The 72,089-nt window shown below is 38.4% G+C and overlaps 1 protein-coding gene across 1 annotated transcript; it reads right to left on the bottom strand.

Annotated features, from left to right (window-relative positions):
* Window positions 1-29,255: 29,255 nt before the first annotated feature.
* RAB3C (RAB3C, member RAS oncogene family) lies at window positions 29,256-38,179 on the bottom strand. The gene is made up of 3 exons (XM_032205608.1): window positions 38,136-38,179; window positions 30,082-30,309; window positions 29,256-29,447 (listed from the first exon to the last, which is right to left on the bottom strand). The coding sequence occupies exons 1-3, from the start codon at window positions 38,172-38,174 to the stop codon at window positions 29,256-29,258; spliced, it is 459 nt and encodes a 152-aa protein (XP_032061499.1). The 5' UTR covers window positions 38,175-38,179.
* Window positions 38,180-72,089: the final 33,910 nt, after the last annotated feature.

Raw genomic sequence — 72,089 nt, 5'->3', positions numbered from 1 at the left:
AGTCTTTTCAATTACCTTGGTTCCAAAAGACCTGAGGTTAATACACTTTAAATACAATTTAAATACAATTTAAAAATAATTCTTTAGGAAAAAAAAAAATCTGCCTACTAATTATGCTGAAGAAATAAGGTGGCAAGTCATACAAAAAAATGAATCCTGGATTCCCAATATATTTCTTCTAATTGACACTGATTAGTGCATTGCTAAAATTTAATCTTTTTTTCTTTCATTTTTTAACTGGTTTAAGTCATATTCCTTTATACGCTCTACAGACAAGAAACCTAAATTGATCATAAACACAGGATGAAAGAATCTCTCCTGGAGTCTTCTTTCGTAAGGCAAACTATACACCTTCACATTTGTTGCAGAGAACTGCTTTGCTGTCACGTGGCAAGGGACAGTGGTAAGCAGAAATCATTATCAAGAAAACTCAGAAGGACAAGAAATGTTGGAATACTAGTAAGTGTTAGGAAATCCAAACCTCAGCTATCATCAGTTTTTCAGCTTTGCAAACTAAGGCTAACCAAAAAGTCAATTGACCTCTGAGACCTTCATTCTCAGATATCAGAAAAAGTTTCAGGATATGCTGCTTCCCATTCATCTCAGCCACTGACAGGACACGAATAATTTATTTTACCTTCCTCTCTCCCAGAATAGGCAACTATTTTCTGTAAGTTCATTTTCCACAGAGACATTTATATTCCAATAGTGTTATTCAGTGTTTTTCCATTGAAAATAAAGAATAGCAGTGGACATGGCCATCTGCACATGCAGAGCCAGCATTCAACTCTGCAATATACACATATATTAATTAAAAGATTAGGACTTTACATAGCTGTTAATTACTGAGGAGCATATCTGAGAACTGTTACTCACAATCAAGTTAAATTGAATCAGATTGGAATGCAATTGCTTCTATTCTCCTTTTACATCTTTCACTAATGTCCTCAAATTATTTTTTCCTTGGGGAAAACAAAACAAAACAAAACAAAAAACATCATTGCTATGAAAATGGTGAAATATCATATGCATATGTGTGAGCAAAGCATACTCAAACATAAGCTTGCAGTTGCCTGTGTCTCCAGGAATGCCCACATTTTAAAGTAACCATTTTGGAAAGACAGCACTTTATCATCACATCAAAAACATATAAATATATAAATAATCAAACAAAAAGGAACAAAAGAAGAATAAACTTGGGGAGATAAGCTGTAGATAGACCTATTGATTTCAAGCATGAGCACTCACCAGAACCATGCTAACAGTTATTTAAGAACTCAAATACACTTTGCTGTTATAGACCTACAAAAGCTGATTTTTCAGCAGTGATGCCTGATGGAATGATGCTTGCCAAACAGAGTGGAGGTCACTGAGAGCATACCTGAGGTGTCTGAAAAGCAGACAGCATTGGTAAAGAAATGAGATTTAGTGTAGCCTACAGCATGTTTCCACTCATAGTGAATTAAGAGCATCAATTTCACCATGGATCAAGAATGCTTTCCACTTATTTATGAACAGGGTTTGTGAAGAATATATTTCTGGGTCAGAAAACCAGATGCAAAGTATATCTTTGAAAGGTAGCACTGTTCTGCATTGTTCCCAAGAACAATGACAATCAGTATCTGAAGAAATGGAATAATACTGGGGATTCATTTTTTGCACTCCAAATAACCTCTTTTCACAATGGTTATCTGCAAGAAATACCTCCAAATCAACACTGACCACTATAGATGAACCAAGAGGAATAATGTTGCCTTGGTTATAGCAAAAGTTTCATAAAAGCAAAAAAATACTATATCTATATTGAAATAATGATAATGCAAAAACAAACAAACAAACATATATAGTGGAAAAATAAGGGAAATAAGTGGCAGATTTTTATTCAAAGAAACCCTTGTAACAGGGGGTAAAAGGAAGAGAAAATCCATTTTCAATAGCATTCCAACCTTCCAGGAATCATCAATACAAAACAAGCCTTTCAGTGTTAATATTAATTGTTTTCAAGAATTAGAAAAAATGCCCTTCATTTCTGGAACATTTATACAATCAGAGATTTAGAATATAATTTTATCCGATTGTTCTGCTTGATGCTTGCTCTGTGTATCCTGCCTCAGAACAGCTTTCTGACACATGAGGATTATCTTGCCAAACATTTTATATGCAAAAATATTTATAGTTGGAAAGGTTAAACAACTGTATTTTTAGGTACACAAGCCTGTACAGTACACAACAGGAGTATCTCTAAAAGTACAACCACCTGAAATAAGTCTTCAGACAAAGAAAAAAATGTGGGGACAAAAAAGAAACAATGTTACCAAAGAAGCAGTATTTGGCAGCTAGAGACATTAGGCAGACAGTTTAATCATTCCCTGTATAAATAAGTCTGCACACTTACAAAACTTGCACTGCTGCTGAATCACAGATTTTTTGAGTTTTTGGGGCTTATTGTAAATAGGAATTAAGTTTTACAATAAAACTAATGATTGTTCTTGCCACACAAGCTCACAAGTTTCTGAAATGTGTGAAATTCATTTAACAAAGATGTGTGAAGTCTTCATTTAAATGAAGAAGAGAAAATTTATTCCAGGTCCCACACTTGTATTAGGTGATGGAAAGAGAAACAAATGCTGGAGAGGATAGGGGATGAGAGGCATAGTGTTCCCAAAGATTCTATGTATTGCTCAGAATAGCCATGATGCCCCATATATTATTAAATATGAAGACATATGCTTTAGGATGTTTTAGACATATGCATTAGATGTTTTACCTCACATTATGGAATTGTTTAATTTGGGAAAACAGACTAGAAGCTACTAAACTTCTACCTCAAATTTTGACAAAATCTACCAAAACACCTCTAGCTGAATTAAATAATTTACCTCCCGGACAGAAGAATATCAAGAGAATTACAAAATATCATCAATATTTCACTTTGACTAGAGAATGAACTGTTGTTCTCCTACACTTACACTTTCCTAATATTAAATATTAATACAAAATAAAATGAAACAAAAACAAAACAAAAAAGTGTCCTTCTGGAAAACAAGAGCTCTGTAAGGAGAAGTCATCTCAGTTTAGTTGAAGATCCACCCACTGCATCAAAAACTGAACCTAAAGATATTTCCAAAAGAAAGTGTCTGTATACACAGGGCAAAAGAGCAGGAGGATAGTTGCTTCTCAAAAGTGACAAAATTAGAAACGGAACCAGACTTCCTGACTTGTGAACAATTATGCCTTATTTCACCACTGATATTGCTTACATTAGGCAGATTTTGTTAATGTAATGAAATCCTAGTGGCTTCAGGATGAATAGAATGGTAGTCTGAGAGGGGACCTAAATAAATATGTTATTAAATAAGATTTTAAATAGATTTGTTGCTGAGAGGAGTTAAGTGCCTCTGCGTAACATGCAGCATACACAAACTTGCCTATGAACCTTACCAATTTTGACAATAAACTTTAGCTCCTAAGAATTCTTTCCACTCTTCTTATTAATGTTTTCCTATCACATGCCACTTTCCCTTCCTTCTCTCTGCTCACAGCCTGCCACATGCTCCCTCACTCAGCTGTTCTTCCTCCAAAAACCGCAGATGCCTTTTGGGTTGTACGTTCTTCTCAAAAGGAAAGGATGGGATTTAGACAAGAACAGTCAGTGGAGTCCATTTCTTCAATACAGCAGCATGCAGTAGAGGCTTTTTCAGGAAAAATACTGTAATTAAGCGGACTTTATAGACTGTATTCCTTGATGCTGTACTGTCCATATGGGACATATACATCATGATTCAGTGGGCAGCTTGGCAGCAAACTCATAAACCTACCAGTTAGGAACCTCAAATACTAGTGAGTGGAAGGATTCCCTCAATACTCTATTTCAGAACTGGGTCACAGTTCAAATGGTAGCTATTAATTATGTACTCTTACAGCCAAGTCCTTGGCTCCTAAATTTCCTGTGCTCAAAGGACAATCCCCTACTTTTCTGAAGATGCTTTTGTTTTTAAGATGAAGATGCACAAAAATGTTCTTACTAGCCCTCACCTCACATAGGCAAAACAGCTGCAAATATTCACCACATACTCCAGATGTTTTTCCCTTTATAATACGCACTCATATCATCCAGCCAGAAAATAGTACTAGTGTTTTACTACAGTATAAATAAACTGATTGGTTCACATTGATAGTACTGATTTTATTTTGTAGATTCTATTGACTTTATTTTGCTTATCTATTGTAAAGTTAGTGTTTTACTGCATTTTAAATTAACTGATGAAGCGTATATTGATAATACTGATTTTATTTTACTGTAACAATTAGTTGACATATAGTACTCCTCATTTACATGTCCCAAAAGGATTCATAAGGAGCATTTCCAGTGTCCACATTCCACAGATGTTGTGGAGAGAAAAATTTCATCGTTACTGTGTGCCATATCAGGCCAAACTTGATTAGACCCATCAGGCTTTAAAAGAAATAGGGCTCACCTGTCCTGACATACCAATTTCAATCTGTTTTGAAGAACATGTCTACAGGGATGGACACAGAATTGTGATAGTTCTACAATGCTATACCAGTGTAAATACACTGAGCCTCTTAACCTGACTGTATAGGCATATCCTCAGTGCCTTTTCCCCATTATGTCATAGTAACATCAGTATCCTGTAGCAGTAAAATAACATAGCAGAGCTCCTATACATGCTCACAACAACTCAAATGGCTGATTTTCTGGCATACCTATTCTTTACCCCAAGGGTATTGCTGCGATATTGATGCTAGCTGAGGGCATGGTAATAAATAATAACTTCCATCCTCCACCAATAGAACTACAGTATTAAAATTTTATATTTTATAGTCAGAGAAAAGGAGATTGTGAGGCATTCCACTTCCACTTTTACACAAATTTATTCCAAAAGTCTAAGCTCCACAGGAATTTAAATCCCACTGCAACATCTATTTTGCAGTAAATTATAGCTGTAGACTGATTGATTATGCGGTTGTCTATTGTGGCTAATTCCAGGGTCACAGAATACTTCACATCAGAAGGGACTTTGAGTAATTTATCCTAGCCTCCAGCCCAAGGCTGTAAGATCAGACCAGACCTCTATCTATTTGGATCTTAAAAATGTCCAAAAATGAGACTGTAAAAGCTCACTGGGCAACCTCTTTCACTGCTTGACGCTCCTCATGATGCAAAACACTTTTTCTTAAAACCTCGCCACAGGTATGGAAAGGCTGCTGTGAGATCCAGCCAAAACATTCCCTCCTCCAAGCTGAGCAAGTGCAGGACTTTGTGTCTTCTCACAGGTCTCAAGCTCCAACAACTTGGGCATTTTAGTGACCTCTCCCAAACGGTTCTTGTATGTTGGGGAACCTGAGGAGAGCAGGGTTGGCCTTAACAGAGTATTGCAGATGCAGTTTAATAGGTGCTGAGTAGAGGTGTGTGCTCCTGCTAATGCAGTCCAAAACGTTACAAAAATTTTTTAAATGTGCCAGTGGCAACAAGGGTGAATCTCTGTGTAAAATGTATCTTACTGAAGACCATACAGTATGTGTGTGTATACATGCACATTGTGTACACTGTAATTAGGGTTAACCAACAGGTTGTACTGATTTTAGCTGTTAAGACGCTTGAATTCGGGAATTCAGTTCTACTTGAACCCCCAGGACTTTCCTGACCACAAAAAGGTAAACTACACTGGATGAGGTTCATCCACTGTTCCTTGATTTTGCTTTCTTTGTTTCATATAAAGCACATAGAGAAGACAGAAAAACCTTCAGCTGTCCTCTTCTCTAGCTCTTCTAAGTCATTTAGACTTTTATTTTCATCTCCACATTATTTTTTCTTGGACTCACTCCCACTTGGCCGTACTGGCCATACTGCTTTCTAGTTAGAAGTTCAATCCGTCTCAGTCCAAATTTTCATCATCCGTTGCCCTTCTTAGAAAAATTAATATTCATCAATTTAAGATATCTTTGCTCCATATTTCTTTGAAGGAAGGCTGTTCTCAGAAGAATTTACAGGTTCATAATTTCTGTTCCCATGATAGACTGAAGGTGTTGAGCCTTAAAAGTTAGCAAATGTGCTTAAATGCTTATGAATTTTGGATATGCTTAGTCAACAGACAAAAGAGAAAAAAAAAAAAAAAAAAAAAAAAGAAAGGGAAAAAAAAAGCCCACCACTTTCTGGTAGCACTTTCCTTTATGTGCAAATAATGTACTTCAAATCTGAAATTCCACCAGAATCTAGGAAAAAAATTAACCCTGTCCTAACTGAAACCAGGACAACTATAGGAAAAGACTGGAAAAAAAAAAAAAAAGAAAAAAAAAAAACCCCTCAACATTTCCAGTATAGACTTGAAGCTTTTTTTTATTTTTTTTCTGTTAACAGCATGGTAACATTGCTATTATTTATGCATATTCTTCTTTTCCAACCTTGTAAATTAATTCAGATATCATTTCAAGTTCTGAAATGCCCGAAACGAAAGTATCTGTTAAATCACAACTCCAGTAGTTTGGATGCTGCCAACCATGACTGATTTATTTATTTTTTTCTTTTTTGGTATAACAACATTGGAATACGCATAAGGTTTTAGTCTGATAACTGGTGCTTCTGAAATAAATAATGGTTAGTTTTTTCTTAATGAAGAATCCTTCCAGGAAAGTCAGGCTTATTATTATTACGATCTGCAATTTCATGTCAAATCAGTGCTGACTCATCTCAGAATATTCACATAATACAAAAGAATCCAGAAAAATGAAATGTCTTCTAGCCACTAATTGCTTTTAAGAAAACTCCAAATCACACCAGTAATTCTTGTTGCTAAAATAACCTTTAATTTCACAATGCAATACATGAAAACGTATGCAAATAATATACATTTTTAAAGGTCTTATTGAAGCTCAACCAGAGCTAATTAGACCTAGCCTAATTATCCTGCACAGCCACAAGACAACACAATTAGATTAGCTCAAGTTGCAAGGAGAGTCAAATCTGAAATTTGACTCACTTTTTACTCCTTTTAAGTGTCAATAAAAATTTGTCAGGAAATTAGCAAATTTCAAAGGGAAGCCATAAGAAAAATATACAATTTTTCTCCATCAAGAAAGATGGGTTACTTAAAAAGCTCCCTGAGGACATCCCAATAAAATCAAAACACTTAAAATAGTTGGGGGGGGGGGGAATCAAAACAAGATAAAGGAACAAACACTTCAGAACAGTCATACCAATGGTAGTGACTTGGGATGTGACAGACACAGGTATCTACAAATTATTTTGTACTATACTACTTCCTGACTATGGGCAGAAATTCTATACAGAACCCCACTAGAAATTTAATCAGAGGATTTTGGCTTCAACAAAGCAATGCAATTCCCATCAAATGCTCTTCAATAGGTATTTCTTGCCTTTAATGATTTACTGTACAGCTCTTATTTCTGCCTACTCTCAGATTTTGAAGCAGAAAACCAAAGTTTCAAAGGATTCAGAATTGTGTTTCTATGTAAAAGAGATAAAGAACAGGGATAGGTGTCACAATTACAATCTTGAATTTCTCTTATTCTGTTGAAACCAGATACAGTTCAAAGACAAATTGGAGAAGCACCTTATTTTCCTGATGTGGAAAAAGGATAATACAGTGTTTTGTTATGTCAAATTTATGTGGTTTTATGAGACAACAACACCTTGGAAAGGTAAGCCAAGAGAAAGAAAAGAAGGAAATAAAAAAGTATAGAAACTTTAATCCTTGGTGGTATGCTTTTATTAAGAATGGTTGCCCTTTTGTGGGCAACACCCCTCACTGATCAAAAGAGCTGCATCCCTGTATCAATGGGCAAAACTGAAGTCCAGATGTTTACCAACATGGAAACAAACCACACAGCTTTGAATGAGTCACTCAGGCTCCAGCAAATAACAGAATTATCTGAGGTTTGCCTAAGACAGCCTAACAGGAATGAATTTTACTGAATCCAGTTCTATAAGCAGTGTCAGGACACAGACAAGACAAAGACATACTTTACTGTCAGTATTAATGTACTCGTGAGGCAGAACCTGTGCTACACTGCAAAACAATTTCTCCATGGTAATAATATATTCCTAATCACCACAATAATCACATCAGTAATTGTGTTTAGGATCTTCATCCTTGTGGTTTCTAGGTTGCAAGCACACCAAATCTAACACTGTCAGCTGCACTTAACCCAATCATTGAAGGCAGAAACAAGGGCTAAACTGCCCCACAATGCACAATGAGTTAAATGCACGGAAGATGTGAGATCTTTCAGTAACATATTAACATGAAAAATTTACATTGTCCTTGTTTTGTTAATATAATTTGAACTGTTGATCAATTTGTTCTCTTAATGACAATTGGATGCATTTTTCTCAGCTGTAATAATTATGTTTAAACTAAACTGGCTCTTCAGAAAGTCTACCTGAGTCTGAAGCTGCTATCTGCATAAATAATACACACTGAACCATTACAGAGAGGTGTCAACATTACTGTTCACTTTTTTTTTTTTTTTTTTGGAATAACAATGAGGAAGAAGGAAGATGATGTTAAAGAACCCTAGCTAATTTGTTAATTGGTACTGGACTAGATCCTATGCTCATGTAGGTCAGGGTATCTCCACAGAAGCCAAAGGAATAACACAGACTTATCTCAGCTGGTCATCTTGTGTACTGCTGTAAAAATGCGTGTTGCATAAAATAACAAGACAGTCCAGATGTGCCTCACACTTGCACAGCTGATGAAAGAATTTGGAAACACCAAGAAAAATATATGTATCTAATGAAGCTGCAGCTAAAATGATTTGAAATAATCTAAAAAGAGCAACACTGGAGAGATTTTATAATAATTGGGTTGTAGCCTCAAACCATTTATAGCTCTGTGTGGATAACGAATGGATAATTAATCCACTTGTCCAGACTGATATGCTTTGGCAGTAACATCACTACGACTTTTTTTTTTGTTTGTTTCCCAAGAACTTATAAGCTTAAATTAGTTTGATAGAATAAGCAGTGATACTATTGCTGCACCGACTGTCCTGAAAGTTTATAAGGGATCTGTGATGCCTTTGGAACTGTCAGTAAGTGTCTCTTATCTACCTCATACAGAAGGGACATTTGTTTATATCAAGTGATAGAAATAACTGTTTCCTGTCAGCAGGTTCATACTGATCTCTGCACATTGCTGTCCCAAGCTCAAGAGCTCCATAAAGATGTCCTGAGGCACCACTGAAGTGTCTGCACACTACGCTTGTTTCAGTTGCTGCCTTGCTGAAGGCAACACACACAGAAAGGTACCTGCCACTCACAGTTCACACAAACCATCAATCCATATCCTAGCGACAGAGAGGCTTTATAATAAAACCGAAGAAAGAAGGAAGATGTGCTTTAAATGCTTATGTAATTTTGAAATTAATTGTTGCAACCTTTTATCTGTGTTAGGTTACCCATCTAAAATCTAACCACTGCAAACATAGAGGCCCAATGAAGACCAGAACAATGACAGGAGGAGGAACCTAATCAGCAAATTAGTGAAAATGAAGCAGACTGAATCAGATCAGCCACTCCCAGAAACCATCCAAGGGGAATGATTAGTGCTGTTAACTCCACTGAATTCCTACCATTGTGCAGTTTGACCTACAAAAATAAAAAGGTGAGGAACAGACATTGTATTTAGCTTAAAATGAACAAGACACACTAAATCATTTCATTCACTGTGAAGTCTTGAAAAGCAGAAAAGAAAGAAACACATGAAAAAAAAGCATAACACCTGCACAGAGGTGTTATGCTTTCCTAATTACTGCTTTCCTAAGCAGTAATTCTTAAATTTCTTAAACATAATGTTTTCCTGTTTCCTAGTTGCTCTTTTCCTCAAGACATTTTTCATGTGTTTTTCAGACATGAAAATCTGTTGTTGTTGTTGTTGCTTTTTGTTTGTTTGTTTTTAGCACAAAAACAGAAATCATTAGGAATTTAGAAATTCTAGAATTTTAAGAATCTAGATTTTTTTTTTTTTTTAAATTCCTTTAATAGTCCTACATTCTTCTGATACCAAACTGTTATTTTAGGATTAAGACTGATATTTAACACTATGTAAAGAGCTAGCACAATATCTCTACACAGCTTAGATACACTTTACATCTATAGTATCCATTATTTCATCATTAGGATTGTCATACATGTTCTCTGTAGCAGCAGCCTGGGGAGAAACATTGCTTTAGGTACAAGCTAACAAACTTCTCTGCCTAACTCAGTACCCCCCGCAAACTGAATTCAATTTCCAATAACATTAGAGAGTTTTTTTCTCATTGTAAAGTTATTAACTTGCAGTATTTCATAAAGTGCTTTCAGGTAATTCAAAGCTGGGTGTAAAGTAAGGCAAAGTCACATGCAACCGTAATTTTGTGCTGTAGCTTTTAATAAGCTCATTAGCAATCACACAGGAAGGCCATATGCTGATTATTTCACAGATGTTCTGAGAAATTAATGGAAATGGGAGGAAACAATGTCAAAGAGCAAGTGGAAAGCTGAGGAATGACAGTTTTGCTCTGTAATACTGGACCAATTGTGAGAATCTTTTGTGCTTCACTTACTTTGTTAAAATAGCAGGGCAGATACCACTATTTACCTTATTGACAAATGCTTGTTCCCAGCAACTACACAGATATTTCAGGAGGATAAGTGATATTTGTTACAAGAGTAGACATGGTGATTCCATTTTTCACATCTGCTCAGTGCTGAAAAATATCTCCTTATGCAATGGAAAGAAATAGTAACGAGAGAGGAAGCAATTTAAAGTTAGAATGCCTGAGCATATTTTAAGAGGGCAAGAAAATGCCATAGTCTACCTACTTCTGCTCTTGAATATGGCTTCCTCTTTCACTTATTCCATCCTACCTAGCAGCCACTCTCTACCTCTTTCTTCATGTTATAGTTCCCTTGAAGTGAAGTCCCACCTTTACCCTTCTCCACATGAACAGGTGATGTGTGTACAAACAAGTCTAACATGTCCCAAAGATGTGACAGTCTGCTGTGAAAAGCAGAAGGTTTCCCCAGCTTCTAAGTGCATGCCTCAGTTAATGCTACTCCTCCTCCTTCCTTTCTCAAACATTCCGTAGTAAACCCAAAGAGCAATAACATACCTCACAAAACGTGTTTTGTTTGTTTGTTTTTGTTTTGTTTTGTTATTTGTTTGGTTTTAGGATTAGTAATAAGAAGAAATTAATATATTCATTCATTTAAAACCTAACATTTAGATTTCAGATATTTCACCAGGAGACAAGACTTATAAATTAGACAACTAAGAAATAATATCTCAATATGATTTTTTTTTCCTGTTTACGATGAATGCCTTCTTGTCCTTGACAGCATAAAAAGTAGACACTTTCTCAAAATTAATTCTTCCTTATTATTTTTCTCCATACAGTCACAATTCTGTACAGATCATGCTAAGTAGACACTGTAACTGATCACAGGTAGCCCTGAATGTAATTAATAAGGGTCTCTAAGTGGTAGGACTGTAATAACATTTCCATGTCCTCTGTCATCATTAACTACATGCATTGCAGGCACATGGGTACAGAATGTGATTTGAGAACAGGCAGCTGCCACCAGGAATTAATTGTTACTCCATAGAAATACATTTAGCCATGACTTAAATGAGACAAGTTGATGGTAAAATTTGAAGCTGAGTAATTGTAGATGCAAACCTTTAAGGGGTATGTAATGTGAACCCAGTCTTTCAGTCTTTATTTGCCCGAATAACCTGTTCAAGTGATTGGGAAAAGCTGCAGAACTGAGATCTAAAACTGAAAACAAGGATTTTCAATTGCAAGTCATTTAAATTCTGGAAGTTTCCACCTGCAGAATGAAGTAAAATACAAAGAGCACAGTTTCTTTTAAACACATTCTAGTGGATGGTAGAGGCAAGAGAGTTATTTTTGTTCAGGTGAGCAGCTTACTGGCATGGAGGCCAAATCACAAAAACATGTTACAAATCTCCTCTTTGAAGAACCCCAGAAATCATTTTCAAAAGACATATGAAAGTACTTAAGATATACATGTATACTAAAAATCCTGGCTTGCTTAAAAGGAAAATGACTGTTTTTAGGAAAAAAAAAATACTTTTTAAGATTTCTAATGCAAAAGAATATGAGACAATTGAATTACACTCCAGATGATTAACAGTAAAAAGAATGGCAGCAGGCATTACACAGCATTCTCTGACAAATATAAACAAATCAGAAAGAAAATGGATTGATGAGTAGAACTTGTATTGATGAGTAGAACTCACCACTATGAAAATGATTTTTTTCCTAAGCTATGGTTATGAATCACTGAATTCTGCTCACTGCCACAAACACCAGGAGAAAACAAAGGAATTCTTGCCAGGGCCTTTTAAGTTCTATCTCAATCTCTGTTGTGGCTCCAAGAGTCCTTTGGTTGCCTGGCCCATGTCTCCCTGGAAAAATCTATGTGAAGCTTTTCCAAACGTGAAAACATATCCATTTGCAGGTGAGCTGGGGGAGAAAAATACAATTCTTAGAAGCTGTTTCAAAAATCATGATTTAAAAATAAAATAAAATTTAAAAATGCTTAAAAAAGCTTACAATCTGCACAGCAAGTTCTTTATGAAGCACTATGCCACTGACTATAACAAAGCTACATTTTGATTGTGAAAAATCATGCCCAGAAATGCTTAATGAAATAGCAAATTTAAGGAAGTGCAGCCTCTTTCTCTATGGGAAGCATCCATCACAAACAACAACTCTAGTTATCATTAGAAGTGTGCAGAAGATCATAAATCTACCAGCCTGCCGCAAGTATTGTAGGACTGCAAACAATATCACCTCAACCCTAAATTAACTGTATTTGCCCTGTTCTCAGTTCTCTACTTCTTTGGAAAAATATAACGTCAAAAAGATTTTGTAGACAAAAAATACAGACTTTGGAGAATATTTTGGATCCTACCAGAAAGGGCTTGAGGACAGACCCATGATTACAATAAAATTCAGAAAATCATTTGATCTCCATATAGACATCAGACCAAGTCACAAAGGTACCTTTTTTTTTTCCATAAAATGGAAGCAAGCATCTATCTAGAGTGGAATGACAAAGTTTTACTTAAGAATACTGCCTAGATAACCCCTCTTCACCACCATCTTTCTCAAAAATATAACAAGTCTGGCACAGTAACATCTTTGGTCTCTACGCCTTAGTAGCTTATTTGTATCCATCTTCAGTCTTCTTCTGAAAATCCTTTTCCTCACCAGAGTGTGAAATTGAGAATGAGAGCATAGATACCAAATAAAGAAAAAATGCCTTAATGTTGTTAACCACCAGCGTCATTTCAGCAATGGCATGCAACTACAGGAGGCTTCTGCATGCACAGTACTGATTCTGCCTTCTTAATAACATTTGTGCTATTCACAACCTGCCCAAAGTGCTCTGGTGGTCATTAGCTTATAGCACACAGACCTTCACCAAAAAAAAAAATACAAAAAGCCAACACGAAAACAAGAGTGGTATTGGCTGTTCTTGATATCAAAGATATTCCCTTGTTTTTCAGCTGCTAAGGGTGGGGTTCAACCACTTAAAATATAAACCCCTAGCTGTCTGTAATTTGGGCCTACTACCATCTCAGCATAGTAAAGCCGACATTTCCAAAAGGGAAATTTTTAGTGGGAATTTTTCTTTTAGAGAGGTATTTTAGCACAGACCTAATCAGCTTCTGAAAATATCTATTTCTATAAGCACTGGTTACTACTTATAGAATGATGGTAAATTACTAGCTTAGAGCAGATACTTAAATCTTAGCTAAGGCCTTAAGCTTCTGATTCTGACTTCTCTGTTTCATCTCCCTCACCCATTTTCCAATATAAAACCTTGACCTCCAGCCTACTATGCTTGTTAACTTGTCTTTTTCATTCTGGTGGACCATCACTAACCTATCCCTAATTATAACAATTACTCACAATTCCATAAGAGAGAAAACAAGAAGTTGCCACTGAATACTTTTCTGAAAAAAAAAAAAAAAAATCTCTATGGGTTTGCCATAAAGAATGGTTTGTTCTATTATTCAAAGTGATATATGATTAAAAAAAAAAAAAACAAAAAAAAAAACTATGAATCATTCAACAATATTTCAAACTCTTGTTCAGATGCCACTCAGAAAATCCATAGGTGGTCAGAAGAAAACAAACAGCAAACAAACAAACAAAAACAGAACTGTATTACTTAGGTTTAGAGTTATATTTAATATGATAAATTAAAGGAATATGTACCTAATGAACATTTTATGGGGGTTGTGCTTCCCATTTTTTTAAACTACTAAGAGAAAACAGATGTCTAGCATTGGAATTTTATTTTGCATAAGCCATGTTTATAAATATACTAAAAAAGATAACCTTGTGTCTATGATCCATGCTTCTGGATTTAACTACATACTTCCAAAAGAAACAGCCGTATTAAAAAATGAGTGCTACTTCCTGAAAACTCAAGCTCCCACAAATGCCAGACATGTATTTCGGTCTGTTGAGATTTATATTTGGGCAAAACATTAGCACAGGCTCCCTTCTATGTAATCAGAATGAAACAGCTGTAGGAAGTGAATTCTGAAGAATGGTCCAATTTCCATTCCAAAGAATTTCTGCATATAGGGTGACAAAAATTACTTTTGCACCAAACAGTGCTTATCTGGGCTTTAATTTAGGCAAACCCACTGAATGCTTTTATGTTTTCACTGTATTATGGAAGAGAGAGAGAGAGAGAGAGAGAGGCCTCCCCTCAGCCTCTTCTGCTCTGGGCTGAACAAACTTAGTGACCTTGGCCACTCCACATACATCTCGCCCTGTAGACCCTTTGCCGTGTTTGTAGCCCTCCTTTGGACACTCTCTAATAGTTTTATGTCCTTTCTGTATTGTGTTGCTCAAATCTGCACACAGTGCTCCAGGTGAGGCTGTACCAGTACAGTGTAGAGTGGGACAACCACTTCTCTCGATCAGCTATGCTGTGCTTTTATCCATTATTACTCATTCTTTTATATGCAATGAGAAAGAATGTCACAATTCTATCTCACTTCCTAGCTGGCAACATAAAATGGAAAATACCAAAGAATGTATTCCCAGGGGGTAAACTGTGGTCAGAGTGACCTTCACAGTATTTACAAAGGAAGAAGAGAAAAGGAAGTAAGAGCTCAGGAGAGAATGGTTATTGCAAATTCAGTAGGAGATAGCAGCATTCCCAGATCTGCAGAGAGCTTTCTAAGTCTGGGCTATTCAATGCATTTTTCAGATACGCCCCAGAGGAGCTTTTATTTCTAACCTAATACAAGTTGGGATAATAATGCAAACTACCAATTTTTCCACATTTTGTCTCCGTGCTTGCATGCATAAGAATGTATTTCATTTTTTAATCTGCAGTCATTACACAGACTATGTTATGCTGCCCTGTAGGACAACATGGGCCCAAATATGAATAGTTAAGAACCACTGAATTGAGGCCTAGGAATTCTAATGGAATTCGTAAGGGAGTATTTGAGGATTAAAAAGCTAATATAATATAGTAAAAGAAAGCTTATATATCATCTATCAGGAACTACATAATTATATCAATATTAGCCTTTTTGCAACCCTTTCAAAATAAGAATATTACAATATTGTCATATTTCTCATTCACCAATATTACCACAAGATTTCCTGGAATTTACCCAGTTTCTATCCCTGAATCCTTCACCATGATGAAACAGGACTGCAGTTCTGCACCTCCAGCCTCTTCTGGGATTACTCTTGTAATACTACATGACTGCTCTCAGTAAACTCTTTTGCAAGGGACATGTAGGGAACATTATTATTTCCTTAGGTCATAATATTTTCAAAGTATTGAGTCTCATCTGTGTGTGACAGAGACCTGAATATTAAAATGACTGTGACTGAATTTTCTTGCAATTTTTCTAGCTAGGAAATATAGCTCTATAAAAAGAAGGCTTTTGCCTTAAAAAAGGCAAAAAAAAAAAATTGATTTGCAGTTAAATAACCATTTATGTAAGATCAACTTTGCTGGGTCAGAGCAAAGGTGTATCTAGTTGGTACGCTCTGTGATGGTGTTGATGCGTACATGCTTAGGGAAAAGTATAACAGCAAGGTAGACATATATGATAGTTCTAAAAATAAGTTAGACAGTTCTAAAAAAGAACATCCTCCCTGCTTCTAATTACATGCTCCATGATTACCTGAGCTAGCTACAGTTTATATGTCTTTAAGTACTCTGAACGAAAATCTCTTCCATGAATTTGCCAGACTTCTCTTAACTTTCGTACTTTTTCATCAGTTCATTGTCCTTTAGCAAGGACTTCTACTGCTTATGTACATGTATGGGACTGATAGAATGAATAAGGAAATTCCAGGTTTTCTTCTACCCCTTTAAAATCACAGGTTCGTTGCTTTCCTATCTACCAGGCCTTATAATGGCAGGTTTACAACAGGACATTTCTGTAGGTAGACTCAGTCTTTCAAATACAGTGAAAAATGATCATGATTTCAGCTCTAAACATATACAGGTTTAACCCCCGGAGTTGATGTCCAGTTGAGTGTGCTACATACAAATGTAATTTTCTATCATTGTTTCTTACATTTAGGTTTTGAGACTCCTATTCCTGTTCAATCATATTGTCATTCATTATCTTCAGGGTAGAGGCATTTGTCCTGGACTGACTTTTCCATAAGATCTTTTTATCCTTCGGGCTGTTAATTACTCTCTTGCTTCAGGTCTGGCATTCATTTTCACAGGAATCCTCATATATGCTTCAATCACATCACTTTTTTTTCTTTCTTCCCCTCTAATTAGCCCAATACTGGTTTTCTCAGACTTTGCACTTCCCAGACAAAGCAGCTATAACCTTGTTGCCATTATATGATCCTTTTAATAAGGATCTTTCTGCCTTGATAGACGCTATCCTCAGAGCAAAATTACAAACAGGCATGTCCACACACAGAGTTTCTTTGTCTGACAGATTCATCATTATCCAATGACCAAAATGATTTCCCTTTGATTGCCCTTGAGTCACGCTTCTCTTATGACTCTTATGACTCTGCCAGCAGCTCCCTTTTATTGCATGCTGCCAGCTAATGACACTATTCCAACCTCCTCCCCCCTCACCCCCCCCATTTCATGAAAACTGCCTGAAGCAGAGTGCTGTGGATACAGCATTCTTGGCACCTGCATGGATGGACTTTCCAACAGGAATTTAGCCTAAATAAGCACAGGCTTATGGACATGAAGCAAGACAAATACTTGAGTCCTTGAGGTGCCATAAGTAAGACCACTCTCATATCCAAAATATCATACAAGCATTATTTTCCCCTGCATCTTTGGGGAGGGAGCAATTAAGAGCATTGAGAACAGTGCATGTACCCTTTGTCAGCCCAAATCCACACTTATTTTCTAAGGCAATTCATGAATGAATCTGCCTTTTATATAACCCATCAGTGCATAACCAGTTCATTTGTTACAGATTTCTTCTTACAGGACCTTGATGTCATGTAAATAATAAGCCTGCCTACATGTTCTTCCTGTCCAAGCTGTTTCTCAGAGGAGAATTAGGTTTTCATGCCAAAATTAATTATATTTATTGGAAAAAAAAATCTATTCAAAAAACAAAGCATTGTTTTTATTTTAGTTTTCTAGAGTAAAAAATGCCACACTTTTAGTTTCCTCCTATTTCCTTTTGTTTCCCTACTCACTCTAATACTGTTTTTGCTGCACCTCTTCCAGTCACTTTTTCCTTATGAAGTATCTCCAGTGCAGAAGATAATGGTTTAGTTTTGTTTCCACTGGAAAAAACTTCATCAGGCACATACAAATGCCAAATTAACTGTTTTTCATTGGACATGACACAGATGGTTGATAGGAATTCTTTCTCTTCCTAGTGTACCCAGATTGTGCCTTTCTTCAGTGGCTGCTAACCGAATAATTTCTAGTTTATAAAATAATTTCTTATTATTGTTCCCAAAGTGCACAATCTGCTACTGCTAAAATAAATCTAATTTCTACTACTACACACTTGGCAGTCATTAGTATTTTCTGTATGATATTTTGATCCCCTTCATAATGGTAACACTTCCCAACTTCCTATCGTTAACAAGTTTTACCAGCATATACCTACTGAGTATTAAGATTACCAACCACATCAGTCCTTAAAACTTTCCACAACACATTCCAAGTCTGATGACCTCTCCTTTCAAGACAACTTGTCATCAGCTCCTTAACCACCTTTCTTTTCATTAACAAACTTCCATCTGTTTCAGGAAATTTCCTTTATTCCTTTTGCTCATACCACATAAAAATCTCACATTTGCATCCAGTCATCTGGGATGCTGCCACATTTCACTCGCTGGCACTTCAAGTTCACAGTTAGTGCACGTGAAGCTATCTCATGTGTGATCATATATACTGAAATCTGGAAACACTAGTCATATCATACATGTAACTCCATACCAGTCATACTAGTAATTATAGACAAATAGAGAATTATAAAACATTATACTTCTACGCTTTTTTAGCTCACCTCATCCCAGAATGATTCATTAAGTTGAATATATGTTGGACTTTCTAGCCCCTCTGACAGATTAAACCGTCTCAGAAGGAAAAACAGAAACCTTTATAAGAAATTACTTGATTTTCCTTTCTTCAGGGTTGGCTTTATTTCCAAATAAAATTAACCAAAACCAATAGTATCCAATCTATATGGACCAAATATTTACCAAATATTCTCAATGTCAGAAATGAGCCACTCATTTCCTGTGACAGACCTAAATTCCTTTGTATATAGTTGTATAAATACACCTAAATAATAACCTGATGGGAAGGGAAGGAAAGTAAGAACTCTTTAATACCTAGGCACTATCCAAATTTTAGAGCAAACAGGCTTTTTATACTGCACCATTGACAACTTCCATCTGAATTTGTGACTGAACTGAGGCAGAATTCTGTATTTTTCAAACTGTACTTAATAAATAAATAAAAGTTGTAACAGCTAAAAACCGTGGAAATAATTTGTTTATGAGCACTAAGTAATAAAGCAATCTGGGTTAAACCAAAAGAAAAGCTGGATGATTACAGAAGAACAATATTCACAAAAGATTGAAGGAGATTAGCTCTCTACTACAATGAAAAGAAACAAGAGTGGAAAAAGCAGCTTTTCTACCAGAAACAAATATAAGCAATATCCTAACTGATTTGTCTTAGCTGACAAGCTGGAGAAATAATGTAAATACAGAGTGAAATCCTCCAGGGATGCTGTTTTGCTTGATGTCATCATTTCACGTGTAAAAACCATGTACATTATCCCTAATGTGTTACGTACTACAAACATTATTCTGAAGTGGAACAGAGCCCCATATGGTTCTGGCTTCTTATAACATGCATTTAAGGTTACTTCCAGAATATAATGCAAATTGGGCAGTGTTAAATAAAAATGAGTTGCTTTCATGTGACCCCCCTTCCACCCTCAGTCACTTGTGCCCCTGTCAACCCACAATAATTTCAGAATGACTTCGAGCTAATCTAACACATTACAGGGAAACAGCTTGCATTGAGCAGCAGGAGAAGGCAAAAGTGAGCTTTAAATACTGTTTCTATGCTCCCCTTTTCATGGTATTTACATTATGGCTCCCATCCAAGGCTTTGGTCCTCTGATTTCAAAGAGACAACTGCACAGCAAGAGTACAACACTTTGCTATAATCTACAACATGAATCTTATTAAAATGCAGTGAAGAGAGTGTATAGGCTTCCCTTTTCTCTGTAGATTCACTGCAGCTGTACAGATGTCCTAAATGTATCATTAAAATGGTTCACAGAAGTTGGCAGCACAGTTGATTTCACTTTAAGAAATCCTGTCAACATTAATTTCTTTTTAGAAACAGATTTATTCTTGTTTCATATAATGATGACCTTGATAACTTCCATCTCATAGTTGAAAGTATACTGTCATATTTCTCTGGATTTTATTTAGCTTGAACAATTAAAATAGCTTTTTTTTTTTTTTTTTTTTTTTTCAATGTTAGCCTGAGATTATTGTTCTTGCTTCAGTCCCTTACCACAGAAAAATCTTTCCATCCCCTTTTCCTTTCCATCCTGACTCTTCACTTCAAGCAAAATCAAAAATCTTGCCATTCAGGTATTCATTCATGCTCTTTTTTCCCATTCTCATTACCAGTTTTTAAGAAGCTAGTGTAGCATCTCTATGATGCTTGAACATGTATAAGTGCTGCTTCGTGACAGTTCCTCCACTGGTATAAAGTTCTCTGTGCAGGAAAGGCTGGGGACTTTCAGGTCATGATGTGGAAGGCAAAAGAAACTGAAATAAATGTTACCATAACTGCCTGCTCGCGGGTTAGGGATAGCTGCAATTATTTTAAGTCTGGCAGTACAACAATTTGTTGGAGTACATGATGGTAGGATGCATTTCCCTGGAGTCCTATGAAAAAATCTGCATAAGACACACTACAGCAAGGTGTTCCAGGACATGTCTCGAACTAGCTCAGTTTCCCCATGGAAATTTCCACTTAAACAGTGAGATGAGTCTTACTTAGAATTTTAATTACGCTTAACACCACCTTCTCTTTTCAATTTAATCTTTGAAGACAGATATATCCTTCTCATGATAACAGGAGCCTTTGTCAGAGATTATTTAAAGTCCAGCTATGGTATATATATAGCACCAAGATGGTCACAGAGACCTGATTTCTCTGCTGCAAGCAGAGCTATGCAGCAAAATTGTTGAAGTAGGCAATAGAGGGTTTTTCTAAAGCACAGACCTCTATAAAAGAGTAAAATCTTTTTAGAAACATTTTACTAACATAAGGCTTTTCAAAAATCATTGCAATATTGGGTAAAATAGTGAAATTTAATGCTAGTTACAGGATTTACCTTGTTTCCTCTTCTGAAGCCATGAATTTGCAGCCTCTTTGGTAAATATAAGAGCAAGTGCATTGAATCAGGCAACAGGCCTTTCTAGCCCTGTAACCTGTCAGTGGCCAAAAACAGTTGGCTAGGGGCAAGCACACACAGCATTTCTCCAAGTATCTGTGGCTCAGATATTTTGACATTGGTAGTGTTAAGCATATGACTAAGAAACAGTTTTGAATCTAAAAGAGTTTGGGTATCAAAGCATGTTAAGAATATGCAAAAGTGTTAATAGTGCCAGAATTGCAGGTAGTTTTAGTAGTTAGGAGAAGCAAAATGGACACTTTAATTAGAAACCAATCTAAGATGGCTGAGCTCATCTCATATAGATCAAGGAAACATTAATCTGACAGAAACAGATATTTTCTGACATGGATCTATATCACAGGCCTGAGGCTGAGGGGCTCTGAACATGGTTGCCACTCCCAGAGCCACCTGATTCCTTAGCAGCACAACTTTCATTGGGAAACAGAAAAACATCTGGTCCAACTCAAAGGCAATCTGAAGTCTCAGTACACATTTACCTATGCAGTGGGATTCACAGAGTAGGAGTAGAAGCAGCAGGAAGGGAGGAGCTGAAAACAAATAAAAAATAACCACATTGTTTATAGCTTAGCAGTAACAACAACATTATGACTTCATGTAGCATTCAAGCAACTGCGGGGATTTACATGCCTTGATATGATATATATTGTATCAGGTATCTTAGCTTAAGGTTAAGAATACATCTTTCAATCCATTAACTGAAGCTGCTGTTGTAACAAAAATATTAAGGATATTTAAAAGTCACAACAAAATAGCAGTTTTAGCTGTGAAAGCCACAACCCATGAAACCCAGGGTGTCTGAATAGGGATAGGACAATCGTTTTTCTGATATTATCGCTTTTCTGATCTTAGATTTTATGTCGTGTGTCTATATTTTACACCCAGAATAGGTCCCAAAGCACCATTTCTTGGACAAAGTCTTACAGAGTTCAGTTTTGTATTTTACTGTCTTTATTGCAGTAAAGGACTGCAGTGTCACATCTGTTATCACTTTTGCAAGGAACTAATACAAGCTATCATATTTACTATCTGTAACTTTCTGAATTTTTACTACATTTATGGTGCCCTCTTTGATAAACTCTTGGCCCCATTCTCACTCAGACTCTTAGTTCCTTTCTCTCACATTATCTCATCATATGAGTGAACAATTGTAGTCAAACTTTAAATAGCAACACAGACAGTATCTTTTCAATCTCTGCTTGTATTTGCTTTTGCTGTGATGATCTTAAACTATAAATATTTTTAAATTATAAATTAAATAAAGTTATATATAAATTATATAAATTACTTGCATCTGCTAAGTTTAGAGAAGTCAAGCTCTCTTGTCTGCTTTTAGGTAAGCAGGTTTTTTTGTGTGTGTGTGTTTTTGTTTTTGTTTTTTTTTTCCCTGACAAATATCTGCTTTCGCTATTTCCCATTCCCAGTTCATTCCCACTTGACTGGCTGCCTGTAAGCTATTTGAGTTTTTTTGTTGTTGTTGTTGTTTGTTTGTTTGTTTGTTTCTTCTTGGTTATTTACCTAAAACAATCTAAACCTAATCTGACTTGGATCCTCGGGCATAGCTTTAACATAAACAGAACAGGTACAATAAAGAGAATACAAAATAAACATGGAAAAGTAAAGAGAGCATTAAAAATCCTTGAATTAATGAAAACATAGAACTTTTAGATGTAACTGAGGTTCCCAACCTATGTAAGGATGAACTTCTTACTGAGATCTGTACACATGGGTTCTGTCTGTACTACAACTGTACACAGCTTTCCTTGGCTGTATAAATCCTTAGCATCTATTGCTGAAAACCCCAGGTGTTTAAAAACCACTACAACAACAATAAGAAATGGAAAAATAATTATTAATGAATAACAATACTTCAAAGAAATAAAGTGTACCAAATATGACTTGCACAGAAATTGAAGCGTTCTTGATGGAGACATAGGAAGCACTGAATGAAACAATACAGCAGCATGAAAAAGGAAAAGGAAAAGGAAAAGGAAAAGGAAAAGGAAAAGGAAAAGGAAAAGGAAAAGGAAAAGGAAACGGAAAAGGAAAAGGAAAAGGAAAAGGGAGGAAGGGAGGAGGGAAGGGAGGAGGGAAGGGAGGAAGGAAGGGAGGAAGGGAGAAAAAGAAAGAAAGAAAGAAAGAAAGAAAGAAAGAAAGAAAGAAAGAAAGAAAGAAAGAAAGAAAGAAAGAAAGAAAGAAAGAAAAAGAAAGAAAGAAAAAGAAAGAAAGAAGGAAAGAAAGAAGGAAAGAAAGAAGGAAAGAAGGAAAGAAGGAAAGAAGGAAAGGAAGGAAGGAAGGAAGGAAGAAAGAAAGAAAGAGAAAGAAGGAAGGAAGGAAAGAAAGAAAGAAAGAAAGAAAGAAAGAAAGAAAGAAAGAAAGAAAGAAAGAAAGAAAGAAAGAAAGAAAGAAAAAGAAAGAGAAAGAAAGAAAGAGAAAGAAAGAAAGAAAGAAAGAAAGAAAGAAAGAAAGAAAGAAAGAAAGAAAGAAAGAAAGAAAGAAAGAAAGAAAAGAAAGAAAGAAAGAAAGAAAGGAAGAAAGGAAGGAAGGAAGGAAGGAAGGAAGGAAGGAAGGAAGGAAGGAAGGAAGGAAGGAAGGAAGGAAGGAAGGAAGGAAGGAAGGAAGGAAGGAAGGAAAGAAGGAAGGAAGGAAGGAAGGAAGGAAAGAAGGAAGGAAGAAAGAGAGAAAGAGAGAAAGGAAAGAAAGGAAAGAAGTAAGGAAGGAAGGAAGGAAGGAAGGAAGGAAGGAAGGAAGGAAGGAAGGAAGGAAGGAAGGAAGGAAGGAAGGAAGGAAGGAAGGAAGGAAGGAAGAAAGAAGGAAAGAAGGAAAGAAGGAAAGAAGGAAAGAAGGAAAGAAGGAAAGAAGGAAAGAAAGAAAGAAAGAAAGAAAGAAAGAAAGAAAGAAAGAAAGAAAGAAAGAAAGAAAGAAAGAAAGAAAGGAAGGAAGGAAGGAAGGAAGGAAGGAAGAAAGGATTCTACTATGAAACTTTCAGTTAAATAGTTTTCATGGCTCTTCAAAGATACGTATAATCTAGAAAAGAGAGAAGTAAATGAAGGAGGAGAAGGGGAATATTTTAGGATAACAATATCCAACCACAGCTTGCATAACATTCAGTTGTCAGCAGTCAGCTTAAACCATGACAAAAACTGTTCTGCATTTCTACTTGTTTCAGCTAACAGGGAAGGCCCAGAAAGAGTTTGCCTTCTGCCATCACAGCCATGCTACTGATTAACCGCCTTTGCCCAGGAATAGTTCCTTGGGAGCCCTCTAACAGATTAGCATTTGTGAGCACTTTGTATCACTTATCCCTGCAGACAGGTCAGACTAACTGAAGGCTGGCTAGAGCTGCTGCCCTTTTCAGCCTACACCTCAAGCAGCAAATTAGCTTGTGCCAGGGAGCATTGCTAGGCTATGGAACTTGTCTATACTGTGAAACTGTCAGCATGTTTTCTGCCATGGTTTTGGCCCAGGTTTGCTAGCACTCTGCCAAACAGTTCCTGGGCAAGGCTCAGAAGTTAGACGAGGCCAGAGACCATTCCCAAGATAAAGTCTGGATGGAGCCATCCTCTTTCAGGGACTTAAAGAGTTTAAACGTGTGAACAAAAGCTATTCCATGCCAGCTGGACTCAGTGACAAAGGACAATCTCAGTATGTTTAATTTACTAGTACAGATGAATCCAGAGAAATCCCAACCCCCTGCAGTTATCAGCCTTCTATATTGCTGTCTTCAAATCACTTGCTGCCTAGTATATGACTGGATACACATTTAATTTTTGTTCTGAGAGGACAAAAATCTCATTTTCAATATAGTTTTACTATCCTTATATAAAAAAGCTGTGTATTTTAAGCAGCAGCAAAACTGTCACCAGCACCTGGGAACAGAATCACGAAATAAACTGTGGTGGGGTTGTCAGAACAATTAAAAATACTCAGATGAGAAAAAAAATCAGGCTCTGGAAATTCCTGTGATGAGACATTTGTTACATTCACTATCCTCTATTTCCACACCCTATTCTCAACTCCATAACAGACTTCTGTATCTTCAACTTTCAACACCTTTCATCTGAACCAATGAATTCAGTGACTGTTGCACTGACACTGTAGCCTTAGCCAACGTTACAAGGATATTTCTGGAATATTGTACTGCCTCCACACTTGCAAGTTAGCATAGGATTCCCCTGAAGTACTCCAATATCAAGGAAATTTTCATTCATACTCCTGTTTCCACAGACCCTCTGACACACAAAATATATTATTCTCATTTTAACTGAACCTCTTTTCATTGCCAGAGCACTGCCAGGTAGCTTGTTATGATAAAAACAAAAACAAAACAAAACAAAAAAAGTTGCTTTATGTTAATTTTTTTTTTTTTGAACTACTAGAGTTTTAATTATTGAATGATGAAGTTGGATTTCCTCATTCAGATTATAAAATCTAGTCCTCACCTAGTTCCTAGTCCCTAGGTCCTCCCTAGTCCCTAAGACCTACGGCAATTTATAGAATTGATGTGACAATTGACATGAAAGCAGAAACATATGGGATATCTAATGAAACTGTCACATACAATTCTAGGAAGGGTATGCTGGCACAAGCAGCTTTCATACCAACTTCTGTAGGAGGATATCTTTTATTTGTGTGATCATTGTATCTAGTCCCCAGGAAAAGCCGTCTAAGCAGCAAAAAGTAATGAAGTGTTCTTGTTTGATATTTGCACTGAACTGCTGCAGTCAGATCAAACTATATAAACACTGTATGAATGTACTTAGAAAGTAAAATAAACAGCTTAAAGAGGGAAAACTTGATGCTTGATTCCTCAAACAAAATTTATACTCAAGTCAGTTAGAAATCACTGACAGTTCCGCCCAAGTAAATTTTAAACAGCAATTAAAGATGTGGCATGGATGCATTGTCAGTTAAATCAATGGAGTGATCTGCCTTCATTATTTTCTATTTTCTAAGAATAAACCTTTTTGTTCCTATTCAAATATTTTATTTTGACAAATTATATTGCCCAAATTTACCTCTATAAATCTCTATAACCTTGTGCATTCTGTTATTTTTATTAACCAGTCTATAGTGTTTATAAAAGTAATGTAAACCTTTAGGGCATCAGAGTTGTGTGGTAAATTGTACAGTAAATGCAGTGATAGATTTATAAGGTTAAACTTTGTAAATTTTTATTTATTTATTTATTTATTTTCCAATGCGCACCTCTTGAGCTTCCATTCATTTTCTTCATAGTGTATGTTTGTAAGTATAGGTATTGACATGCCTTTTCTTTTTCATTCAACACAACTTGAAAGCTAAAAGCTTGAAAAGAAAGAATCTTACAGCCTTCCAGTCCATCTCTTTCACATTAGTAGTTGAAACCAAGTGGAAAAAAATATATTACTCTTTATTACTTGACACTGTAAAACATCCTAGAGTTCTCTCATGGACTTTTACTCTATGCACATATGTGGTACACATAAACAAAATTCTTGTGGAAAATTTCTTACCGTTTCTGTTGAGAAATCAATACCTTTTTAGGTAAAATGCATCTTTTATGTATTTCTCTCCTTAACAGTGTACCAATCCTGTTAATATTCTGTCTTTGTAATGTTCGTATCAGTGTGTGCACATTTATAACTTGCTGTGAAACAAAATTTCAGGGCCAGCTTATGACAGTAATAAATAATGTGCTATCATTAATGAATACAACACTTTAACTCTAAAACCTCTCCCAGTTCAAGTAAGAAATATCATGGAAAGAAAGTATTTGGTTTAGAAGGCAAAAAACCTTACAGAGCTCCCAGCAGGCTCTCTCTGACCATACCACAAAGCAATAAAGATAAGTACCTAGAGAGAACCACATCCTCCCTGACTTTAAAAATAAAAGAAGACAATTCAATTCAGGTTCTTTGAATCCAAGAATAGGGCACTATTGCCTCAAAGCAAGAAAAAATCTCAAACAAAGAAATAACCCATAGGGCATCTCATTATGTAAGACAGCACCTACCTCAACCTGTTAACCCTTGCTATTTCATCTGTAATAATCGAACAGTAAAATTATTAAGGAATAATTACTCTGTTTCCTTGAGTGTCAATGCTGTCAAACAAACTTTTACCTTTCACTAAAAAGCATATTAGAATTTTATTCTGAGAAAATTGATACTCCAAGCTCCAAAAGAATGCACACAAAAGATAGTGCTGAAATGCATGTGAAGCATGAAGTTTAAATGTCTACCCAAGTAGAGAATGTGTAAAATTGTAACTGAAAACACAACGGATCATCTGTGTCTCTAGATAGGGAATTTTAGTGACTTTAACTGCATCACGATTTATACATTTCTGCATTTTACTGCCACACAAAGATAGCAGAACAGCAGCACTGAGTGTATTTCCTCACCATAGTATCTGGCAAAATATTTCAGCTCTGATCTCATCCTTCAGAATATGATTTAAACTTGCACTTCATTTTAAGTTTCTTCTGACTATTCAAACTTGTGATATTTTTTTAAGAATGTTTTATTTCACATTTATTGAACGTTGTTTATCACATTATGTAACTAAATACTTTGCCAGTGATTCTGAAGGAAACATTATTAGCTCATTCATGTTTCTATTCAGAATTAACATTAAATCGTGCTCACATTCATTTATTTTTATATTTATGTAATATAAATGGTCTTTTACAAATGCAGTTTGAAATGGAAATGGATATTGCACAACAATTCATTTTAGAAAATTATTTGCAAAATCAAAGATAAATAATAAAGTTTAATATAGAGAGGTGTTACATATACAGATATTGTATAGTTAGAATGATATAGCTATTGATACAACTTACAAGATGGGGTGATAGTTCTCTATTTCAGATTTTGTGCACTGGAATAGATTGCTGAGATATTTAACCGATTTTATTTAAGGACCCAGGGGTGCAACAGTCAATAGATTTATTCTAGAAAGTGTAACTGCAACATAATATTCTAATACTTAATTTTCCGTCTAAAAAGTGTGAACAGCAATAGTGAGCTGTTGTAATTTCAATTTATTTGGCAATCACAAGGCTTTTATGAATTGGCATTAAAATTGCAATGGGAAAAACAAACGTAAAAAAAAAAATAAAAACAAACAAACAAACACAAAACCAAGAAGCAGTGCTGGCTGGAGTAAAAAGCTTTAGAATGAAAGTAAGACCTGAAGTCTTGTTCCCTTAACCCTATGTCCTGAGAGGTGTCTTCATGAAGGTCCTTTCCATACCCTGAGCCTCTGCTCCCTCCTCCCTGTGGGACACAGAAACCTTTTACTTGTTTCACACATTTCACTTGAAAGTTTTTTTCAGGCAAGAATTCTCCTGTATGCAGAACATTGCAGTTCAGATGGTGTTGCTGCCATACAAAGACTATCCAAATGTCCGTTCGACTAGAACTGGAAGTTTATTCCAGCTGGCAAGAATACAGCTGCTACATCCTCTCTATGCCATGGATAGCCCTGGACACATTTAGATTAATGGACTGCTTCAAGCCAAGCACATATTGGTAGTCTGGCATGAAAACACATTATGGGAAATATTCTTGTGTCAAAGCAATCACATTAATATAACATCATAAACTGATGTTGCTGCTTTTGCTAGAAGACACATGAACGATAAAATCTACCATAGAGGCTACTTGGTAATTAAAAGAAGAACCCTGTAAGGACTATAATGTGAACACAATTTTATTGTTCCATTATCAAAAAATAATAAGGTAATGTCAATGTGAATTATTATGTGATCACCATCGTTAAATTGTTACAATGAAACAAGCATGTTATTGCAGTGAAAACATGCACATGATACACAGTTAACTACTGTGCAGCACTATCTATTATGCTCTTGATAACAGCAAGTATCTGAGCTTAAAAAGGTAGAGAAGTTGAGAAGTAAGGAGTCTGAGTTCCAATACCTAGAGGGCACAGAACAACAAATCATTTGAGATAACAAGGACTATAGCCTACCTGAGATGACATGAATGAGATACATTTCCTAGGAAACTAGGAAATTCACCTTAGTTTTTACCTTACTAATCACAGTCTTCTCGTAAGAAATGAGATTGCTGGGAACCTGTGCCATATTAAAAAGAAATTAATTTTATCTGTCATTTAAAATGGGTTAGTTTACATGTAGTCCTGTTTGACCCGATGTTTCACCAGATCTATTGGCTGCCCATCATTAAATACATTTTTTAATGACTTGTATTCATGCACAGAAAATCTTAGTTAATTAGGCTGTTATCTTGAAAAAGAAACATTGCTCAAAATCTTCAAATACCCAAGGAAGATGGCACAAACCTCAAATTTTAACTCCAGGTCCAACATTGTTAAAAGCTCTGCTATCAATCCCTCTAGCTGGGTATCACCATCACCCAAGAATGAGGAGATATGATATAGCTGCTGCATAAAGATCTTTTTGGCTATCCTTTCCTGTTGAGAAACGTTTGCAGAAAAGAAGAACACCTGTTCTCTGGCATCACAACTCTTCCAGTTTGGCATTTTTGTACCATACATGAGGTGCAGGCAAAGGACATGAGTTTTTGTACTTTGGGACAACACAGCTGTTATACTCTCACCTTCCACGTTTGCTTCCTCAGCAGAAGAAGGAAGAGGTTTCAGGTGATCAGGATGACAAAGGTAGATGACAGAATTAAAAAATATGCCTTCTGTTATGCATCCATTATCATTTCTCCTAAATGAATTTTTACTTTTGGTCGGGAAAAAGATCATAACTGGTACTTCAAAATAATCTGTAATAATATGAATCACTTTCAATAAACTATATATTGCACAGTAGTTTATACCTGGCTGCACAGATTATCGATATATGTCATCCTGTGCGTTTTCTTATTGGAATTTATTTCAGAATACATACTCTGCTGTACTTGGAATACCTTAAAAATCTGTCCATGTTCTAATATTCTAGACAGCAAAATGATGCAGGAAATAATTTCTTTTTCATTATTCTGCCATATATGTATACAAAGGTTATGACATTCAGTGGAAACCCACAGCAGCTTAAATGTTATCTATCAAACTTATAGAACTATTATCCTTGGCTTACCCAAATCTGTAGCTTAATTCTTTTTTCATTTTTGAAAACTGTTTTTACTTTGAAATCGATCCCGACTGTGCTTACAAATGCAGAAGTAAAGGAGTCATCAGCATATCGGAACAAAAACGAGGTTTTCCCAACACTGCTGTTGCCAATGATGAGCAGTTTGAACATGTAATCAAAGTTCTGGTCAGATGTATCTTTCTGGCCATATCTGGAATCTTGAGCAGATGCCATCTGTAATTCAAAACAAAAAGAAATAATTTACTGTCCCTTGAATCACATAAAACTGGAAACATTTAGATTTTATTGGAATTTTGGTAACAGACATATAGGAACTGAAGAATTTCACAGAGGTTTAAGTAATTTCTATGTAACGACTTTAAGTTCTTGACTAAATGTGGTCTTGGGTACCTATTTCTTGTAATCATGGTAATAGTTGCAGTTGCAAAAGAGGATGTATCAAAGGTAAACATCACCAGTGACTGGTACTGAAAAAAGAAAAATCCTTCTAAAAATCTAGGACAGCTCTTGAGTACATGGTTAAAAATATCTACATCCAGAAAATGTGATGAATGAAATAAATGGTGAAAATATAGGCAAAGATACTTTTCTTAATATGTACAAGGAAGAAATCAGAGATCACTGGTGAGTTATGACATAGGAGGTATAGTAACAAGCAAAAGCTTAATCTGTTTCATATCTGATACAATTCTTGAACAATTTATTTTACTGTAAATATGCTACAGTGTTTTGTAATATCTACAGCCTTTTGTATTGCCTACAGCCTACAGCATTTGCTATTAGTAGCTTTCAGTTACCATACCATCATATAATGAATTGAGACCTCGAAAATAAGGTCTTAATTTTTTTCAGTTCCCGGATCATACACAGTTTTGGAATTTGCAATGTTGGTGCAAGATAATCATAAATGACAATTGCCAATGTTTTCAAATTTAAGTCCTTAAAATAAGGCTTCTAATCCATATAAAGCATCTGAATAAACACAGATTACAAAAACTGAATACTGCTAAATATCAAGCTTATCTTCCTTAGAGACTTCAAAGATCACAGGATCCGTTTATAAATTGTATGCCTTTGGCTTTCAGGAGGGTTGCAGAGGTTAACTTGAAAACTCAACCACTATTTTACTTGGAAAGCTCAAAAAGCAGATGGCAAAAGTAACAACCTCAGAACTAGGTAGTGTTTCATTTCATACACTTTCTAAGAAAAATCTGAAGTACTTTTGAGGTCTTGCAGGATTTTAAATTCTTGCATTTTGGCAATACTAAGGGTATTACATTTACACACTGATTTCATAAAGACCAACAGCATAGACTACCATAAAGATTTTTGGAAAAGCAGCCCACATCCACGTTTTCTAAGATAGATGTTGCAGAGCGCATTTGGGCAGTCTGAGAGGACAGCTGGAACCTGGACCTTGCAGAAGGGTAAGGGCTGTAACCCACCTTCTCAGCAGCATTTCAATTACTGCTTACATTTTCTGAGTCAATTCTGCTGTCTCATAGTACAGTATGCCAGCTTCTTTGGGCTACTGGAGAGGCATATTAGAAGTGGGGACAAAAATTTCTGAAGGAAACAATGAAAGTAGCAAGCTTTTAACAGGAAATTTGGTATAAGATTTATATTTCATAAATAATGCAGTACTGAACATTTGATTTTTATTTGGTTGTGACTAAAATTCTTGACTAAATGTGGTCTTGGGTATCTACCTGTTTCTATCCTGTGTTTGCATTGTCTTTAATATTTATTCTCTTCTTTCACAGACATGCAACAAAGAAGGTTTTAGAAAAAAATATATTCCAAGTGTATGCATCAGTAATATTTCGTCCTTTTCTATAGTGAAAGACAGAAAAAAAATCTTTTTCACCTTTACTACTCTCCCTTATACTAAAACTATATGGTGATATTTCATCCAGAACATATGAAAAAGAAAATCAAAATATGTTTAAACTAGTCTAATCACAACAGGCTATAAAGTAGTAAAGAACAGAGCACTGATATTACATAAGACTTCCAACAACAAGTCAATGAAATCTGGCAGATCGAAGACTGTGCAGTGGCTGGGGATGCCAGTGTAGCCTTCACACTTTTGCCAACAGCCTGTTCTGCTGCCTTGCTGGCTTCCCTCCATAATGCAGTAGCTAAGACCATAGCTACCACTTCTAAGAAGAAGAATGATTTTGTTTCTTGGTTTTATCTCCTAAGAAGTCTCCCATGTAATTTCTTCAGCTTGCTTAAGGCTTACGAAGAGAGATTTTAGCTTGCTGGCCCCAGACTCATGTGCCTTATATTTCATCACTATGTACTTCAATGCTTCACACTTCAGAAACAGTATGATTCAGTGAGCAGAGGAATCTGGAGACCTGGATGCTAATAATAGTCCCACCAAAGCTTGTACATTATGTAGCCTTCTTGAGTAAGAAGATGTTTCTTGTTGATGCTTTTAAACACAGTCCTTCCCCGCAAAGAAATTCAGTGCTCCTCTAAATTAATGTGTTTATGTGCATTACCCATGTGATAGTTTTCTTAAAAGTTCTTTAAAAATTATTAAAAAATAAAAAGCAACATCTTTTCAATGCCTTGAATTTAAGGATTCATTATCTACAGTACCACAGGCAGAATTATGGGCAAGTTGAACATGGAAATGCAGCCAACTTTTATTTCAGATATAAGAATATTTCTGCCTATTATAAGATGCAGAAGGCACACAGAAGGCATGGGAAAGGCCTAGTTTCTCTACCTTCCATCTGGGAAATCAGGAGAGGACTAAGTTACTGATAATAATTCAAAATATTCAGGGACTAACTTCAGTATAGAGAGGCAGTCTCCTGAGAACAGCTGTAGTGCTCCTTTCCTGTGTCCAAAACACAGGTGAGTTGTAGAGAAGTACTAGTGTCTGCACTGGCCTGAAGAGACATCAAACTCAGCACTGGTGCTAATGCTTTGCCATTACTTCCTAAAATCATATTCCCAAAGCTCATTCACTTTATAGAAAGCACGTGGACAGATTTCTTAGAGTACAATTCACATCACCTGCATCAGGCACCCACTGTAAATGAAATTCTAGAGGAGTCTCTATTTTTCTTGAAGGGAAACCTAGATCCTTCGTCTTCTTGGGCTTTGTAAATACCCCTGCAGTGCTTCTTCTTCTCAAATGCAAACTGCTGTCTTCAAGTATGGAGTGTACTCTAGACATTTCCATGTATTAATATGTCAGTTCACTCCTGACAGGACTTGTGTAGACATTTGTGTACTATATAGGCATTCAGCAAAGAAATGTGAAAAAGCTGATGCTGATGTTATGTTACTCCTTTGGAAACAATGTTGGAGACAAGCAGCAGGATTGCCATACTCAGGCCTGTTAATTAAATAGTGCATACACTGACAGAAGCCAAATAAACACGCCAACCTCACTTATATTCTGTTTCCAAGAAAGCAAAAACTTTACCTTTAATTTGACAAACTTCTCATCTGAAATGATAAAATGGCTATATTAAAGAAGCAACACTTTCAGTAAAACACAGTGAGTTATCTCTTCAGTTAAAATTTGTCCTTTTTAAGTAAAATTAAAGAGAAAGAGGATATTTCCATTTCCATTGCATAACCATTTTTCTTTAGAGTAAGTCCCTACTCAGATCTCTACAGCCAACATGACATTAGCACCAAAGGCAGCCTCAGGCCACCTCCTAGTGGACTCAAGAAAGACCTAAAAGCCCATGGGGAACAATAAGCGCAAGACAAAGGTCAGAAAACCTATAGTCAGGAGATATCACATGCTATCCTTACCAAAACCAGGGAGAAGGTAAGTCCCCATCTTGAATATGGCCAAAGAACAAAAAAGGGATGGCTTTGTGTGCTTCTCCGCTTACAACTGTATTGGGTATTGTTAGCAGGGAGCTATAGTGGGGGTCTCTGTGAGCAGAGCCCAGCAGCTGTTCACATCAGTTGAGAGCCAGCTCCAGGTGACTCAAAAAGGGACCCGCTGATGGCTAGAGAAGAGCCAGTAAGTGATGCTGGTTGTGCCTTCGTGAGAACAGATTTAAGAAAGGGGGGAGGGGGTGGGAAATACTGCTGGGGAACAGCATCTGGGAGATAGAGAAGAGTGAGAAGCAGCCCTGCAGCCACCCGGGTCAGTGCAGCAGGAGGGCAGGAGGTGCTCCAGGCAGGCAGCAGCAGTTCCCCTAAAGACTGTGGACAGGTCTCTGGTGGAGCAGGTTGTCCCCCTGCAGCCCATGAGTCCCACATGGAGCAGATCTCCACGCTGCAGCCCGTGCAGAAGCCCCTGGTGGAGCAGGTGGATGTGGCCTGGAGGAGGCTGCGGCCCATGGAGAGCCCCCGCAGGAGCAGGCCCCGGGCCGGAGCTGCAGCCCGTGGAGAGGAGCCCACGCAGGAGCATGGGGTCTGGGGGGAGCTGCTGCCCACCAGTGGGGGACCCGTGCTGGAGCAGTTTGCTCCTGGGGGATGGACCCAGTGGTATGGAGCTATGTGGGAGCAGGTCTTGAAGAGCTGCTGCCTGTGGGCAGCCCCCGCATTTTGGGAAGGACAGCATCCCGTGGGAGGGACCCCGTGGGGATCAGGGGCAGAGAGGGACTGTGAAGGAGCAGAAGAGATGAAGCATCAGGGACTGACCACAGCCCCCATTCCCTGTTCCCCTGTGCCCTTTGGAGGGGAGCAGGTAAAAAAAGGATGGATGGGGAAAGGTGTTTATGGTTTGCTTTTAGTTTCTCTCTGCTCTGTTCTGGTAGCAATAGGCAATAAAATGCATTAATCTCCCTACTATGAGCCTGTTTTGCCCATGAGAGTAATTGGTGAGCAATCTCCCTGTCCTTACCTCAAACTTTGAGTCTTTTCCAGGGTGTTTTCTACCCCTTGTCCATAAGGAGAGGGCGTAAGAGAGCGGTTGTCCAAATGGGTGAAACCACCACAACAGCACAACTTTCAGCTCCTTAAATTAATATCATTTATTGGCATAGACAATTTTAATCATCAAGCAGAGTTCTCTTTACCAGGCACAGGTAGTTTGCAAGTCTCATGTTCAGCTGCTTCCTTGATCCCAAAAGAACAGATTAAAACAGGGCAGGGCTGAGAAAAAAAAAATCAAAAAAAGCCTTCATGATAATAATGAAACACTTGGCTATGTTTCTCTTTATGGCCTTAGAGGACCTTTTCCTTTGACAGAATTAATTTGAACAGCTTTTTCACTTAAGCAGGGCAATTTGCCATGACCTCCCTGGCCTGCACATCACTTCAGTTTTAACTTATATACGTGCTCCACTCTGGATGTCTATGCAGAATTAATTGCCCCTGGAAAAGAGGATGCCAGAAGAAAAGCTGGGATTGAAAACACTAAGGTTCATTCCTTTGTGTCTTCCACAACTACTTTTTCTTCTTTTAAAAAATAATAATAACTGGCACATCTTAAAGGAAAAGATCAAAGGGAATTCTAGGGAAAATGTCTTCTTTCTACCTAATTCTCGCAAAGCCTTGTGGATCACCCTCAACATCTAATTTTTAACTGGCCAATTAATAAGTCTTAACAGAGTTCAGTGGACAAAGCACCGATCACTTATTTGGAATCACAGATAGCCAGCCATCTGCAGAGCACATCTTGTCAGCCAATGTACTTGGCAGCATCAGGAGAAGCTTATCTGCTGCAAGGTATCATGAGGTTATATTCACAAATATTTGTAAGCATAACATACTTAATCTGAAAGGTGTAATTAAAAATGCAACGCTTTATTATAAGTGACATAATAATAAAAAATTCCAAGTTAGGGAATATTGGGAGAATATATACGGAGATGAGAATCTAAAACATTTTAGAGAAGCTCTACTTACTTCATATCAGCATGAATGTGGCCACAGTGCTGGCAGCTGCCCAGAACAGCAGAATGCGATGTACCATAAAGAATGGTTCTGGCAAAGTTCTAGCACATGAATTCTGGTGATCTACATGTACTTGTGGTGAGCTACGGCATTACTCAGCTATTTTCCATTACTCAGCCATCCTTCCTTAACCTAAGTTTACCATCTTCAAGAAAAGAGTTGCTTCAGAAAGATATTTCCAATTCCCACTCGCTCAAAATACTTCAAATACTGGCAAAAACAGAAATAAAGTCCTAGGTGTGTTAGTCTAACACAGGATGTCAAGAAGTCACCAAAATGGTACAGCTCTGAAAAGAATAAATAGAAGATGCATCAGGCAAGATATTCCAGTCAAAATAAATGGTGATTTACCAGGGAGTAAGAAAGAGAATGAGGAGAGTAGATGGCTACAGCCCTCTGCCATTAGCCTGATCAAGTGCAGCACTTTGGGCCATGAGATGTAACAGAGACTGTGCATTTTCTAAATCGGTAAAGCAGCTGCATCAGGCCAAAAGAAGAAGAGAAATACTAATGCCCCTGTCTAAGGCATTAGTGAGATGCCATTAGCAACAATTGTCATCAAACGTGTTTATGAAAGCTGACTTTAAAAAGGAAAATATAGAAAAGGGTTACGGGGAAGACCAAATGAATGAAGACCTTAGACTATGAGTGAAATGTATGTTAAAAAAAAAAAAAAAAAAAAAAAAAAAAAAAAAAAAAAGTAAAGTGTGTGCTGGTTTCTCTAGATAGTAACCTGGAGTAAACATTTGGGGATGAGAACTATTCAGATGGATGTGTCCTGGAGCAGACACTGATCATTGAGACAAAATGTATATAAAGTGGTCCTGTGTGTCTTTGAGATAGAGATTAGAAAATATCTAACCTGAAAAGGAGTAAGCTTCAACAGTACGCCTCCAAGTAGGGTTAGTGACAGGAAGAGGACTACTGGCTCCAAATGCAGATTGATCAGTTAACAAAAGGGTGCTTTGGTTAAAAAGTTTGCTCTCTGGACTCAATGGCTTGGTATAGGCCAGTACATCTAGTTTGAACCAAGAATAATCTAATAATTCTGCTAAGTGATAGAGATGAATTGGCTTGATAAATTCTGCATCTAATACCTCTGGCTTGGCTTTTTTCATCATATTTTTCTAACCTCTTAAATATCTGGAAATGCCCTTTTTGCTTGCTGTTGCTTTTGTCCATCATGTTTGGATGTATCTGTTATAAACCATTTCTCTCTGGGCATAACCATACGTAGTGACAAACGGATACAGAAAAATCAGAAGAAAATGTTCTCATTTATTTCCTTGGCAAAGCATCAGAAATGCTTATATTGTCTTTACAGATTATTTACCATTCCCTGTTATTCCCTTACCTCTATGGCATTAGTGACCTGTGAAATTATTTGCCCCAGCAAGTGAAAGAGAGTCTGCAGAGTTCTGGAAATTTCTACAAACTGTCACCAGTAATGCCCATATGCTGTGATAAATGCTAAGAACAGGTTATCCAAACCACATTCCAACTTTTTGATTTTTGCAAAGTGCAGGGATTTGGAAAATGTGCATGGTACAAGCAGAAAAAGAGTGAAGCTTGGAGAGAGTGAATTGATGGGAGAATAACAGAGAATTTCCCATTGAATTTTCATTTTTCAGACTACCGTCAAGACCCTAGGGGAAACTGCTGAGAGATGCACAGACATTTCAAGTAATTCAGACCAGTTATTAAAAGAACACACAGAAACCATACACACATCTGTGTTTCACAGAAAGAAAAATAACTAAATAAATCAAGTTCACTGCTTTTGACTCTTAAAACAAAGCCTTCTCCGTCACCATGAGTGCTGTTCAGATTTACAACTTTCCTTTAAAAATACAACTAGAGATTAAAAGAAGTCACAAACTCTGACCCAGATCCAGTAATATCTGGCAGTTTACAATAGCCAGTTTTTGCACTGGGTAACTCCCTCTCTGACAGAACTGTTTAAGCCGTGTCTTTTATAATTTTTGGCCTTTCTCATCCACAGAGAAATTGCATGAGCTTGAGATTCAAACAAAGGATTCATAAGCATAGGAAGACTGCCACTGTATGGGCCCTTTTTCTTATCCTTTTAAAAAATTTTAACTTAGTTTTCTTTTTAATTATTGATTTATGGAAATGGAAAAAATGATGCTTACACATTCCTCTGACTTGTTTTCATCATGATCAAAAGACATGTGCTTGGTCACTTGTTCTGTTGCTCTACAATTCAGAGAGATGTTAGCTCTAGAACAGACTGTTCCATAAAGCTGTTGTGTACAAACAAGCAACTACACTTGTTTCATGTAATAGGAAATCAGATAGCCATAAGAAAGAAATCAGGCAACTAGTTCTGCTAGTTCTAAACCATATTTGAACAAGGACCAACCATACCGGCCCAATGTGGGAAAAAGAGAAGATGGTTAGAAAGAAGACCCCAAAATAAAATATTGTTTTGTTCAAATATTTAATAAGAAAAATATGCAAATACACAGGGAATGGTGCAAGCACAAGAAAAAAAAAAAAAAAAAGAAACTACAAAAGGAAATCAAACCTTATCTACCAGGCTGCATTTTCATGTCTTGGAAAAATCCAGATTTTTTATTATAATTTTGGATCCAATATGTTAAAAAATAGACATCGCTTGGCTGTATCACCAGTTGTGAAAAAGTGGAGTTTATAGTTTTTGTGTCTTTAAAGCTCTTTGCTGTCTCTTTTTATACTAAAGCTCTGCCTTCTGCTGACTTTTATTCAATTACATTAAACAATAATTCAATTTGTACTGATAATCAGATATAAAAAACAAGCAGCAGTTTTCTGATATATGTCAAGTACATATATTTTTCTAACTAGACATTACTTTCCTCAGATTTTATTTTAATGTCCCATCATCTTGTTTCCACAAGTATGTAACAGTGCCAGTGCATTCAACACCTGTCAAACGTCAAATGCAAGTGACCAATCTGTATTTTTCATCCTTTACTAGCAAAATCTGCTTTTTATGAAAGACTCTCCAAAGCCAATGCCTGCTAAACATAACTTTGATATCTCAATAAGCATGTGTAAATAAAAGGCAAATGCTAAACAAATATTCCCAACACATGCATGGAGCATGCAGAACTAGGCATTTAAATGCCTAGCACCCTAATTATTGCTGTTCTTCAACCAGAAAACTGAAAGACATTTTTACTGAAGAGTGGCTTATTTCTAGTGCACCGCTTTGGTTGAAAGGTTTCAGCATGTGACATCCAAGCAATTGCTCTGCAAAAGATTTATGAGACGATCATTCTCTGTCCAAAGTCACAGAAACCCAATGCCACATCTGCGTAACTTAAGGTTTCAGACGTCTTTTTGAGCATGCATATTGAAGAGCTTGCAGATCCTCCCTTCAAGCTGATATTCTATTACTGCCAGAGCAGATATCCAGCATGAAAAATATTAGCTAACAGGGCTGCAGTTCATAACTTAAATCACTGCTGACTGCGAAAGTGCTCTTTGCATTGTACAAAAACAGTGGGATTGATTGTTACCAATCCACCAGCAACATGACTGATCTTCTGTTAAAAAACAGTCATGTGTTCGAGCGTGTAGCCTGGGGCCCCCAGAGCCCCTGCAAGACATCGTGAAAGGAGCCCTAAGAAATAGCTGGCGCATGGCTGGCCACACAGTGTAAACTGTTTTGAAGCAACTACCCAGAAACTGCCCAAAGACGCACGCAGTGTCACCAGTGCCCCTACATGATTTGTGTCTCACGGGGCACTATGCTTTCCCTTATGCCAAATGGTTGAAAAGGGGCCACCTCTTTGCTGCTCCCAGCCCTCACACCGAGCCACCTTCTCCTGGTGCAGGTGGATAACTGCTCCTGGAGCAAACCGGCGGAGGGGACACCTCGCCGACGTCCCGCACTCCCAGACAGGATCCCAAAACACCCCATCCTCAAAACCCAGCACCCACACGAGGAGCCGCCACCGACGTCGAGGGGCACGAAGGGTGTCGGCGGGGCCCCGTGTGCTCACCCCACCGAGACCCGACACCCACACGTGGACACTGGCGGGGTGCGAAGCCCCGCTGCCCTCCTTCCCTCCCGGGGTAGCGGGACGGGGGTCGCAGCGAGCCCCCCGCCCCACAGCGGGCTGCCGGCTCCCCCGTCCCCACGGGGGTCCCCACACGCCCCCCGGGGACCCTTGCCCGCTGCTACCCGCCCCTCCCGGCCGCGCTGCGCCCGCCGCCCCCCGTCCCCACCGACCTGCACGGGCGCTTCGTGCCTCATGGCCGGGCGCGGCCGCAGCTCGCCCCGCTGCCGCTGCCGCTCCCGCCCGCCGCCCGCCCGGGCTCTGCCGGCGAGCCCGCCCCGCGATCAGCACCGGAGCTGTCCCCGCTCCTCCCTTCGCACCGCCCCTCCATCCCTCTCCCCCCGGCACCCCTCCGGGAGATGTAGTCCCCTCCGCACCGCTCCCCAGCGCCCGCCGCCGGCGTGCCGGAGGGGAAGGACTACAACTCCCACCATGCTGCGTGAGGAGGTGGAGAGCGGGGAGGGGGCCCCGGAGCGGCTGCCGGGGAAGGCTCGGCCGGGCGGGCAGCGCTCCCGTGCCGTGCGGCAGGGGCCGGCGGTGCGGGCGGCACCGACCCGCGGCCGCCTGCGCCGGGCTTCGACGCTGCGGCCCCTGCGCCGGGCAGGGTCAGCCCCCGGGGCTCCTCGCCGCCGTTTTCTGCTCTCCGTGCTCACGCTGTCATTCTTGGCTTGGGTTTGGTTCGCAGCAGGGCTTTGAGGAACGGTCGCGCCGCCGTGGTGGCACGTGCGGTGGTACCGAGGCCGTCCGAGACCTCGCCAAAAAAGCAGCACGCCTTTTGCATCTGCCCCCGGGCCTGTCTCTGTTGTCCAAGATGTTCTAAGCATCTTTCTCGGCCTTTTTTTTTTTTTTTTTTTTTTTTTCCCATATCCGTATCCTCTAGTCCTTGGTTATAAGCCCAATCTTACAGGTCCCAAACAGGTAGGAAAGTGTATGATCAGTGTTGTATTCGGATTTAAGATTTGGTTTGTTCCCCCCTGATGAAGCAGTGAAGATGAAACGTAGGTGTGAGCAGTGAAGGCAAGCAGTTTGGGATGTTTGCCCCAGGCTGGATGCCACCAGGACAGAGAAGAAGGCGGGTGGGGTGGCCAAGGTGGTGTGGAAGCCAGTCTGTCTCTGCACCTCGCACTGCTGTGTGTGTGGTATATGCTGCTTAAAGTAAATCACCTGCAGGAGTTGTGACATACGCAAATTGTATAAAGAAGATAGGAGTACGGACTAAAGTGTATATAAGACGTTCTATTTTCATAAAATGAAAGTAATTCATGAAAAATGAAACTATGTTCATTTTTTTTCATAAAATGAAAAGTAATTTTATTTTTTCATTGCAGGTTTTTAATTTCATTGACAGATATCCAAAACTACTTAATTATAACATGAAAAGAGGAATTAAGTGGTGATGTGGTGTTTTAGGTCTTTCTTCCAAAACCATAATGTATTCTGTTATGCTTGTTCTCATCTGAGTCTTCTGTCCTGTGCAAAACACTTCATGTTTCTCTTTCTGTCACTGTGGGTATGAAAACATCATGAATTTGTTCAGTGCTTACATTTTAAGCCTCTGTGTGTGTGCATGTATGAATGTGTTACGAGCTGGATTTTTTATGTGTGAGTTTTATTCTCTCTATTGATTTTAGGTGAATACATACCAAAAAAAAATATTGGATAGCAACCCATTTCCCTCTGAAAACAGAGCACATTATGTTTGTTTTGTTTTTCAAAAAGTATAAACACATTATACAGTCTTGAATATCACGAACTGTAGCTTTCCATAAAGCAGTTCTTATTTGGGAGTGGCCTTTTAAATCTTAGCTGAATAGATACTTGAAGCAGTAGATTCAAATATTCAGAGAAGCTTTTGATTATAGAATTTAGAAAGCAGATACTCTAAATTCTATTGAACTTTATAAGTGGATTTACTGCAGATACTGTGTTAGAAATTACAAGAGTTAAATGATGCTCAGTTCCTAGATGCATCCCAAGACAAAGATCTTCCACATCTTTTTGTTATATTGGCATTTATCATACCATTGAAGTCTCCACACAATCTCACACCTAAAATTTCTGTACAGGAAGCTTATCAAGATAAAGCAGGATTATTTTTTAGGTTTTCATATGTGCTCCTTCAAAGTATTAGGTTATCTTATTTTATTCTTATGAAAACTCAAAAAGTTAAACAGCATCTCTACATAAACGATAGTCTTCTGTTTCTTTCATTTTTAAAAGGGATAAAAGCTTAAGAAATAGTGCTGGAATTGGTTGCAGAGATGATGTTGCAGAGGTTGCAACCATGTGGTTGCAGAGATGATACCTTTTTTTAAAAAAAAATTACTCAGGTTTTGCTTATTATTATTAACTTTGAACTCTTCTTTTTGACTCCTTCAGAGACTTCTGCAGATGACATGGGAAAGAAATGGGCCAGAATTAAATAGTCTAGTGCTATACACAACTAACATTTTCTTCCTCAGACATGCCAATCCAGTAATATGTCTTGACAATATTCTTGGATACTTTGTCCACAGAGCATTGTTTTTGTGGGGCTGGAATTTCTATTGATTACTGATCACTGTTTTACAACATGTTAACATGGTTGGAACATGGTGTGCTTAAAGCTCTCTTTTGTGCATAATTACTGTAAACTAGCTGTTTTCACAAGATGCTAACATACGAAGGACCCAGTTTAGTAAAATACCTAATTCTTTTAATCAGGAGTGCTGCTAATCTAAGAAAATACTGAAAAAGTAGATATTAATGATAATTAATATTTTCAATGACTGCTTCTTTTGCACTTGCTAACACTCACAAGAATGAATATTTTTTTTCATAACAAAGGCTGTATCATGGAATACACCAAAAAGTTATTATTTAGTAATTTACACTATAGAATGTTTCTATAATGTTCTTATTGTGATGGCACATAATCGTTCATATAACTTAAGTCATCACAAAAGCTAACCTACAATTAGCAAGCTGTCTGTGAGTTGGCTAGTATAATAAATCTGACTTATTTAGTTGTAGAACAACGTTATTTTAGTATGTTTTTCTGTTTTCATAACAGTTGTTTTTTTTTCCCTTTAAACACTAATTTTATAGTACGCAGAAGATAAGAAATAACTTTCAGAACTGCATACTAAATAAAAGACATCTTGTATTAACAATGGCATCAGGAGACAGCTGGTTTGTATCAAACTGAGTTGTTTTGGATGAGTGAATTCTGGAATGATGGACACATTGTTAACAATGCTGTTTCTCAATTCCTCACTAAAAGCCCATGTAACTAAAGAAAATATAAATGTAATACAACTTTTGTTTCACAAGTTCAATTCATGCATTGGAAGCAAATGTTTTCTGTGCTTTCTAAGTCTAGGCCATCCTATAAAATTAATAAGTAAGAATCAGAAGTAGGAGAAACCTATGCTAAGAGGGAAAGAAATAAGGAAAAGAGAGTTAACTAGTAATATGCGTTCACCTCTCATTTTTAGATCTAAATACAAATCCTTTCACTTTGTGATTTAAGAAAATAGTTTCCTGGTAGGTACAAAATGGCAGTCATTTTGAAGTATCTGTAGATCTTAACAATGTTTTTTTTCTCATTTTCTCTTCCTTAATGTCAAACAGCTTTCTGTTTTCACCTGACCTTTTCAAACACAGTATTTCTTTTACTCAGGCATGCTGTTTGACTTATCCTGGGTTTGGACTTTGGATGCAGAGAAAAGGAAAAAAAAAAGAGAGAGAGACATGGGTCTTCACAAAACAATAGATGATGTTCACTTTGACTTAATCTATCATTTTTGCAAGTTTGGCTTATGCTTGTGAAATGTGAAAATGTTAGCAAAAGATATCAGGAATGTTTTTATTTTAACTGAGTTTTAAAAACTCAGAGTTTTTAACGTTTAAAATCTGCCTCAATTACAGATCTCAGATGCACACCAACTGTAAAAAGTCTGTAGGGACTTCTAGTTACACTAGAAGACAGGTAAACTAAACAGAACCTTGTCAAGTAGTATACATGTAAGATGGCAGTTGTTATATTTGCAACAGATTAAGATGCTTCACCACTGTATAGATGCCTGATTTGGTGACCTTGGCAGATTCTGCAAGTCCCTAAAATCCCAACAGACAAGACTCGCACGTCAGGCCACATGACAGCACACTGCTGATGCATGAACTGGAGGTGCCTCAGTAGGGAATGAAAAAAGCGGTGGCTGAAAAAGCAGGTCTGATCCTCAGCACATGAGAATTGACAGGTCAGCATTACAATGAAGGATAAGTAAATTGTTCCAGTCAGTGAAATTTCTTTTTCTTCTGTTTGTCAGTATAAAAGGTACAATCAATCTGTTCTGTGTTAAACTTTGCAGCCACTAAAACTGCAACACAGAACTGAAACGCAGCTTTTCATTCTGTGGCTAAGGGACCAGCATAAATAACTGCAGTTCTGCTGCCAATGGAAATGAGCACTGGGGTAATCTGTCTTTGCACTGCAGTTGCCATGGCTACTGGGTCACAGCACCAGATATGCTGTCACGTTTCCTGCATTCTCATGTGCTGCACTCAGTGGTCTTGTTGGAAAAGACAAAAGGGAAAACTTGCACTGTATTTTTCATTTTTTATTGTATAGCACACTTCTGTGTCTCCAGTAAGCTCACCCTGGTCCATGAAGATCAAACAGGAGTTTCATACAGGTAAGAGCCTTTGTCCTGGGGCCACAGAAAGAAGCCTCTTAACCTCTGACTCCAGTCACCACCAAGTCTGAGCACTCTCATTGCTGTGCATCTACATGTCCAGAGACATTTGCAGGCAAGGGACAAGCTGCCACTTGGAGATGAAGGTGGGAGTACTTTTAGTCTTTCAACGCAGTCTTTGGTTCAAACTTTGTAAATCTTAAAAACATCCACTGAGATGTGTCCTGAGCAAGGGCTTTATGGTGAGTCTGCATACCATTAAAGAGGAACACCAAAGCAGTGCATATACTCATCGTGATGGTTAGGTTATAATATACATGTATTTCTTATGTAATGTTTTTGCAACAAGCTTTCTATTCATGGCAAAATTTCATTATCCTAAGCTTTTTGTATTTCAGAAGAATGGTTCTTTAACTGTCCATTCATTCCTCCATACCATTTGTTTCAAGATAAGTCCTAGATGAGAGAAAGCTCTTAAAAGATAAAAGAACATACTTTTAGTTTCCATCAACCATGGAAATTCTTAAGCATAGCAAACAAAATCCAGTTTTCTCAGATACATAATGTATCACATCACAGTTCTGGACAGTCATTAGATGACATTGATGGCTCACAAGTGACAACAGCCAGATCAGTCAGGTGTCAGACCTAGAGAAAGAGGTTCTGAGGCTACTGCTCTGGTAGGATTTCTCAGAGAGTTCTTACTGTCAAATTATGTGTGTTTTGCCAAAATGTTTTTTAAAACAGCATAGCAGCAAACATTATGTAATGAATTCAGCTGAAGTTCTGCAGAAAAGCTAAGGGAAGCAGCAGGCAAAGACAATGGGTTTTAGGCTCTCAGACCAAGTGGGCTGATTATTTTTCTGCTCCTGGCTGGTTGGTTGAAGAAATAATCTTAACTGATTTTATCAGATATACACACTTGGAACCCATAAAATGGAACTTCTGTGGGTGTGCTGTCATTCATTTTGCATCTGACTTGTCTGCCTTTCCTCTGTATGATGTTGCTTCCAATAAAGCTTCCAATAATTAATGCAAATGACCGATACTGCTACAGTTCACAGATCTTTTGCAGTTCACTAATTTCCTTTTGAAAGTTTCTGCTACAACTGTAGAATGAAGAAAAAAAAAATGGGAAAAAGAAACATCTAGTTAAAAGAAGTGCTTGTAATCATATTGCATATATTTCAGCCAAAAATGTAAAAAAGCTTCAGGAAGTAAGTATATTCACATATAGCTCTAATATAATTTAAGTTTGCTTGCTTTTTGTCGTCTAATAAGCATTTCAAGATAGAAACACAGTTGCTGCTAATGATATCATGGTGATTTTATCAAGTACTTCCCATGAATACTGTGCAGCTGTGCTAGAAGAGGCTACTGTGGCAGGAAACAACCTAACAGCTATTTTTGGGTCCCTTAGCTATGCATGACTCAGGAAGAAAAAGAATCATTACTTGATTTTCTATTCTGCCTCGGTACTTAAAACACCAATCACCAGGCCTACTCAGACATCAATCCTGTTTCATCGGGGAGATGAAGAATAAACCTCCAATGCTTAAACATAAGGATGTAATTCTGTGAGAAGCTGATCTGCTGTAGATCGATCTCATTACCTTTCAGTTAAGAGGTATCCACCTTCTCTCAGGTCTGAGACCTTAGGCTGAAATTCAGATCCAAGGAAGGTGCTCTAACTTGGTCTTAAATGTCACATCAATTTTGTAAACATAATTTGGAATCTCTAAAGGTAGATAGTATTTTTTTTCAACAAAGGTTGAGTGGTCAGCAGCTTCCAAACATGATTAATGAGATATTATCTTCCCCTGTGTTACGCCACATTTGCGTACTTGAATTCTTCCTTGTTTTGTATATAGTATGTTATCGTGCCTGGAAGCTGGTAGTAGTCCCTCCAATATTTGCTATTAAAAGAGAGCTTTCTACTTGTTTCGGAGAAACTCACCTTTATTATGTGCCATTGTCTCTTAAACTTGTTTTGAAAAGCACTGGGGAGTTGCGTCCTCTGTGAGTATGTCCATATTTTGAATGTCTGTTTCTGTTGCTTGTGCTCATTGCAAAATTGTACACCTTGCCAAAATAACAAATGAATGTGAACATTTGAACCTAAGGGAGAGTTCAGCCATAGTTATATGGTTTAGTGCATTTTCCTGTGAATCCCAGGGGCACGCTCAATTGGCATGCAGGTTTTAGGGTGCAGAGCAAGTGTTCATGAAATGAATCAGGTTGTTTATGTATCTCTATTCCAAGTGCTACAAAACATAGAAAAATACGTAGAAAACAAGCCTGGCAGCAGAGAAAGATGGGATACAGTGGATGAATGTTGTGCAAGAGAACCAATTCTGCATAAAGGCTGTTGACAGGCTGTTGAAAGGCTGAAGTCTACCTAGACTTCAGCAAGGCCTTTGACACAATCTCCCACAGTATTCTTCTGGAGAAGCTGGCAGCCCATGGCTTAAATAGGTACATACTTTGCTGGGTTAAAAAAGGGCTGGACGGCTGAGACCAAAGAGTAGTGGTGAACACAGTTAAATCCAGCTGGTGACTGGTATCCACTGGTGTTCCTCAGGGGTCAGCTTTGGGGCCCATCCTCTTTAATATCTTTACTGATGATTTGGATGAGGGAATTGAGTGTACAGTACCTTTGCAGACAACAACAAGCTGGGGGGGAATTGTCGATCTGCCAGAGGGTAGGAAGGTCCTGCAGAGGGACCTGGACAGGTTGGGTCAATGGGCAGAGGCCAGTGGGATGAGGTTCAACATGGCTAAGTGCCAGGTCCTGTACTTTGGCCACAACAACCCTATACAATGCTACAGGCCTGGGGTAGAGTGGCTGGAAAGATGTGCAGAGGAAAAAGATCTTGTGGTGTTGGTTGATGGTCGCCTGAAGATGAGCTGGCAGTGTGCCCAGGTGGCCAAGAAGGCCAATGGCATCCTGGCTTGTATCAGGAATAGCATAGCCAGCAGGACCAGGGCGGTGATTGTCCCCCTGTACTCAGTTCTGGTGAGGCTGCACCTTGAGTACTTTTCACTTTTGGGCCCCTCACTACAAGACGGACATGGAGGCCCTGGAGCATGTCCAGAGAAGGGCTACGAAGCTGGTGAAGGGCCTGGAACACAAGTCCTATGGGGAGCAGCTGAGGGAACTGGGGTTGTTTAGTCTGGAGAAGAGGAGTCTCAAAGAGCCTCCTCTTATTGCTCTCTACAGCTCCCTGAAAGGAAGGTGTGGGGAGCTTGGGGTTGGCCTCATCTCACACATAACTAGCGACAGGACTAGAAGGAATGGCCTCAAGTTGCTCCAGGGGAGTTTCAGGCTGGAAATGAGGAGACATTTCTTCTCAGAAAGAGCAGTCAGGCACTGGAATGGGTTGGCCGGGGAGGTGGTAGAGGCACCATCCTTGAGGGAGTTTAAGGAGAGGTTGATCATGGTGCTTAGGGACATGGTTTAGTGGGCGACATTGGTAGTAAGCTGATGGTTGAACCAGATGATCTTGGAGGTCTTTTCAAACCTTTATAATTCTATGATAAGGCACCAAGGAAAGATTGGCAGTTGACCACAGAGTCCATAGTTAGTCTGTAGTCCATTAATTTAAAAAATAATTGTGTCATTTTAAGTCATTGCGTAGAGCTGGCCCATTTCCAACTAAAGCTTATAATGAGCACTCACACAAGTTACTGCTCTACTCAGCATCAGAAACCTCCAGCAAGGAGGAGTTTATACATAGAGTCCTTAGGGAAGGACCCTTTATACTGCCATGGCCATTTTTACAGTGAAACTCCCAGCAAAGTCACTTACATGTTTCTCCATTTGAACGTGCTTCGGTGGTGTTTTAACATCACACACATTTAACTCTGACAAGTGTAATCAAAATACCAAGCTTATAATCTGGAAGAATAAATGTCGTCTGGAAATTTATTTGAAAGTAGGTTTTTGTTCTGCTTTTACTGCTGATATATTATGTAGCTTCAAGGAATTCTCTTTGCTTCCTCTTCCTTTTCTGTAAAATGTGATAATATTTTTATCTTAGGTTTTAATTGTTGCCAATTTGAGGGGTGTAAGGGAGGAAACAGCAGTTGGGAGGAGGAAAAGAAAATCTTGAGGAAATTAATAAAACTATAGTATTCAAAAATGGTGATTAATATGCTCCAGTAAAAGAGAGATACTTATCAAATAAGGACAAAAATAAAAATAAAAAGGTCAATTAATTCCTGAAGCAGCACCTACTTTTACACTTTCTGAGCCAACAGAAACTATTTCTATAATTGTAACACTATACTACATATAGTATGTATTATATATATACATGTATACTGATATATATATATATATATATATCAGGAGCTTTTTCCTACATTTCTGGTTACTATATCAAAATGCAGAGAAATGAGAATTAATGTTGCACTATCAACAAATTGCAATCTTCCTGTGGATTTGTTAATATAATTTGCAATTGTTCTGCAGGTAACATGCACAGATGGCATTCTGCCAGTTCATATAACTTCAGTCCAAACATTCCTTCAAGAAAATGCAACATTCTAGAAAATGTTGTATGTTATGTTAGTTAATAAAGCTTTGCATAGCAGAAGTAAAACAAAAGTCTCCATGGCATAGACAGTTTCAAAATCATCTACTAAGATGTTCTGATTAGTTTACATTTGAATTTGAATTAGTTTACATTTGGGCCTGATGATTTATTTATTTTTTTCTATTTTATGAATGATTCTCTCTGTTCTTGGATTAGGTGCATTCATAAGAAAGGATTTACTTTCAGCTGTACATGTTTATTACATTATTATTCTCATCTAGTTAGAAATACAACACAAGATCACATGGCTCTAGATTCAAGTACATGAAATGTAGATTTGTAGTTTTTAATCTCATTTGTCTCTAGAATTTCCTTCATAATTACTCATTCATTAGCCTTGTAAAGTAAAAACATAAGTCAACCTCTTTGTATTCATCCAGTGTCCCAAATGATTTCAGCCCTATGACAGCTACTGAAATATATGACAAGTTCAGTCAACTAACAGTGGTAATGAACACCCTGGTTAAGGACACACAGACAAAGCATTATGTCAAGAACTCTACCATTCAACATATTTAACAATTTTTAAACATACTTTTTAAGTTTAACAAAAGCAAATGCCAGATTCATCATGTGGGATGGGGCAACCCTGTCTATACATACAGAATAGGGGATGAGAGGCTGGATAGCAGCCCTGCAAAAAGGGGTCTGAGGGTTCTGGTCAATTGAACATGAGCCACCAGTGTGCCCCAGCAGCCAGGAGGGCCATTCATACCCTTGAGTGCATCAGGCATGGCACTGCTAGCCAGTTGAGGGAAGGGATTGTCCTGCTCTGCTCTGCAGTGGTGTGACCTCACCTTGAGTACTGTGTGCAGTTTGGGGAAACACAATATAAAAAGGAGATAAAACTTCTAGTGTCCAAAGAAGGGCTGTGAACATGACAAAAGGTCTAGAGGGCAAGATGTATAAGGAGCAGCCAAGGTCCCTTGGTTTGTTCAGCCCAGAGCAGAGCAGGCCGAGGGGAGGCCTCATGGCAGCCTGCAGCTTCCTCACAAGGGGAGTGGAGGGGCAGGCGCTGAGCTCTGCTCTCTGGGGACAGCAACTGGAACCGAAGGAACAGCATGGAGCTGGGACAGGGGAGGGTCAGGCTGGGGGTTAGGGAAAGGTTCTGCACCCAGAGGGTGGCCGGGCACTGGGACAGGCTCCCCGGGGAAGTGGGCACAGCACCGAGCCTGCTGGAGTTCAAGAAGTGTTTGGACAATGCTCTCAAACACATAGTCTGATTTTTGGGTGGTTCTGTGTGGGGCCAGGAGTTGGACTCAACAATCTTTGTGGGTCCCTTCTAACTTGGGATATTCTATACTTCTATGATTTTATGATTGTTAGGATAGCCAGAGCTGCGGTGTGAGGAATCAGTAATGAGAGAGAATATTCATTTATTGTAGAAACATATTCTGTACCTTTCATGGATAGGTCTTGAGGCATCAGACCTCTCAACTCTAAGAGCTTGCAAGAAGTGAGGGCGAAGACTTTCTCTGAACTGAGTTCAAGAAAGAAGACCCAAATGGCCTTTTTCTGGGCTAAAGGAACTTAAAGCTGTATATTTTTGGTTTTGAATCAGAATCATAGAATTGTTCAAGTTTGAAAAGAACTCTAAGATGATCTAGTCCAACCTTTAACATAGTACTAAAGTCCACCATTAAACCATGGTACTAAGTTCTAAATCTATACATCTTTTGAAGACCTCCAGGGATGATGATTCAACCACTTCCGTGGGCAACATATTCCAACGCCGCACAACACTTTTGTCCTGGTTTCAGTTAGCACAGAATTAATTTTCTTCCTAGTAGCTGGTGGAATGCTGTGTTTTGGCTTAGAATGAGAAGAGTGCTGATAACACCCCGATGCTTTAATTGTTGCAGAGCAGTGCTTATACTAAGCCAAGGACATCTCAGCCTTTGCTCTGTCCTGCCAACGGGCAGGCTGGGGGGTGCAGTAAGAGCTGGGAGGGGACAGACCCAGGACAGGTGACCCAAACTAGCCAAAGGGGTATTCCATACCATCTGACGTCATGCTAAACAATATATAGGGGTGGCTAGCCGGGGGGAGGGGGCCGGACTGCTCGGGGTTAGGCTGGGCATCGGTCAGCGGGTGGTGAGCAATTGCATTGTGCATCACTTGTTTGTACATACTATTATTACTTTCGTATTATCACCATTGTATCATCATTATTATTATTATTATTATTATTTTCCTGTCTTATTAAACTGTCTTTATCTCAACTCACGGGCTTCACTTTCCATTTCTCTCCCCCGTCCCAGAGAGGGAGGGGGGAGGGTGAGCGAACGGCTGCGTGGTGTTTAGCTGCCAGCCGGGTTAAACCACGACAACTTTCATTAAAAATATCTCCTAATTCTAGCCTAAACTTTTTCTGGGTCAACTTGAGACCATTTCCCCTCATCAGTATGACTAAGAATTATCTTCAACTGGCATTAAATAAAGGAACATCTGGAATGTAAATATAAGGCTGAAATTTTAGTCCTACTGAAGTTACAAGGGGAGCTGAAACGACTTTTCTGCAAAGTCATTTTTGTTGTTATTGTTGTTGATGGTAGTAGAGGTGTTTTTACAAGTGTTGTAAAACTACTATCTGTTGTAAGAATACTATCAATTTGTGCTAACATGCAATCAGTCTATGGCAGATTAGTTAAGTGAACTACCTTTTGCACTAATTCCTAAAGTCTTAAACATTTTTTATTTGAAAGGTCTAGTATCAAAAACTCAGAGTTTAACTAGAGTATAACTATACAGAGTATTTGTTTTCTGTGTCTCATTTGAACCTTTTGATTTAATTTATTCTGGGAGTAATGAGATTTCTGCCTGAGACTCACATTCATGTATATTTAACCATACCGTAGATGCTTTTTGAGTTTTCTAGCATGTCCGTTGCAAATGTGAACTGTTTCTGTGCATGAACAATCAGTTTTACACAGGTAACAAACATGATATTGGTTCCTAGCAGCAATGCATCAGGAAATGAAGATGAATGCCAGCAGGAGTTTCAATTACACAGAAAAAAAGCAGATGTATTGATCCATACACCATGGTTGTTGAGCAGCTCTTGGGTCAGCCATGACACATGGTGTTCAGGAGGCTGGCTGCTCTGGCTTCAGAATCAAGGCATATTACAAATATGTCACTTGTTCCACTTCTTCAGTAGAAACGTGTTGCATATTCTATTTGACTTGCAGCAATAGTACTTACCATTACAACAACCCTGTTTCCATAGGAAAGAATTTCAAGAAGCCTACCACAGCTTAGGCAAGTGTACTCTTGCTGTGCCAAGGCTCAAATACTAATACTATTGCCCTCTTCTTCACAACGTTTTTCAATCACAGAAGTCTGGTTACCCACTATGCACTTTGTTTTGTTCCTGAATGTTTTAGCTATCTGAAATGGTCTACTTTTCACAAGCAGACCACAATCTTGTCCTTCAGGGTTTCAATATGCAGTCTAACAATATTTCTGGCTCTGGGCTCCATAGGTAATCTAGTAAGAAAGGACGCTTTCCAGCTGAATATGAAAGTACATTTCTTTACTGTGAGAGTGACAGAGCACTGGAAGAAGGTTGCCCAGAGAGGTTGTGGAGTCTCCTTCTTTGGAGATACTCAAACCCCACCTGGACGCCATCCTGCGCAATGTGCTCCAGGTGACCCTGCTTGGCAGGAAAATTGGACTAGAGGATTTTCAGAGGTGCCTTCCAACCTCAACCATTCTGTGATTCTGTGATCTTAAAGCAGTACAGTTGACAAAGGGAAGAAAGAATTACTGCTGTCCCCCAGCCACATGAATGTTTGTACTGTTTAATTTATGGTCTCTTAATTTTTTTCTCATGATTTTCTCATGATTTTTCTCATGATTCTCTCCCTCATTACCATTTTTAGCTGGTAATTTTTAGCTTTTAGACAGAAATTTTAGCTTTTAGACAGAAATTCTGAAAGCATCTTCAGTGTGGGAGATCTTTCTCTGTGCTAATCACAATTGCGTATAGATCACACATACTTTTGTTTGTTTAACAGATGCAGTAGAGGTTTCCTGTTACATTTATACTGCATATCTCTGGATTTTAGATACCAATTTAAATAACAGAGGTCAAAGTTAGCAGCTGTCTGTTATATAGTAGCTGTTATACACTCTATTACACTAGTACATGTACTGTATTTATTCTGATGCAGATTGTATCGTCCATCCTAAAATCAGAGGTAGAAAAGGCAATTAGCTAATTACTCATAGCTTATTTTCCTGTTGATAATTATATAGGTATCTTGTAGATCCATTACAATCAAGTAACAAACGAATAAGTTATTTTAGAACTCTGTGTTTCAGGATAACAATGCTTATGCTAGTTTAATAAAATACAATACTAGCATCAAGTCAGTAATACCTTTAAGAGTAAATATGTAGGTATCATAAGATATCTCCTATTCATTGGCTGATATTTGTGATAGAATTGAACAGAGACAATATCATTAACTATGTATAATTGACATTGACTTGATTTTAAAGCAGGATAATATTTAATTACTGGATATGTAAGTTAAGTATATGTTTCCCTTTTAGAGCTATTTTGGCTAAGATTATAATTATAGATGATTAATGAAAGAGGTATTCATTTGAGGTCAGTCAAGTCATTACACTTTGATAAACATGTAAGTGCTGTCAATATATTTTGTAGATGAAATGAAATTGTGAAAAGTGGATGTTGAAGACAGGTTAAGGCTCTTGGACAGATTGCAGGAAGACCGAGTTTCTTTAGGATGCTTTGAAACACAATCTTTATCCTCCACATACCCTTCCTGCCACCCTTTTCTCAGAACCCTAGTAAGGGCTGATGTCACATCTGAGCTGACTAATGTCATGATACATCTCTTTCAAGCTGCTCTCTCAGACTCCTATTAGTCCACTTCCTCTACCATCTCTTTCTGCGTTTGCTACCAGAAAACATTTGTATTTACTTTCAAATGAGTTCTGGAAAAGCTACTAAGTCCCTTCTCAAAGATTATTCTCTGAAAATAAAAGAAAATAAATAAATAAATAAATAAATGAATGAAGCAGCATAGAGCTCCTCAACCATAAAAGAAATCAGAAGTGGGCAGTGCTGGATCATATGTGCTGCCTCTCTTTAAATGCTCTCACCCAGCAGGAAATGAGAAAGTAGTTTAATACTACCATTCCCGAACACTGTGGGATATTTGTCTGAATCTGCAGTACCTTAACTGTCAGCAAGCTACCAAGCAAGGTCATGACTGCATCCACCACACTAAGCAATCAGAATTGACTTATCATGTGTAATTAAGTCCAGGATATATATTTAAGTTATCTGTAATGTGCCTTCTATGGTTGCTATTCAGCCTCACATATCTGTATCTCTTCTAGCAGACCCTCTGGTAACTGATAGAGGGAAATTGGTTTGAACAGTGAACAAGAAAATAATAAGCAGCTAAACTAAGCTCTTGGCTTGTGTAAACAGATACAATTTAAGACATTGCAAAATTTCCCCTGCTGAGTGTTTCTCCTCATGAAACTGAGATAAATGAGATAAAATTCTATGACTATTTTAGTCTTATTATCCCTCAGTGATGGCCCCCTTCTGTATTCTCCCTAGGTCCCTGAACTCACTGTTCAGGTGCTGTGTAACACTAATTTGCAGATTTGACTTTGCCACTTTGCTCTTTTTATATTTTTCCACTCAAAGACTTCTGCCTGTCTCAGCTGGGCTTTCCCTCAGCTTCAGACTGTGAAGCTGAACCTAACATTGAATGTTTTGCAATTTGCAGGCTGACCCTAGCCTTCGTCTTGCATACTTAAAAGGATCAGACTTTCCCCTTTGGACTAAGCTAATTGGAACTTTAAAAGTAACTTGCACCATTTCCTCACACCATTTGTTTGCTCTTTGGCCAGCAGAGACTATTACAGGTAGGCAGCTTACAAGCAGTTTTTGGCTGAGATTTCTTAGGATCTTAATCATAAATGTCAGTGGCTGTGAAGATGCCTTTACTGCAGTCGATGCCTTGACTTTTCATATGCCTCAATTCCTTTGCTATGCTTTTTGTGTTACAGAGATCCTGCCCTTAAAGGGCAGGTAATTAAACCGTAAGAGGTAATTAGAAAGTGTATGGAATTCTGCTGTTTTCAAGCTAGTGCTTTTGAGCTAGTGAGAGAATTGCTTTGAATAGGCAGCTGATGTGTTGGAGACCTGCAATGAACTTCAGGTCCATGAAAGTCAGTATTTTTCCATAAATTTCCATGTGGTCAGCATTTCTCTGCTACTGAAGAACATCTTTAGAAATATGCTTCAGGCTTGTTTTCTTTTACTTTTAAAAAGCACTGCAAAAGGATGTTACAGAATTAACCATTCTCTGCTCATATGTTTTTTTTGTTTGTTTGTTTGTTTGTTTTTTTCCATTTCAGGCCACGGGGATGTGTTTCACAAGAGATTCATTCTTCACCTTCATTGGCTTTGTGGGACTTAACTACTGCATACAAATCCCTGAATGCACAGAAAGGAAAATAAACACTCCCCATAGCCTCCGATTATATTTGGCTCAATCTCATTATCCAACTTGTTTACATTGTTTCAAATTAAGCATTTGCTAAACCAAAGATTAATGTCTCCAAAACACTTTAAATGTATTTGTCACTGTTCACCATGACTTTAGCTAGTCAAGAAATATGTCTCTTGAAAATATATTCCGAAAGTACTGAATTCTGATGACAGTTAAATGAGACAATCAATTGTTTTGTACTATTTTCTTATCATATATTTCTTTTGAGTAGTCATGTTGGTTTCTATTTTAGGATATTCCCTAATATTTACAGGTTGTTTTCTAATATTTTTATTCCAAGTTCTTCATCATGAGATAATGAAAAGATTAGTACTCTAGCAACACATCACATTTTAAATATCTAGACAATTTTTTGTCTTGCAGCAACTGTTCCCAAATTCAGTGATGAAAGGACCTAAGCAGAATCTGTCCCCTCAGTCCTAGGCTCTAGAGCCAGGTGGAAATCAGAGGGGTAGACATTTCTGCCACTTGCATCTTCTGAGCTATTTGGCATATTTTATCTGCAGTTCTTATTCACAGATTTTTCACATAATCCTTTTTCAACAGATTTCATTAAATTCAGCCCTCAGAACCTGTATAATTTTAAGAAAGAAGAGTTCTTATCTTTGAGTGCATTTCCATCTTCTGTGACCAAAGCAGCACTATTTCTTGGCTGTCCTTTTTGTTAGCTTTCACACAGTTGCTAAAAGTGACCAAGAAAGCAATCTCAATTCAAAATTTAATTTTGTGTAAGCACCTCCCCATTAAAACAAAACCTGGGCAAATATTTTAGTGAAGTAGCCAAGGCTGAGTCTCTGGCTGGTTTATTGGCTTTCTTCATTTGTTTTCTAACTACTGAGTTTTGCAGCAACCTGTTACCTAAGTAACAGGTTCTCTCTCTTCTTGCTGGAGGCCTGGTGCCTATTTTCTGCTTTGATTACTCAATCACGGTTCTACTGAATCCTTAGCTTGGAGACTGATTTTCAAAAATCTATTAGCAAATAGTTTTTTGTGTTTATTCATTTCTTACTGGAAGTTAAATGTGTAGAGAAAGTATTGTCAGTACAGTACTTGTTAAGAACTTGCTCCATCTTCTGGATCAATCACTAATAAAGAACTGAAATTCAGCTTGGCATAACACAGACACTTGGAAATAGTGCTTTTCACACACCCACGCTTGCATATAAACCCTCAAGCGGAAAGTTCTCCTGTCATCATCATTTGTTTACAGACATACAGCCAGTTCCTTTTCATTTAACACTGCTCTTTTTCGAGGTGTTTTAAATTACTTATTCTGTGGAGATTTATAAGGCACTGGATTAAATAACTGTGCAAGTCCAGGTTGCACTGACCACAGTCACTCCTTCCATTTCTCAGGGTTAACCACATTCATCCTTCTTCATGCAATGATAATGTTATTATTAGTATTTTTCTTGCTTCTCTTAACTTTGACAGACCTAATCTTCTCACCATCATGTATGCCTAACCTTCAGGACAGATAATGGATGTTTTCTGACTATGGATTACTTAAGAATGAAACTTAAATACACCTTTTACTGATTTGTTTAATGTTAGTTTAGCTTCCTCCTTGCAATTCATGTAATAGTTACTAAAATGCTCATCCTGCCATTGTGTGTAGCCCGTGTTATCATTAGCTTTTTTTAGTCCTTGATTATCTCCTATTTTAAAATTAAAATCTTGTCCTTGTAGTTTGACTGCAGCTCCCTACATCCATGCTCTCTTTATTTACTACTTACATCAATTTCCCTCTGGCAGTAGACCCTGACATAAGTTCCCGTTCCTCCTTGCTGAGGTTCATATTTTAGAATGTTTGATTCTGCTCCCCACCCTTCTCTCGTGCTCTTCATAACCCTTCCAGGTTTACAGATGTGTGGCTGGATTAGCCACAGCGTCCAGAGACATGAAATGTAGAAGAAAAAGTTCTGCATCATTTCTAACATTTAGAAAATACAGGAAAGCTGTGATAGAGGGACAGACAAAATTGATCGGCTCATTTGTACAAATTATTCACTCAGATCAAAGCATAGTGTACACGTATGGACATATTAGATACCCAACATGTCCCACAGAACTGTTAGATCTTGCATCTTCTGAAGAAAGGTTTTCTTTCAGGTCACCATACTATTTGGAAAGGCTGTTCCTTCCCTTTTTCATGTGTCACTTATTTACCTGATAACATTTGCACATTTTCTTACTTGAAAGTAAACTTCTCCCCTTCAACAAACTCATTCAAGTGCTTCATTTGGGTTTCAAATCTCTGCTTTCAATACACAGAAAAAGTGGCAGTCTGGACATTCCTGCCTGTCTTAAAATACTTAATTCCCAGTTTTCTAAATTAGATAAACAAGAAGTCCAAAACAAGGCCCAAAAAAAGTAAACTAGAAAGCTGCTCTTATGCTACTATTATGAGCATATTCAATCATGGTGTATTCAGATTTTGATAAGTATTTCTAACCCACCCATAGTCCTAAAAGTCTGTCTTAAAAGTGGCCAAGTACTTTTGTCTGGTGTAATCTCAGTCATCAGTAAAGGCTGCCATTTCTTTGTGTCTGTGCACGGTCTGTGCCTGTGCACAGAGCATTTACAGCCATACTTGGACCTGTAACCCAATGCAGGTATTTTGCACAAGTACATAAGTTGTGCAGATGTTGAAGGAACAGAGAATCAGATTCAGCAACTGTCCTGGTTTCAGTTAGAACAGAGTTAATTTTCTTCCTAGTAGCTGGTGGAATGCTGTGTTTTGGCTTAAGATGAGAAGAGTGCTGATAACACCCCGATGTTTTAATTGTTGCAGAGCAGTGCTTATACTAAGCCAAGGACATCTCAGCTTCTTGCTCTGTCCTGCCAATGGGCAGGCTGGGGGCAACAACAAACATTACTTCATTTACTTGACACATACTGTTGATCATTAGGGACTTTGTGCTCCATTTTTGTTTACTGTTAATTAAATATGTGTCTTCAAAGACTGTTCAATTCATATGATACTTTTGTTGACCAAGATTAGGCTCAATGTTATTGTTACTGAACACAGAAATATGTTGTTCGGTGTTTTTTTTTTTTGTTTTTTTTTGTTTTGTTTTTTTTTTTTGTTTGTTTGTTTTTGTTTGTTTGTTTGTTTTTGTTGTGCACTGGGGAAAAGCATATTAATGCAATGAAAACTGCTTTTAAAACTAAGGCCTTAAAGATCAGATGTCCCAAGTTGAGGAGGCTGGTATGAGTTACCAAGGTTTGATTTTATCAATTTCAAGCAATAAAGACTAGAATCTTATAAATAAAAACCTATTTCTTCCTTCCAGAGCAGCTCTGGAATTCACATAATGCATCAAGTCTAAAGCATGAGTTACTCAGAAAGGGTCTGGCAAGATTATGATAAAACACAAATCCATTTGTTTTGATCAGATTCTTGAAATTTTTCTCACTTTCTCTTTTCTTTCTATGGCCAATAATAATAATAAAGAGAATGAAAGAAGAGAAGTTATTCTCTCTGTTTCACAGAAAGTCCTGTATTTTTAGTAAATGGGATTGGTAGCTTACGCTAGTACTTACTCCTACAACTGCCCACCAATGTAAGACAGTTGCCAGCATGTTCTAATTTTGTGAAATTGTGTTAACTAATCCATTTCTGTGGGCAGAAAAGACCTGAAGATAATGTTACACTCTTCTGTTGAAAACAGAATTAAAAATCTGTTATCCTCCAGTGACATTTAGATTTATTTTTTTAAACAGAATATTATTAGATATGGATAGGGATAGATAACAGATAGATAGATAACAGATAGGGATATCTGTTACAGTTCATGAATACCATATCTGCTTAGCAGCAGCTCTAAATCTAAAGGAAACAGTCTGATTCAACAGAACTGGACTCTGAGCATGTTGAATACTTGTCTTCAAGTTACATTCAAGAGATTTGAGATACAAAATCAATAACAAACAAACAAAAAAAAAAGACAATGTTCTCTTATCTAAATCTTAACTATAAAATAGGAATGACTAGCAGCTTTCTTTAAATATATTTATATATATACATATATAAAATTCTCCAGAACACATAATATATTGACAAGAAGTATTGAAAACCAAGGAGAAAATTAACGCTATTTTCTTTGGAGCAGACTCTGACCTGTGCACAGAAAATATTAAATGCAAGCTCATTAACTGAGTGCTGCATATCCTATGCATGGAGAGTAGATAAACAAACAAACAAAAATGAACAAACAAAACCACAAACATTTAATCTGAAATTAAGCATCTGCATGAGGAGATTGAATTCTGATGCATAGAAAACCTTAATTTTGCTATTTTAGGATGCTAGACACAATATTAAATAGTACTTTCTGTCATTCATTCTATGCAGGTTGATGTTATAAGTAATATTTTATAACCTTTTGCTGAGTAACCCTTAGCTGGGTTAAAAACTGGCTTGATGGACAGAACCAGACGGCAGTGATGAATGGAGTGAAATCCAGTGGGCAACCATTTGCCAGTGGTGTTCCCAAGGGGTTGGTGTTGGGGCCCATCCTCTTTAATAGCTTTACTGATGATTTGGATGAGGGAATTGAGTGCACCCTCAATAAGTTTGCAGATGACACCAAAATGGGGGAAAATGTTGATCTGCCAGAGGGTAGGAAGGCCATGTAGAGGGGCAGAGGCCAGTGGGATGAGGTTCAACATGGCTAAGTGCCAGGTCCTGTACTTTGGCCACAACAACCCTATACAATGCTACAGGCCTGGGGTAGAGTGGCTGGAAAGATGTGCAGAGGAAAAAGATCTTGTGGTGTTGGTTGATGGTCGCCTGAAGATGAGCTGGCAGTGTGCCCAGGTGGCCAAGAAGGCCAATGGCATCCTGGCTTGTATCAGGAATAGCATAGCCAGCAGGACCAGGGCGGTGATTGTCCCCCTGTACTCAGTTCTGGTGAGGCTGCACCTTGAGTACTTTTCACTTTTGGGCCCCTCACTACAAGACGGACATGGAGGCCCTGGAGCATGTCCAGAGAAGGGCTACGAAGCTGGTGAAGGGCCTGGAACACAAGTCCTATGGGGAGCAGCTGAGGGAACTGGGGTTGTTTAGTCTGGAGAAGAGGAGTCTCAAAGAGCCTCCTCTTATTGCTCTCTACAGCTCCCTGAAAGGAAGGTGTGGGGAGCTTGGGGTTGGCCTCATCTCACACATAACTAGCGACAGGACTAGAAGGAATGGCCTCAAGTTGCTCCAGGGGAGTTTCAGGCTGGAAATGAGGAGACATTTCTTCTCAGAAAGAGCAGTCAGGCACTGGAATGGGTTGGCCGGGGAGGTGGTAGAGGCACCATCCTTGAGGGAGTTTAAGGAGAGGTTGATCATGGTGCTTAGGGACATGGTTTAGTGGGTGACATTGGTGGTAGGGAGCAGGTTGGACCAGATGGTCATTTCCAACCTTAATGATTCTATGATTCTATAAATATTCATAGTATTTTTTTTTTATTGTATTTTTTTTTACAAGCTGATTAGGGAGAATTAAAAAGCCTGTAAACACACTCGTTCTACATATGGGTTTATCTTCTCAGAAAATTATTTTTGTCTCTCACCTGTTTTTTATGTCAACAGTCAGATAACCATTATTTTGTGCTCAGGAATTTTTGTGCTCTGATGTAGGAGGTATCATCAAGTCAAGACCTGTAGTTTTCCCAGTTTTCCTGTCCAAAGCTGTAGTACTTCTTTGGGGTTGTCTGAGGAAATACAGGTACTATTTTTGAGTTTGTTCTACCTGAACTGTTTTTGTCCACAATGGGGCTTTTCAACCCAAGCAGCATCTAATGGAAAAAAAAATGGATTGACCAAGACCTTAAGCTGCACTTATTTTTTTCTAGATTTGTCTTCTCAAACACACTCAGGATGCTGTCATAAAGACCTGGATCAGAAGGACCTAGATCTCCTCCATTGTGAGTTTTTTCCACTTCTATTACCTTGAGGAAGTTTAAAATAGCACAATTTTTTTTTTTTTTAATATTTTTTATTTATTTATTTATTTTTTCCTCACAGTTATGCTTAGTCACTTGCAATCAACTTTTCACCCTTTGAGTATTTCTGGGCAAGTCATAATCCATTCTGCTGCTTCTATTTTCTGCCTATCACCCTGTCTTGCAAATGTGGAAGAGATTTTGCCTGCCATGTTAATCAGCCAGTACCTGGTTTCACTTTAATAGCTTTAACAAGAAAAAGCTCTAGTTGAAATATGCTGTTTTATAAAGTGTAAAGAAGGAACATGGACTACAGAAAAACAAAACTAGGTGCATCTCAACCACAGAACAATTTGTTTGTTATAAAGATCTAAAACTAGTAGTCTCTAACACACCCTCCATATTAGCAATGCTGTTTACAGCTAACAATCTGTCCACTTCAAACAGGATTGTTGCCTTGGTATTATTTAGCAATGTGTTTCTTTTCTTGTTGAGGCTTACTATCCTTCCTTCACATTTATCTGCTTTCTTCTGCATTGTTGTTAACACAGCAAGAAATGACTTCATCCTTGATGGGTTATGACATTCCCAATAATACATAACTATTCAACTTCTTATGGTTGGTCTGATTAGCTCAAGGACTCTATTCCAATTTTAGCAGCCTTTCAAAGCTTTGCCTAACCATTTCAAAGGGTTATTTTATCCAGCACAAGGCATGAGTTACTTGAAAGAATGTCTCTCTTACTTAAATACAGGAGTGAAAAGTCATTCAGCCTCTGATTTGGATCCTATCTTTATTGCTGTATGAATATTACAACAACACAACTATGACAATTAATTCCCATGAAAACAATAAAGAGAAGGGGGGGATACGGGGGTGGAAATAAAAACACATCATGAGAAATGTTTGGTTTTCCTCATCATAACTTGTGTGTGTTATGAAAGGGAGTGTGGGCTGTGTCTGTGCAGTTGGCCAGGTCTCACTCCTGGCATTCAGGAAGCAGATTTGCAGAATAAACTCATATATTTACAAGGCAAAGGATAATTTTTCTTCTGGCAACCACTATTCTCTGTATACCAGCAAATGCCAGGGCCTGCCCTCTAGAGTTGAGAGTTGAGCCAGCATCATAGTCTGAGTGTTATCATTTGGAAAACATCCAGCATAGCAAAGCCTTAATTCAGATTGAAGTAGTAGTAACATAAATTATTGTAATTTACTTTGAATCTCCTTTTCCCAAGAGAATATTAATGTACTTTCTACTTTGGTAAGTCATTGAATGACTCTTTTGCTTCTACCTAAGTACTCACAGAAAATACCTGCAAGTCTAAATCTCAAATTTGTGGCAGATCTAACCTCACACACTTTGAACTGGGGATGGACACACAGCAATGCTGCATAGGTGCTTCCCCCACCTGGATGCCTGGGTCCCCTTCTGCTTTCCAAATCAGATGCCCTGGGCACTAACATGAGAAATATTGTGAAAGAGCAGTGGCTATATTACACCTTCAACAGCTGAGGAAGTAAAAGGGAAAATTTTGGGAGGAGAGAATAAAAAAAAAAAATGTGCCTGAAGAAGAGTCCGTAATATCAAGGGGGCTTTTTGAATGAGAAGAGAGAAAATCCTATCAGAGGTGTCAGACACAAACACTCTGAATGTTGCTTCTCAAAGAGGTGGTTTATCATTTTAATATTTCCCAATTTGTTACAATATTTCCCTTTGGGTATGCTAAATCAAATCAGAGGGATGTTCTGCAGCCTCTTGGCTCAGACAGTCTCCTAGTCTTGAAGGGCCTCTAGTGGCTGATGGTCTCATTATGTTAGCAAAAACTCCTAATTCTTCAAGCTTTCCAAGTATTAACATCAGACTTTTAAAGGTGACATTTTCTCTCTTTCTATTCTCTTTTACAGTCTGAAGAGAGAAAAAAAACAAAACAAAACAACAACAAAAAACTTTTGGTAGAAGGATCAGAAGCTGCAGGATGCATTTGATAGTGTGAAATAGAAGATTGGAGACTGAACAACACCTTAGCATCCCTCACCTGTACTGGAGCTAGAAGGCCTTAGTATATATATGTTTTAGTATATATATATTTTACTAGCTGTTATGCCTAATTGATTTAGCTTCTAAAACTTACAAGCTTATAAGAGATGATTTAATTGTGCTTTACAGACATGGCTAACAGCTGATGATAGCATATTACTTCAGTTTAGCAGAGACAGGCAAGTAATAAGAAGTTTGAAGCTGAAGTCAGCAAGTCTCAAACCGTAAATAATGCAGGATTGACAGAAAATAAAACAAAGAAACATTGAAAGAAATAACAAGACATTAAAAAAAAAATCTGAGGGGTGGAAAACAAGGAAAAGCAAGTCTCATATATGGTTGACTTTCTAAAATAACCTCAACCCAGCAGTTGAAGCAAAAGCTAGTTAGGGGTAAAAGAAACATCAATACATAAAATTCTCTGATCTTTATTTTTTGGGACTGGAAAGTAGATGATCTTTTGTGATATAAAAAAAAATATATAAATAAATATATATATATGCGCTCAAAATATATATATATATTTATATATATATATATATATATAAATAAAGTTTATTATTATCTGAGCCATGAAATGAGATCAGTGGTTAAAAAGGAGGAATAAAACAAGAAAAATCAAAAACATACGGACACCAAATATTAGGCAACTAACAAAATACAATAAGATAAACTGTAGGTTTATTTATCCCAAGAAAAGCTTCAGCAGACAAGCTGTCATTACCAGAGAGTAGATAGTGTTATATAAAGGGAGAACACACTTCATTTCTAGACAGTTAATCTCATTTATCATCCCAAGATACATATGTCAACGTCAGATGTAAATGTCTTGTAGGTTGAAGTGTAGAATTAGAGCTCATCTCTATTGATGATAAGGGGAAAAAGTGCAGACTCTCACACAGGATTATTCTAAATTGGCAGCCACTGTGGGGCAGCATTTGGACGAAGCAACCAAAAAGAGCACACAAAGAAACCATACCCAACAAGAAAAGAGCAACCACCTCTGAGCCACCAGTTTTTCAGACTAAACTTGTTTTAAGTGCTCCCCAGTTGTGAAAAGATTTTTAGTTAAAAGGTCAAGCTAATTTTAAACATTTCCTGTTTCTGATCAAGTGTTTTGGTCAGGCTGGTTCAGGCCTGGTCTTTTCTTTTTAAAAAGAAAAAGAATACTGCTGAATACAGTAATTGTTAATAAAAACAGCATACACTTTACGGATGAATAAGGTACACTGGTAGCCAAGATGTGAAATCCCAAAGGTTTCAGCACAATTGTCTTATTCACAAATACAAATCTTTTCCAAACACCAGAAGCAAAGTGTTCCAAAGTGTATTTGGTAACATAAATCCAGATATTTAGGACTCACCTTTTTTATCTATATTTACAGAGTTCAGGGTACGAACTTGAATATACATCAGTGCATATAAATGTTGGTTTTCCAGCCTGAAAGCCCTGTTTGTCCCAATGCTCTTGTCATTTCAGCTTAGATTTTTTGTGCTTTTCTTCGCATGTCTGCTAATTGTCAGTGTCCTTTATGGAAATTAAATTACTATGATCAATCTTAGTGGGAGTGACAGTAATTGTCAGAGGACAGGTAATATAATAACCCTCTACCTATTTCTGGGGTTTTAAATAGCTGATGGCTGCTAAGTGCACTGTTACAGCAAGTCACTCTTGTCTATTTTAATCACTTGCAAATACAAGGAAAAGTGTGTCCTGCAGTAGTCCATTTTCAGGGGTATTGACATGGTATGAACCTTTTGATTGATTTAAGAACTATCTGGTACTATCACATTGTAGGTCACTGTCAGTCTAGGCTAGCAAAGGGTAGAAAGCTGGCTTTATAAGAACATAAAACAAATGAGAAGTTGTACTGTGTTTAGTCTTATCCTTCCAAAACCAGGATTCGGGTTACAGCTTTTCAGCTCATTAGATATGATTATTAGGGATTTTGAATGGAAGTATGCAGCTGTTGAGTTAGTAAGATAGCAGCAATTAAGCTAGTGAACACTAAAGAGATCTGCAGTGACCTGCACAACAGGCTCAACAGGGCTAGTGCATGGGCTGGAGCATAGGCATGGTGTCCAAGCATCCCAAGTACATAAGGTTTGCATGCATTTACATGCCTAAGTGCCCACCACTGCCCTCACACTCCCCACCCAAACTGCTTCCCACCCCACCATCCCCCTCCACCCGTCATGGAATAGCTGACTGTGATGCACTTCTGCAAGACAGAATCCAGAGCATAAAGGACATCATATGACTAACACCACCATACAAACAAAACAAAACAAAACAAAACAAAACAAAACAAAAACAGTATTTTGAGAAATGGGATCATCTAAAACATGAAATCCAGAACACATCTGGTGAGGTATTCAACACAGTCTTCCCATTGTGTGCCACATTTGAGAAGTTCTAATTGGAGCCCTGACATGATGATTCTTCTTCTGGAGATGTACAGATGAATTGGAAAGCATCCAAAGGAGACCAGACAGCAAATATGGGAAGAGGTCCATAAATTGTGGGAGGAAAGGAAAAAAAATGGATTCATTTAACCAAGAGGAGACTGGGAGGCAACACGACATTCCTCGAATATCTAAAAAGAAGGAAAATAAGAAGCTGTCTGTATTCACCAGAAATGGGGTCAGGAATGATGGGGCAATACTGCAGTGAAGAACACTTATCTTGGACCATGAGGAAAACTCATTAACAGAAAGGCTAATTTAGTATTAGCAGTATCTGAGCTAAGTGTCTGTGAATAGGTTGGACAGTAACCTCCAAGGAATAGTCCTGGTGTCATTGATTCACTCGTAATTGCAAGTGGTTCCAACTGACTGATATAAACAAGGCTGCTATAATGCAAAAATTTGAAATGGGTCCCACAGACAGTACCATGAATACAGTAAGCATTGAGCTCTTCACCTCCTTCAACCTCAGTTTGACCTCAGGAACCATTTAGATCTCACTATAACCTAAGCCAGGGAAAAGATCTCTCCATTTATCAGAGTAGTGGCTTGCCAGCTAAGGGTGGAAGGGAAGAGGTACCTAGGGCCAATGGTGAAAGGGTTGCTCTTATAACAGAGAGGAGGGTACACTGTCGGTTAAGAAATATCTGGCCATTCTTTCAGTCTCTGGTCTTCAGACTAAAAAGCCCGTTTCTGTGATTTTCATGGTACATATATCATAGAATCATAGAATCATAGAATATCCTGAGTTGGAAGGGACCCATAAGGAGCATCAAGTCCAACTCCTGGCACCGCACAGGTCTACCCAAAAGTTTAGACCATGTGACTAAGTGCACAGTCCAATCGCTTTTTAAATTCAGACAGGTTGGTGAAGTGACTACTTCACTGAGGAGCCTGTTCCAGTGTGCAGCTACCCTCTTGGTGAAGAACCCCTTCCCGATGTCCAGCCTAAACTTCCCCTGCCTCAGCTTAACACTGTTCCCACGGGTCCTATCACTGGTGATTACGGAGAATAGGTCACCTGCCTCTGCACTCTCCGTCTCGAGGAAGTTGTAGACCACGATGAGGTCCCCCCTCAGCCTCCTCTTCTCCAGGCTGAACAGGCCCAGTGCCCTCAGCCTTTCTTCAAATGTCTTCCTCTCTATACCCTTCACCATCTTTGTCGCTCTCCTCTGGACACTCTCCAACAGTTTAATGTCCTTCTTGTACTGTGGTGCCCAGAACTGCACACAGTACTCGAGGTGAGGCCGCACCAGCACAGAGTAGAGCAGGACAATCACCTCCCTCGACCGAGTAGCAATGCCGTGGTTGATGCACCCCAGGATACAGTTGGCCCTCCTGGCTGCCAGGGCACACTGCTGGCTCATATTCAATTTGTTGTCAATCACCACCACCAGATCTCTCTCTGCAGGGCTGCTCTCCAGCATCTCATCACCCAGTCTGTATGTACAGCCAGGGTTGCCCCGTCCCAGGTGCAGGACCCGGCACTTGCTTTTGTTAAACTTCATGTGGTGGGTGATTGCCCAGCTCTCCAATCTGTCCAGATCTCTCTGCAAGGCCTTTCCACCCTCATCTGTGTCCACAACTCCACCAAGTTTGGTGTCATTGGCAAATTTGCTCAAAACACCTTCTAGTCCTACATCCAAATCATTTATAAAACCATTGAAGAGGACTAACCCTAAAATGGAGCCTTGAGGGACCCCACTAGTGACCATCTGCCAGCCAGTTGTGGCCCCATTTACCACAACCCTTTGAGCCCTGCCTGTCAGCCATGGTATGATATTTTTGTTAAGTTGTATGCTGGACATTTTGTCTAGTAGGATCCTATGGGAAACCATGTCAAAAGTCTTGCTGAAGTCCAAAAAGATCACATCAGCTGGTTTCCCTTGACCAACTAGGTGGGTGATCTTATCATAAAAGGAAATCAAATTTGTTAGGCAGGACCTACCCCTCATGAACCCATGTTGGCTGGGACCAATGACTGCATTGTCCCCCAGATGTGCTTCAATAACTTCAGGAATCATCTTCTCCATAATTTTACAAGGCACTGACATGAGACTGACAGGCCTGCATTTGCTAGGATCTTCTTTCTTACCCTTCTTGAAAATTGGCACAACATTTGCCAGCTTCCAGTCTACTGAGACCTCTCCAGATTCCCAAGACCATTGAAAAACAATGGAGAGAGGTCCCGTGATGACATGAACCAGCTCTTTAAGCACCCTGGGATGAATCCCATCTGGACCCATGGACCTGTGTGGATCCAGGTGGAACAGCAAATTCCGCACACGTTCAGGGTTGGTTGGGAGTTTGTCATTCCCACTGTCATGATCCTCCAGCTCAGGGCACCCTGGGTCCTGAAGCCCATTATCAGTGTTGAAGACAGAGGCGAAGAAGGCATTAAATATCTCTGCTTTGCCCATGTGCTTGTCTGTGAGGAGACCTTTTCCATCAAGTAGCGGACCTATGCTTTCTTTGGTTCTCCTTTCTCTGTTCACATATCTAAAAAAAATTTAAAAAACTTTTTTATTGTCTTCCACAGGCATGGCCAGCTTCAACTCTAGTTGGGCTTTGACCACACGTATTTTCTCTCTACAAACACAAACAGCATCCCTGTATTCCTTCCTCATCACCTGACCCTCCTTCCAGCAGCCATACACTCATTTTTCACCTAAGCTCCAGTAGAAGATCCCTGGTGAGCCAGGCTGGCTTTCTGCCCTGCCTGCCTGACTTCTGATATTTTGGAATTGCCTCATCTTGTGCTTTTAGGAGGCAGTTCTTAAAGATTGACCAGCACTGATGGACGCCAATGCCTTCAAAAGCAGTTTCCCAGGGGACCTTGGTGCCTAGGGACCTCCCTGAGCAGCCTGAAGTCTGCTTTCCCCATTTCCAGGGCTGACGTTTTGGTGGCAGTTTTCCTTCTGTCACCATAAATTCTAAACTCAACCACTTCATGGTCACTATGACCGAGATGGCTGCCAATTGCCACGTCTCCCACGAGGCCCTCTCTGTTCTCCAGCAACAGATCTAGGACCTTTCCTAAAAAACAATGTTTGCTGGGAATTGGAAAATGAAACTACGGATGTTTGTTTGATTGGTCTTATAGCAGCCACTTTTTTTTTTTTTTTTTTTAAATGCTCACCCTTTTCCTCTGCTACCTGATTGTTCAGCATTATAATCGTTAGCTGAAATACGGTGTTTTTCTAAGCACTGTTTACTTAAGATCTTAGAGTTCAGCAGTTTGGAAAACTCTGCTTATAAAAATAAAGTTTTTATCACTGTCAAGGTCTTTGAAGCTTGAAGAACCTTACTCTAGTTTCCCCTTATCCTGAAGGAAAAAACACATAAAAGGAACAACTGGAGCAGCACAGCTTCATCTTGCAAGATAAAGAGCAGAGGTTCGAATTATATATCACAGTTTAATACAGAATATAAGCAGATTTGTCCTTGTCTTCATTTCAAATAACAGACCACGTCTCTTTATTAAAAACTGAGAAAAAACAAAATGTAATCAGGGTGGTCTTCATATGCTGTAGTTAAATCTATGTCCAGCAAAAGCAAATAACACCCTTTTGTACAATATCCCTTTGTACATCTCTGTAAGATGAGGAGATAAAAATCTTATTTATCTGTTTCAGCAGCACAATAAACATGTACCATCTTTAGATGTAAATGTAGAGAAGTCTAGGGAATATACAAACGTTAGTTGTGGGTTAATAATTCAGAAACTCACTTCAATATCACTGGCTCATTTCAGAAGAAAAAAAAAATAATAATAATCCCACAGTGTAACTGGCATGCTTATTCTGCCCACAGAATGGTTTAGATTGGCAGGGACCTCTGGGTCCATCTGTCTCAAACCCTGTTCAAGCAGGAACACTCAGAACAGGCTGCCCAGGACCATGTCCAGGTGGCTTCTGAAGATCGCAAAGGAAGAGACTCCACAACCTCTCTGGGCAGCCTGTGACAGCTCTGTCACCTGCACAGTAAAGAAGTGCTTCCTGATGTTCAGAGGGAGACTCCTATGTTTCGTTTTGTACCTGTTGCCTCTTATCCTGTCCCTGGGCACCGCTGAAAAGAAGCTGACTCCATCTTTTAATACCTCCCTTAAGGTATTTATACACATTGATAAAACTGCCCTGAATTCCTCCTTCTCCAGAATGAAAAGACCCAGCTCTCACAGCCTTTTGTCATAGGAGAGGTGCTCCAGGCCCTGCCAGCCCTTTTCTGGCAAGTTGGCTGACATCATGCTTTAAGCTAATAATCCTGGGGTGCTGGGCCTTAAAGCATGGCACTCAGATACTCATGAACAATAGAGTGGAATAGTACACCTACCAGAGTAGTGAGAAATGCTCCTCAGTGTTCCAACAAGATTGGCAAAAAGGCAGTTGAAGGCCCAAACCAAATGCCTCTATACTAATGCACACAGTATGGTTAAACAGGAGGAGCTGGTAGCCACTGCCCAGATGGAAAAGTATGACATAACTGTTATCACAGAAACCCGGTGGGATGAATCACACAAGTCAAGTTCAGTAATAAATGCCTATAAACTATTCAGAAGGGACAGAAAAGAAAGGAAAGGTGGATAAGTTGTTCCCTATGCCCCATCATCCATATCATTAATTAAAATGTTGAACAGAAGTGGACACAGTATTGACTCCCGGCGTACAGTTACTGGCCTCCCTGACTGTCTCCCACCACCCTCCGGGCCCAGCCATTAAACTGCATTTTAAAACCTACCTCAATGTCTCCCCACCCAGCCCACACTTTATCAGCTTGTCTGAGGCTCATGCAAGGAGCAATGTCAAATGCCTTACTGAAGTCTGGTTAAAAGAACACGAACATCAAGGAACATCACCATTGTATATGAAACTGTTAATATTGAGCCAAATTCAGCTGTTGGCCTCTTTCTTTGATCCCTTCTTTACAACTTTCTACACAGCCTGCTGCATCTGTTGGCTATTTCTGTTGTCTGAACAGGCTCTTATATAGGCCTCTCCCAAGCACAAGCTGAAGGTGTGCTTGACCCTCCCCAGTCAGGGAGCAGCTACAGCAAAGGCTCCAGTCATCCCAGTTAATTACAGTGATGAGAGAGTGCAAGAGTTTCCTCGGGCCCACAACTTCATGGCTTCCCTTACTCTGTTCTTGCCTTCTCCTATGCTCTTGCATCTTGTCCCCAGAAGATACTGAAGTTTCCAAAACAGAATGAGAGACTGGTACACAAGCACCTGTGTCTCTTAGCTGCTTCTGTTAGCTGTGCTTTGAGAGAGAATAGATTAGAAAAAAAGAAGAAAAGGTCAGAGAAGAGGTGGTCATGGAAAAGGACTTCAGACTACATGGGGGAAAAGAATGTCAGAGAATAGTAGAATGGAGAAAGTGATAAAAAAAAGGTTCTAAAAAGAAAAATATATATATATAAATGTCAGACAGGATCTAAGAAAAGGAGAGAAGGTCAAAAGGGGTCAGAGAGGTTCTAAAAAGGTCAGAATATTAGAGAAGGACAAGTAAGCTCAGGGAAGGAAAGGGGAGGGGAGGGAAAACATGTCTAATAACATGGAGAAAAAGGTTAGAACAGCAGGAGAAAACAAACAAACAAACAAACAAAAAACCTGAAAGTGAAAGATCGCCCTTACTTTTCCCTTTCCACTACAACATTCCATCCGTGGGAGTCATCCCACCACATCTTTATGTTCTCAACAAGATCACAGCCCTGCAATTATCTCATCTGTCCCTGCACCTATCCCATCCTATTTATTCCCCA

This window comes from Aythya fuligula, chromosome Z (genome assembly GCF_009819795.1).
Source record: "Aythya fuligula isolate bAytFul2 chromosome Z, bAytFul2.pri, whole genome shotgun sequence".
NCBI classification, from domain to species: Eukaryota; Metazoa; Chordata; class Aves; order Anseriformes; family Anatidae; genus Aythya; species Aythya fuligula.
This window is presented reverse-complemented; position numbering and strand designations above follow the sequence as displayed.

Coding starts and splice junctions, on each gene's coding strand:
- RAB3C (XM_032205608.1), bottom strand. CDS start 38,174: ATGTCTTTTGATCATGATGAAAACAAGTCAGAGGAATGT. Junction 30,310..38,135: donor AAAACAAGTCAGAGGAATGT/GTAAGCATCATT, acceptor TTTGAATTACAG/ATGGCATCTGCTCAAGATTC. Junction 29,448..30,081: donor GAATTAAGCTACAGATTTGG/GTAAGCCAAGGA, acceptor GTTTCTCAACAG/GAAAGGATAGCCAAAAAGAT.